Consider the following 72089-nt stretch of genomic DNA (forward strand, 5'->3'; position numbering starts at 1 on the left):
CTTTCTCTATGAGCAAAACCCTATTTTTGTTTCTTCACTCTCAATGTCTTCTTTGTCTCCCTTCTCACCATCTTATCTCTTCACAAGAAACCCTATTTTTTATTCTTGGCCCTCACTCTCTTCTCATCATTGTCTTCGATCTCTTTAATCTCACTCTGTGCGCTTTGTGTCAAAGAACTTCTAACTTTTTCTCTCATACCTATCGCACTCTCTTCAATTTTTTCTCTTCACCACTAATTTGTTTTTTCTTCTCTATTGGTATAGGGTTTGGTTCTAGCTTTCTCATTTTATTGGGTCTTGAAGGTTTTATCTTTTGCATCTTATTGGATCTCGAAAGTTTAATCATATTCTCTGCACCACATTATCAGGTCTCGAAGGTTTAATCATCTTCTCTCCACCACTGATTTTTGTAGTTATATATTTGATTTGTTTATCATTTCCTCTTCACCACTGATTCCCTTAGTTATATATTTGATCTATTTTTTGTTTTTTTTCTTTCAGATTTTGAGTTAGGCTTTGGCTTTGTGCTCTGTATTTCTCTCAGGTTTTGGTTTTCGTTCTTGCTCTTCTTTTATGTTTTTTTTTTCTCTTTTTGTCGCGGCTCTCTATCTCTCTATTTACATGGTTTATGTTTTTTATTTCTTCCACTTTTTGCTAACATTTTGTTCCATTTTTTTCTTCTCATTGTCCTCACCAAAGGGCTTTTAGATTGTGAAGCTTCTTTATGACATGAAGGTTTTTTTTTTCAATTTCTTTCTCATTTCTATAGATCTTAGACATACATATATATATATATATATATATATATATATATATATATATTTCTCTTTTATTTGTAGCTTTCAAGACAAGAGATTGTGTTAAGATAAACAATTGAAAAAAACTTCATATTATTTTAATAACTTTTTTTTTAGATGTAGGATATCTTCAAGAATGAAAAGGAAAAGTATAAGACATGAGGAATTTAAATAATAAAATGAATAATTATTTAATAAATACGGGTAGTGGGAGCCTTTATGGTATTTAATGCAGATTGTTATGATGTAGAATAGTACTAGCTCAAGTGGTTGATAGTACTTAGTTATGTGAGAGGATTTGGGTTCAAGTCCTATGTATGCCAAGTTGGGTACTATTTTTAATTGTGTATTATTTTATTAATATGATTGATCATGAGGAGTGATATTAAAATCCTAGATTTATAGGAATTATCACGAAACATGAACGAATTAAGCTTTCTTTTTGCCAAAATTCTTTTTTGCATGAATGTGAAAAGGCAGAGGAACCCTAGTTGCCAAGAAGGGCAGCCTAGTGGGTTGGGGAGGCAACCAATAATGGTCCTTGAATAACCATTAACACCAAACTTAATGGCATTTTCAGTTTTGGGGTTAATTGCACTTAATTAAGGTAGTTTTTGGAGAGGAAGGATGGAAAACGTTAGAGAAGAAAGGAGAAAATGAATTGGCCATGGGGAAAGGGAGTTCTAAACGTGAATTGAGTGAGAATCCAGAAGATAGAGTCCATTGGAAAGGAGACAAGGGCTGGAATAGTGGTGGTGCAAAAGAAGTTCTAATTCTTTCAAATTGAGCAAGAATTATCCAGGTAAGGGAAACTATTTTCGTATGTTTCTATGCATGTATAATGTACTATGCCTTATCGTGACCTAAATTGCATAAGACTCCCTCTTTTTATGCTGTTTTCGTAAGTTTCTAGGTATTTGCCCAGAAACAGCCTTACGGGCATGAGTATGTGGCCAAGCGACACATCAGTTTGGCCTAGATTTCTGGGTTCTGCTATGAACCACCTAGCGGTGATGAATTTTCGGCAGGCGGCGTGATGCTGTTTGTGATTCTTTTGATGTGTTGTTTAGTGTAGGAGTCATTGCGACTTCTGAATATGATTCTATGAATTATGTTGTGTGATAAATATTATAGAATTTATGGAATTGGGGTATGATGGTGCTTGGAAGAAGTCATGTATGAGTAACCATAAGTAAAGGTTAGGTTTTGGTAGGGGAAAATCGGTAATTTGACTTTTCATAGCTTAATGGTTGTATGATTTGTAAGGAATAATATTGTTGTGTGTTGGTTTGATAAAATATATGTGAATTGGATTCTAGATCAAATTCTGGAGAATTTGAATTCCTCGTTGGTACAAAAACCTAGGGTTTTTGGCCAGGTGTTGATGTACCGCTTGGCGACACTCTGGTTGCCGCCAGGCGATGACTAGTACAGAGGCAGTTTCTATTTCTTGAATTGGCTTGTCGTGGGACAAATTTATGTGAGTGAATTAGAATAGAAATTAGGTCAATAAAACTGGAAGGAATAGGGCACATGAATTCATTGTGATTGAGGCAATGTGAGAAGTAGGATGGTGTGTTATATTAGAAGTGACCTTGTAAGGAGTATTGAATCTGCATTGGTGGTCTAATTTGTTGGAGATAAGATGGAAATATGTAGAGTACTAAATAGGAAGTGTTGAGAATTCAGATGCCTTAATGTGGGAGTTGGTGACTTTTGATCTATAAGTGGAAGAATGGATCGAAATGCTAAATAGAGGGGATAAGTATATGTTGCTTAAATGCACTAAATTTTTCGGTAGGAATTGTGATCAGAATTGGTATTGTTGGGTGTTGTATGTGATGATGACTTGGTGATGTTACTTTTACAGTGTCAGTTTGGAAGTAATTGGATAAACGTGTGTTGTAGGTATATAAGATTGAAATATAAGAGTTGTGATTATGTGTCTGGAGTTAGGCAATAATTTGAGGATATGTGACAAGGTATTGGGATTTGAATTGGACTAAATTATGGTATGTTTTAGGTGCTAAAAATTAGTAGTTGGTGCCCTACTGATATAGCGCCTGGCGGCACGGGAGTGGCCACCAGGCGATAGGTTATCATGGATATTCCCTGGAACGCGCGTGGCCTGGTAGTAAGGAGTGACCTGCTAGGCGATAAACCCTAAGACAATGGGTCTAGAAGCAGCTTGGCGCTTGGCGATGATGGTGTCCTGCCAGGCGGTCTACGCTGGATTTTTGCATGGTGGCGCTTAGGCAACGCTAGGCGATAGTGCTACAAGCAGTGGGTCTTGTTGTATGTGTTTGTGTGTTATGATGTGAGACTTGGATCATGAGATATTGTGCCATGAGCGAGTAGGTTCATGGATGGTGGTGAATACGTGATGATATGAGCGGTGAGGTTCATATCCTAATACTCTCGTGTGGGGATAGGAGCAGGAAGGTTCATATCCTGATACTCTCGTGTGGGGATACGAGCGTGGAGGTTCGTATGTTCCATGCTCACACTTGAGAGATGTTGCGAGCGGGCAAGTTCGTAGCTGGTGGATCACGTGTGTTCGACTACGGGCGGGGAGGTCCGTTGAGTTGGACTACGAGTAGGGAGGTTCATAGAGGCAGGACCACGAGCAGGAAGGTTTGTGGAAGCATCGTATATCCTGAGTATATCATGAGTCCATGGTCAATTATTTGTGTGACTTGCAGGTTGAAAAGCCTTGGGGTATTAAGGTCTTGGCCAAGAATAAATATAATGAAGTAATTTGGGTGAATTCTTATTTATCCAATTATATGGTATTATTTTATGAGCTTATCTTTTCTGTTTGTGTTTGGCGATGATTGTGTGACTTTTCACACGAGAGCATATGATATTCCAGATGATGTTGTTGATGCCTAGAGATTGAGAGAGAGCTCGCATGGGATTTGAATTGCATTTATACACGAGTTTAGTTTTCATTTAGTTCATTTTTGAGAACTTGTAAACAATTATGTTTTTAGCACGTTGTATGAATTTTAAATTTTTTCCGCATTTAAGAATAACAAATGAGAATGTTTGAATTTAAATTTCTATTTATTTATTTTATTTAAGTAATTTACAGTAGGAACGTTACCAAAATGACTGAAGAATTCTTGAAAGTCAGAAGGCAAAACTCTCTACTAAAAGAAAGAAGTTGGCTTAAAAAAATTTGGATTTTAATTTTATTATTTTACGATGGAGTTTTATTTGGTTAATTTTTGTTACTCTGTTCTTTATTTATGTGCATGTGTTAATTTTTGGAGAAATGCTTTACTTTCTTCACTTTATTTGTTATTTTTATTTTTTTTAAATAGGATTGAAATCAAGTCTATCTTATTGAAAGCAAGTCTATCATGCACTATCGAAACAATGAAGTTTTTCGCATTTCATGGACTGTCGGAACAGATGAAGTGTTTTTTCTAGGTTGATCTTGGGAATATATTCTGCATGTATCTTTGATCTAATATATCTTTGATTATGTAATGCTGAATTTTGTGATTGGATATAGAATACAATATATTTTTAATTGCTGAATATTGAAGTTTATGTAAAGATAATTGTTTTATATAAAAAAAATATGAATTTACATAACTATATGCCACGGCGATGTTAATGAAACTTTAATTGATATTGCATACTTTCAAATTAAAATATCAAATTTGAGTGATGTTACCCAATTTTCCCTTTTAGTTATATAATAAAAACTTACTTTGCATCTTAAAAACCCATAAAAATAATTTTTGTAAAATTTCAACGTACCTGCTTCGTGAAAGACTTACTTCTCATCATTATTTTATCTTTTTATAACATCATTACTTTATTTTTTTTTTATTCTTAATTTGTTTTTAATTTAATAAATTTTTGTTGGAAACATAAACACGCTCTGGTTAACGGTCATGTCAAATTAATGTATATTCCTATAAACAATTTTTAAAATAAAATGTTTTAAATGCCAAAATATAATACTTTATTGGAATTCATTAAATATAAATTTAAATGTAAAAAGAATTTTAAATTTTTTTTAAGATAATCAGAAAGATTTTTAAATTAAGAACATTCAAAAGAGAAAGTAGATTTTAGATCATGTCAAATAATTGATATATTGTTATTATTATATTCTTATATTATATTATATATATATATATAATAATCAATTTAATATTGATATATTGTTATTATTATATTCTTATATTATATATATATATATATATATATATATATATATATATATAATAATGAATTTAATAAAAGTTTTGAATATTGAAAAGATAGTTTTTAATAATTTCATATCATTTCCTTGAATTTCTTTTTTCTCTTCGATTGTTAACAATGGAGGTATATTTAATAGTATGTAGAAGAAATATTAGAGGAGAATTTTACGACCATCCATATCGAAAATGAGATATTAATTATTCTTGTTTCCTATTTTTGTTTCATTCTATTATTTTTTATAAAAAATAACTTTTCGCAATATATTTTTTATTCAAAAATTTGGACTTCAAACCTAAAGCATAAAGAAACTAACAAATAAATGAAGAATTATAACTTTAACCAATAAATACTATATGGCATAGATACGGGAGAAATCTTGTATGTGGGTCAAATGTAGCTACGTTCAAATTCAAGCAACACTTAAGTAGTTCTCAAAAATAATAATTTTCTTGACATACAGAAATGACATAAAAAATTTAAAATTTATTTTCATGATCTTTTTATGCATTTCCCTCCTAGAACTCCATCTAACTAATTTTTCATTGATTTTAGTTTTTTTTCTAGAAAACAAAAGTCAACAGAAATCCCAAAAGAAATTAGAGTTAAAATTTCAATCATCAACCTAACATAAAAGCAAAAGACATAAATTTAACTAAAAGTGGAAATTTTAACACAGTCTTATGACACATAGCATTATGGTGTCTAAAATATAAGAAAATAATGACCTTTGGATATTACCTAAATACCCTAACTTAAACGATTGACAACTGTCCAATTTTTAGGTTTTTTGGTAACTTTCCATTCTTTTAAGTATGACCCGTGATCTGTTATTGCCATTTCACTATTGGACATATATTTCGTTTAATTGTTTGCCCATAAATGTAATGTCCACTTTCCCGCATGTTTGAGTATTGATTGGAGGGATTACTGTGCATGATTTGATTAATGTTGTATGCATTAATGGTAAGAGCTCAGTTAATTTGGGATTATTCCATGTTCTGTATTTTAAATATGGTTTTAGTGGAATGCTTTCATTCTTTTGCATTTCTTCTTCTCCATCTCCCAATTTCTTAAGGTATTCCATTTCTTTGCATTTTGTGTTTCAGTATTTGGTGTTTGTGTTTTCTGAGTTTCGTTCGTTGGTCTGATTTAATTGGTATTCTAAAATATATGGTTCGATTCTTCTCCATTTCTTTTTCTTCGATCTCCCAATTTCTGAACCTATACCATTTCTTTTGTTTTTGTGTTTGAGTTTTTGTTGTTTGTGTTTTCTGAGTTTCATTCGTAGGTTTTATTTAATCTGTATTCTGAAATATATGTATTCTATATTTTTGAGTTTGATGAGTTATGGCCTTTGTTTTTTTTCGTTTAATATTCGTTGTTAGGTTTTTTCAATTTTGGACGTTGGTGTTATTTATGTTGGTTGTCTTTTTACTTGGTGCAGTTTGTGATTTTTGAGTTTCGTTCGTTGTTTTTTGTTGCTTGATTTTTTGTATGTTTTATTAGGTATGTATTCCGTGTTTTTGAGTTTGATGACTTATGACATTCATTTTGTTCTTTCCGTTTAAGAATTGTTGTTAGTTTTTTTTTTCAGTTTTTGATGTTTGTGTTATTTGCATTGGTTGTCTTTTTACTTGGTGTAGGTTGTGTTTGTTTTCTTCAAATGGTGAGAAAATTTGATATGATCAAAGATATTGATGACAAGAAAGAAACATTGAAGCTTGTTATTAAAGTCCAAGACTTGTGGTTTGTTCAAAATCGGGATAGTAGTCGTCATATGAAGTTGATTCTTTTGGATCAAAAAGTAAAGAAATTATATTGCTGTTTTATTTTTTATCTGGTGTTATTTTTATGCTTTTTGTTATTTTTTCAGGTCATATGATTCCTGCAATGGTAAAAAAGGAAGATTTAGGTTTGTGGGAAGAAAAGTTGGTAGAGGTCAACCGTATATAATGCATAATTTTAAAATATTGAAGAATCAAGGACAATTTCAAGTATGTGAAGATCCTTACAAATTATTGTTCATTGGTGCAACAACTATAAAAGAACAACCAATTCGTTTGTTGTGGGTTTGATAATGAAAAACATGGAATTAGGTTTGTATTTATATTTTAGATATTGTTGATGTTTACAGGCAATAACATGGTATTAAATAACTGAATTCGTTTGTTGTAGATATAAGTTGGAAATACATGTCACGGATGGAGAGAGTTACACCAATTTTGTTTTATGGGATCAAGACTGCAATAACTTGATTGGTGTATCAGCTGTTGAATTGATGAATAAAATGATTAAGGTGGTATTACTATGTTTGCCAATTACTTTAACTAAGTGGAAGTGTAAAGTTTTTTTTTTATATTTTAGGATGGTGAGGATGATCCCAAATGTTTTCCATAGGATTTAGATGTTTTGCTAGGATGTAATCTTGCTTTTAAGGTTAGAGTTCAACCAAATAACAGATCTTCATCTATCATGAAAGCTTCAAACAATCCTGAAACTATTGCTTCTATTAGAAGTAAACTTGAGACAAAAATGGTAACTCATTTACTTAAGGCTTTTAAGTTGTTATATTGTAGTTAAAACAATTTTATGAATAAGAAATATACTTAATAACATACTTTTTTTATTGTGATTCATATGTAGATTAAAGACACCAGTGGTGAAGATACATGTTATTCCAGTACCGAAGCAAACTCTAAGGGCGGACCCAAAAGAGAGGAGGTCATGTTCTTGATCTTTCTTTAATTGGTTTTCTTTTTCATGGATTTCATGATGTAATAACTTAGATTTAAATGTGCAGGTTATCAAATCTTTTGGCAGAGGTATATTTGAATCTAATAACGAAGCTGAAACAAATTCTCAGACAAAATTGGTAAGATTCATTTAGAATTATGTTAGTAGTTAAATTGTTATTTTAAATTATGTATTAACAACTTTTACTAAAATGATAGGCTAAAGGATCTAGACCCGCAGGTATATGTGGTTCCAGTAACCAATCTAAAACAGTTGGGTTGATTAAAAGTGCACCTCATGGAATAAAGGTATATGTAATATGATCTATTTTGTACTTTGTTAATTCTAAATTTTGACAATGTACTTTTGCCTAAATGACAGCTGAAAGATCGTAGCTCCAAAGATATATATGGTCCCAATACCCAATCTCAAACATTTGGTTTGACATAAGTGGTCCTCATACAAAAAAGGTATCTGTAATTTTAAATATTTTTATACTTCTTTCGTAATACTAAATTTATTGGAAGTTGCTTGGGTGGAATTGACAGATTCAAGAATCAAGTCCCACAGTTATATGTGGTTCCAAAACCAATCTAAATCATCTGGTGGTTCCACAAACAAATCAAAGTTTGGTGGTTCCACTAAAAGTGCACCCCATACAGGAAAGGTATTTAGAATTCAAACTACTTGTATACTTAATTTTTTATACTACTTTTGTGATGAAGTAAGCAATTTATCTTTAAAATCCGTAGATTTAAGAAATCAGTGGCAAGGCAAGTTGTGATGAAAATATGGAAGTTGATATGTGCATGGTAATACACAATATATACTTTTGTTAGTATCGATTCTTTTGTGATTCACAAAATTAATGTCATAAACAAAGTTGTTTCATATGTGCAGTTGACTTTGAGTGGTTCCGCAGATCATGATCCTTATATTGATTTCTGTGTTACCCCTACCAAGGAATTTTTGTTCGACTTTGAAGTTGATTGCGACCATCTGGATGATATACCAAGTGTAGAATTTTCTAGGACCAAAACTAAAAGGCGAATGAAATAGGAGAAGTAGTAGTGTGGACTAGTCATCTTTGTAATTAGTAATATATACATATATATTTTGAAGTTGTAGTGCTCAAAGTTGGTGATGGTTTGTTGTATTTTGGAATCTATAACCATATTAATGGTTTTGTGGTATATTTGGATTCAGATGCAGTTGGGTTATCTTGCATAGAGAATGGTTGTAATTTTTGATCCACCAACTATGTTTACGAAACATTACATTATGAAATATTATTAGTTAAATGTAATTATTTATTAATATGTATATTTGTTCTTTAATTGCCCATAAAAATTCTAACTACATATACATTTTAACTGTTATTTTTGGAAATGTGTTGAAGTTATTTTGTGCTACATTAAATTTCATACTATATGAACTTAAGCGTTTAAGTGTGTATATATAAGATTGGATTGTTGGTGTAGAAGGTCGAACTATGGTTACAATATCATTGTTAATACTTTTTACTCTAATATAAGCATAAACAACATTATGTATTAGTGATACAAGGAGAATTAATGATAAATAATAATTAACAATAATATATATATATATATATATATATATAAATGATTCATTGTGGAGACAAAATAAACGATGAAACACAAGGACTATACTTTTATCTCCATTACATAGATAAACATGGATAATTCCTTATCTATACCAACTTTGATTATGGTTCATTCCTTTAATGGTTCTGCTTGCAGAAATCTTTTCACCCACTACTTAAGTAGCATTTTTTGTTCCTTTTTCCAAACTGTCGAATTGTACAAGGCCAGCAATCACCTTCAGCATTGACCAATAAATAGGGTGTCCTCTATTAGTAATTTTGGGTCATGCATATATATGACACATAATTAAATGTGTTAGGGCCATTATTTATTAAGCCAAATAATAAAGTGATCTGACTAAATTAAAGTTTTGGCTAAAGGTATATGTCATCAAAATAAATATTGTGTAAAGACCATAAAGTAATTTCTAATTTGATGAGGGGCCAAATTAGAAATACTAAAACTTAAGTAATTAACATTTTATAAATGGTCGTGGTCCCCTTTTGAGAGCACACTGAGTCATAACGTACTTTTCAAGTTCCTGTTCCTTTCTCTCTATCCCCATCAAGAGAGAAAACTAAAGGGAAATAAAGGTGTTCTATAGGAGGAAGATCACTGGATCAGTAGTGCTCTAAAGAATGGAACATCATTAGAATCAATATTAGGATCATATTTTGCGTATATGCTAACATTCCATTTACAACCAATGGGTTTCACACCTTCTGGTAATGGGACAAGTTCCCAAACCTTATTGTCTTGCATGGATTTATACTCTTCACTCATTGCTTCAATCCATTTTTCTGAATTAGGATCCTGTATGGCTTGACGGACGATGATTAGGTCATCTTCCATCACACCATTGTTAGGATCTTCATTTTCTTGGAGAAATACAAGATAATCATCTGAAATGGCACTTCTCCTTTCTCTCATAGATCTCCGCAAAGGTGTTGGCTCATGAAGCATAGGTTGTTGAGGATCTTAAGTTTATTCTTCACGAACAACCAAATCATCTTGAGTACGTGGTTCATCAGCAATGTTTTGTGAAGGTTCTAAACTTACATCATCAAAAGTAACTATTTGAATCAGTTCTGGAATTTTTACCGATTCTTCCTCCAAAACAAATTTTCTAATCTTATTCTTCCCCCCAAACTCAATATCCTCAAAGAATGTAGCAGTCTCTGTCTCAAAAATTGTCTTTAATATGGGATCATAAAATTTATATCCCGTGGATCTCTCAGAATAACCAATGAAGTAACTACTTACTATTCGGGAGTACAATTTCTTTTCATTTGGCTTATAAGGCCTTGCCTCAGTTGGGCAACCCCACACATGGAAATGCTTTAGACTAGGCTTTCGCCCAATCCAAAGTTCATAAGGTGTTTTGGTAGCTGCTTTAGTTGGTACTCTGTTTAGAATATAAGTTGTCGTCTTTAGTGCCTCTCCCCAAAGTGACTCTGGTAAGGTGGAATGACAAATCATACTCCTTACCATATCCTTAAAAGTCTGGTTTCGTCTCTCAGCTACACCATTCATACTGGGTGATCCCGACATGGTGTACTGTGGGACAATTCCACACTCCTCTAGGTACCTGGCAAAAGGTCATGGATGTTGTTCACCTGATCCATCATATCTGCCATAGTACTCACCACCACGGTCAGATCTAACAGACTTAATTCTTTTATTGAGTTGATTTTCAACTTCAACTTTAAAAGATTTGAACACATCCAAAGACTGTGACTTTTCATGTATAAGAAATAAGTATGCATATCTTAGTAATCGTCTATGAATGATATAAGGTATTGTTGACCATTCCAAGAAGGTGTAGGAAATGGCCCACAAATATCCGTATGAATCAACTCTAAGATGTCTGAAGCTCTATATGCACATAATCTCTTCGCTTTGGTATGTTTACCTTTAATGCATTTAACAGAAACATCAAAGTTTGTGAAGTCAATGGACTCTAAGACTCCATTTGACACAAGTCGTTCAACTCTATTTTTAGAGATATGACCTAAGCGCTTGTGCCATAATGCTCCTGATTGAGTATTGTCAATTTTACGTTTAGTACCATGAGATTCTGTATTGAGGGTTTCATTATAGGTGGTCACAATATCAAGCAAATATAGATTATCATAAGCCAAAAGTGAACCACTTCCAACAATATTTGAATTAAAAGAGAAATTGAATTCATTGTTTCCAAATGAACAAGAATAACCTGATTTGTCCAAATAAGAAACTGAAATTAAATTTCGTCTAAATGACGGCACAACAAAAGTGTCTTTCAAATCCAAATAAAAACCAGTACATAACAATAATCTAAAATGCCCAAAAGCCTCCACCTCCACCGATTTGCCATCTCCAACGTATATCCATCTTTCAGAATCAGTTGGCTTCCGGTAGTTTAGGCAACCCATCATAGAAACACTGATGTTAGTAGTTGCACCTGAGTCTAACCACCAAGTGTTACTAGGTACTGACGCTAAATTGACCTCAAAACAGACCAAAGTAAGAAACATACCTTTCTTTGCACGCCAAGCATGATATTTGGCACATTTCTTCTTTACGTGTCCAGTCTTATTGCAAAAGAAACATTTGCTTTCCTGAGATTGTTTCTTTTGTTCTAGACCCTTAGCAGCTTCCTTCTTGGGATCCTCTGATCTCTTTCTTTTGCCCTTAGCCTTTGAGGTGCTTGCAAAATGAGCATTTTTTGTCTTGTCTTGCTTTAGTCTTTCCTCTTCTTGCACACAGTATGAAATGAGCTTATTAAGAGACCATTTATTCTTTTGACAATTATAAGATACTTTAAATTGATTAAACTGTGCAGGAAGAGAAATCAACACCAATGAATGAGTAAGTCTTCTGAGAGTTCAAGCTTTAGTGCCTTGAGTTTGAAAACAATATTAGACATGCTCATAATGTATTCTCTGATATTTCCTTTGCCCTGATATTTCATGGAGATCAAATTCTGAAGAAAAGTGGTTGCCTCTGCCTTATCGTTTTTTGCAAAGCGTTTCTCAATGGTTACATTGACGAGAAGATCTATATGGTACAACCAGAAAATTTTGTGTCGGGAGACCCAAAGAATATGGTTTGCAAATTGACTAAATCCATTTATGGACTAAAACAAGCATCTCGTCAATGGTACCATAAATTTCATCAAGTAATTCTCTGATTTGGTTTCGAGATTAATCTTGTTGATGATTGTGTGTATCACAAGTTTAAGGGGAGCAAGTTTATTTTCCTGATCTTGTATGTTGTTGACATTCTACTTGCCACTAATGATATAGGCATATTGTAGGAAACCAAGAAATTTCTGTCAAAGAATTTTGAAATGAAAGATTTTGGTGACGCCTCATTTGTATTAGGAATTCAGATACACTGAGATCGATCTCGGGGTATTCTAGGATTATCACAAAGGAGCTATATCCATAAAATTCTTAAAAGGTTTAACATGCATGAATGTAAATCTGGGGATACTCCAGTTGCTAAGGGAGACAAGTTCAGTCTCAATCAGTGCCCAAAGGGAAATTTGGAAATTGAGGAAATGCAGAAGATTCCTTATGCGTCAGCTATAGGGAGTTTGATGTATGCCCAAGTATGTACGCGTCCAGACATAGCATACATAGTTGGGGTTCTAAGCAGATACTTAAGCAATCCAAAAATGGACCATTGGAAAGCAGCAAAGAGGGTCATGAGATATTTAAAGAGAACAAAAGGTTATATGCTCACATATAGGAGGTTAGACTAGTTGGAGATCACTGGGTTTTCTGACTCAGATTTTGCAGGATGTCAAGATAGCTTGAAATCTACTTCAGGTTACATTTTTATGTTGGCAGGTGGTGCAGTTTCTTGGCATAGTGTCAAGCATACCCTTACAGCTTCATCCACCATGGCAGCAGAATTTGTAGCATGCTATGAGGCATCTAATCATGGAATAAGGTTGAGAAATTTTGTCACAGGGCTGAAAATTGTGGAAGGCACTGAAAGACCACTTAAGTTATATTGTGACAACAAATCAGCTGTATTGTATTCCAACAACGATAGGAGCTCGACTAAGTTAATGAACATCGACATTAAGTTCCTAGTTGTTAAAGAAAGAGTACAGAGTGGGCAAATTTCCATAGAACATTTAGGGACAAACTCCATGATTGTAGATCCTCTAACCAAAGGACTTCCACCCAAGGTCTTTCATGAGCATGTTCCTCACATGGGTGTTTTACAGTTTGAGGAATCTAAGGTTTAGTGGGAGATAGTCATTTTCATATGTTTTATGTTCTATGTTTAATTTCTTGTATGCATACATTGAACTTTCAGACATATTTGGTTATTTATAAATATGTGATTTTAATTATTACACTTTGTACATTAAGATTATTATATCAATCTCATTAAGTTAAAGTTTGGACCAGTTGAAAATAGATGTGTGTGTACAGATCACCTTCACATAATTTTTCATGCTACACATTTCATGATGAATCCATGTCATTTGATTGTGTCAAGATTAGTGATCATTGTTGGTTTTAGTTGCGATTGATGCAATGAAAAACTAGTTTGGTGCTACATGCTTATATAATCAATAGATGAGACTTTTGGAGTATGCTCAATTAATATAATGAAAATTTTGAGCTCATAAAGTCTAAGACATTTATAAGATTGTAAGGACATATAAATTTGTGACTAGTGGGAGATTGTTAGTAATTTTGGGTCATGCATATATATAACACATAATTAAATGTGTTAGGGCCATTATTTATTAAGCCAAATAATAAAATGATCTGATTAAGTTAAAGTTTGGCTAAAGGCATATGTCATGAAAATAAATATTGTGTAGAGACCATAAAGTAATTTCTAATTTGATGAGGGGCCAAATTAGAAATACTAAAACTTAAGTAATTAATAGTTTATAAATGGTCGTGGTCCCCTTATGAGAGCATACTGAGTCATAACGTACTTTTCAAGTTCTTGTTCCTTTCTCTCTATCCCTATTAAGAGAGAAAACTAAAGGGAAATAAAGGTGCTCTATAGGAGGAGGATCACTAGATCAGTAGTGCTATAAAGAAGGGAACATCATCGTTATGGCTAATTCAGGTACGCTTTTGTTTACTATTTACATCATGTTTATGAGTATGGGAAATTGTTTATGATTGATTGTTAGAATCAATATTAGGATCATATTCTGCGTATATGCTAACATCCTCTTCTTAACAAAAGCTTTTGCTCTAAATTCGGTTCCAAGTACTGAAAAAAATACAAATTCGTAGTAATAATTAGAACAAAAGAAAATATATTGCACTATAACCTCCAAACTGAAGAATTTGATACCAGTGAAGATGATTTTGCATCATTTGCAGATAATCATTTGGCCATTGAATAGTAAAAATCTACAAGGTCATAACCTCCGAGACTTAAATCATCATTACTAATGTTGACCAATTAAGGAGAATATTCAATCTCAATACCCTGAGAAGAAAAAAGCTTAAATAGAAACGTATTTTGGCCAACATAATTCATATGTATGATTTTGTTTTCCTTGAGAGTGTAGTATTGAGCCATCTCGAAGACCCTTTTATATAGGATCAAGTCTTCATTCTGCGACCTGTGGATACCAATATCATGTTTCTTCTGACAATGATCAATAAGTTGAATCTTGTCAAAGTTCAATTCATGTCCCCAACAAATAACAAATGCATAATCCAACCGAAGGTATCTCTGCATCAATTTAAAAATTGAAATTAATGAAATTAAATTTAATAATCGAAAGACGAGATTATGAATCTTAAAATAATACCTCAGATAGCAATAGTTTGGATTTAAAGCAAGTGAAAAACCTCGAAGAAGACAAGGGTTGTTAGGGATTAGGAACCATTTTGGAAGCAGGATAGTCTACTTCTTTCATAGACAAACTGAAAATGCAAATCTAAAAGTAACGGTGTCCACAATATAGGGTCCCTAACCAATATAGATCATCCAATTTATAAAAATTTTCAATTTGATGTGCTATACGAAAGCTTCAGTTTTGCATGAAACACTCTTCAAATTCAACCATAATATAGTTTCCTACCGGATCACGAAAGTAGTTTGGGCCCACCTCCATTTGTTGTCCCCAATAATGAAAGAAAGTTTCATCAAACTGAACGAACTCCTACACAACAGTATCAAAATGGATGAAAGTCATATTTTTTATTTCATGTTTACAAACAACAAAACTATTACATATATCAAGCAACGATTTTTTTGTTACAAAAATAAGTAACTATTTACGGTCTAGAAGTTGAAAACTTGATGAAAGGTTGAATCTTTACCAATAATCTAACAACGAGTGTTAATAAAAATGAAATCATAAGTTCATAACTTACCAATGTTGGGGATACCAAGTTGATTGAACTCTGGAACCAATTTTTAAAGGAATAGCGTCTTGTAGAATCGTTTTCGTTTGGCCTCAGAATTCTTCATTGCAGAAAATTTAGTTGGTGAAGTCTCAAAGATATTTGCGCAATTTGCACAAGTGAAAATTTATCAGAGTATATATAAGTGTGAAACAACTCAAGACTCCTCGAATGGAAAGTTCTACATTAACCATCATTATTTTAATATTTAACTTAATTATAAAAAAAAATTAAAGAAATAAAACCTTCATTAATGGATGTAGACATTTGGATGAATGAAGTACATTCCAAAATGACTTTTAGAGGTTCAACTGCCTAATGTTATACAATCAATCATTTCCATAATAAAGGATTAAATCAAATAAACTAAATACATAAAATTAATTTGGCGTGCAATTTACATTTTTCCAGAACGAAAAGCTTATTTAGGATATTTTGTTTCAAAGCTTCAAGTATAAATAAAGAGTTAAACTTAGAAGAATGTGTATATATCAGACAATGTAAAGGAAGACCAAGGCCCGAAATGAAGTAAATGAAGTTTGAAGTACAATAAACAAATTTTCCTCCATGCAAATGGATTCCAACTTCAATAACAATGGATTACATACTATTTTTAATATTTTTGTTTTTCTTCGAACATCCAATTTGGTATTATTTTATTTTTTATTTCTATATAATTGTTATATACTATTTGGTAGTAATAAAGAATCTAAATTTGGTTGGGAGAAATTTTTAATTCGTCAATGTAAAGCTTGAATGTGTTTTAGTTTGAAAGATTGATATGGAATGTAAATGTCTACAATGTTTTTGTTTTAGTAACAATATTTTCTCATAATTGGCAAGACGTCTAACCCAGTCATGGAGTCCAATGTAGCTTGCGCAAATACAAGACTCAAAAGAAAGTTGATGTTAAAAGAAAAGAAAATGAAATGTGCATAAAAGAGTCATAGAGTCCTACTTGATGAAGACCACCGAAGGAAAAGGAATTGTACACCACTCTTTGATATAACAAAGATGGATTTTTTGAATCGCGAGATTCAAACAAATAATGATATCACAGGGAATTATAATGTTCAACCACCTCAACGGAAAACTAATGCAATGAAGTGCGGATTCCTTAATGAGAGTTTTCATCGTCAAAATCTACTTCAGAAGTTTCAAGTTGCAACAGAGTTCTCATCAGAGTTTCATCAAAGTTCAACAGGTCAATCATCATCCCAGGCAGTTGTAAGACCCAAGGATTTAAATAATTAAATAAATAATTATTTAATAAATGCGAGTAGTTGAAGCCTTTATGGCATTTAATGTTAACTTATATGACGTGAAAAAGTACTAGCTCAAATGGTTGAGAGTACTTGGTTGTGTGTGAGGACTTGTTTAAGTCCTATGTATGTCATTTATGTGCTACTTAAATTATTATTATTTTATGATACGTTTGGGCGTGTTGGGAGATATAAATTTCTAGAATTATAGAAAATATCACGAAACATGAATTGGTTGAATGGGTTGCGCACTAGCTTTGAAATTGAATGGTTGTGTGTTCAAACCTTGAGTTAAGCAAAATAACTCTCAGTTTGCTAAAATCAATTTTTTGTTATGGATGAGAAAGGGTAGGAACCCTAGCCGTCTGGAGAAGCAGATGGAAAGGCTAGAGAAACCCTTAGTAATGGAAATTAAAGTGCCATGAATACACTTTTAATTAGATTTTCGTTTTTTATTAAAAGTGATTAAATTGGATTAGTTAAGTGAGGAAAGAGAGTAATTAGGAGAAGAAAACACTACTGAATTTCGTGTGCCCTTGAGGGAAGAGTTTTTCAAGCATCCATTGGTGAGAGAGAGGGAAAAGTGCATAATTTTGGGTGATCAAGAGGAGACCTTAGGGTACAAAAAGCTATTCAAAGTTTTGGCAATTGGAGCTCGAATACCAGGTTAGGGGAGTTCCTATTTGATGTTTTAATCTTTAATTGTATGTTTCGTGTTGTGCCTAATTAACTGAGACTGCATTCTTCTCGTGCATTCAAGTTCCGTTCGGGTTTCTGGAAATTTCCAGCAACCGCCTAGTGGTCACGAGCGACCTGCCAGGCGACACAAGTACCAGACCCAGTTTTTTGGGCTTTCTTCATGAGCTGCCTGGCGACGGAGGATGATCTGCCAGGCGACGCAAACTAAGGAGTCTAGTTTTTTGGTTGCTTTGGATTTTTCTATTCTTTATGATATTGCAGTGATGTTCTACATGTGGGAATATGAATTTCGATGTATGTATTTGACTGGAGGTATTTTTTTATGTTGGATGTATGAATATTGCTTGAAGTTAGGATTGGGATTTATAAGGAAGAGGGGGTAATGGAATAAATGTGTTATTTGAGTATGATTAAAGGTATGATGCATGAAAATAATGTTAAAATGGAACACAAACGATCTCTCTATATAATTGGACTTTTAATTCATGATAAAACGTGTGCTAGATTGGCTGGGTTGAAGTTTGGGGTGCGTACAGATGGGGGGAATCTAGGCAGAACCAGGTTTGGATGCATCGCCTGGTGGCACAGCATCTACCGCCAGGCGACACCTTAGCACAAGGCCAGATTGACGTTTTGTTTTGTAAATCGGAATTTGCATGTAGAAAGTATGACAAGTAAACATATGTGTAACATGGATAAAGTTTAGGTCTAACTTTGGAGTGATTGGGAGTGCATGTGCATAAAAATAGTATGCTGGACTAATTTAAGGGATTCCTGTATCTAATTGGAAACTATACTTGAGCTAACATTGAAGTGGCTTAACTTTCAATTGATGTGTGATATTCTTCCAATTGTTTGAAGAACGATAGGTGATTATTAGGGAAAGTATGCTAACTAAAGTGTGTGAGGTGCAATTCAGTTCTACAACTATGCTTGAATGTATGAGATGGATTGGAGGTGTGATGGGCTGGACTATATGCGTCTTTGGTCATTGACAGGTATGGTGGTGGGGTGGTTTTAAAGTGTATGTGTGGTTTGATAATTTTGGTGGCATGAGTACATGTGTGGATTATAATTTAGTTATAGTATTATAACTGGATCATTATAATTGCACTAAGATTTTTGTGTATGGTTATATTGGGGTCCTTTAGGACTTGCTATATGTGCCAAAAACTAGTAGCATTGTGCTACTGGTATGGCACCTGGCAACACGGGGCGAGCCGCCAGACAATAGAGTCCCAAACAGTGGCAATGATCAATGTACGCGTGTGGCGCCTAGCGGCAGAGTTAGTTCTGCTAGGCGATAATGGTGCGGTAGGAGAGCTGGAAGGCGCTTGGCGCCTGGCGGTGTGACATGCCCGCCAGGGGGTCTGGAACCAAGTTCTGCCTAGCGATGCAAGAGGCGCACAAGGCAGTTTTAGGTGCAGAGTTGGCTCGTGATGAGGGTTTATACACAGCTTTGGATGAGGGTTAGGATGCGATGCTTTGGCTGGGGGCCCAGTTATAAGTGTAACTTGTATTGGGTAACACGTGGCAACTCGAGGTTGTAGCCTGGTGGTTTAGGAAGTCCAGTGGAGTGTGCAAGATCGTGGCTCGTACGACGAGGTTTCAGATGATTACCCTCTTTAGTGCACTTGATTGAGTTTGGTAGTCTGGGTACGACTACAAACTTCGGTTCATTTTGGGGAACTCCACTTAGTGTCACGGATTTAGGCCATGGAAATTTATTCCCGCGTGTGGACTATTAGGTGGTGGCCTGTAGTCGGAGGTCGATCAATGTACTCACCAAAGTGTGTAGATTCAAAAGGCGTCTAACATAAGGTTTGGAAGTTGAGGAATTGAGGAATGGGGGATGCTAACACGGGTTATTATTTTTGAGATGCTTAATTTATGTCATGTTGTACTTAATTGTTTATAATTGAGCCCACCCTATCTGTGTGTGTTGGGTGATGATCATGTAACTTGTTACATAGGAGCAGATGTTGATGTAGGTGAGCGTGTGGATGCCTAGAGACAGAGTGGGGAAAAACTATGGGAGTTTTACTAGTTCTTTTTTATATAAGTTTATGAACTATTTTGTAATGGCTTTATAAACGTTTTATCATTGCAATAATTGAACGCCGTAGTTGTGTTTTAATCTTGGCGTGTTGAGATAAAAGGTTTCAATTATTTCCACTTTTTCGGGAAGACTCAATAATAAATGAGGTTTATTATTAATTTCATTTCTTTTTATTTTAAACAAGTAATTTCCGGCTAGGATGTTACAATAGTACTAAAAGATGTTGCAGTACATCAAAGTACAAACTCCACCAATTGAAAATATCCTTAGAGGTAGTACTTATTAAATTGGTAGTGTATAAGTTACAGATTGTTGAAATAACTACAACATCATTTAGATAAACCAATAAGGTTTTCAGACTCACCACCTCAACAGAACGAAGACATGGAAGAGGAATGTATAACACAAGATGACGAAATTGAACAGTCCATTAATCCGAGATAAGAATTTATTTAATACTTAAATTTTTTTATTACTTTTATATTGTACTTTATTTAGTAAGCATATATTTTATTATACACAGTCTATGTAGGCATTGGAGATCCAGTATTCATATGCAGGGAATGCAAGGCCTATATGTGGTACGAGGAAAAGATTAAGAAGACCAGAAGATTTGTGAGTCCGACTTTCCATTTGTGTTGCGGTAATGGTAAAGTTCAACTACCAATTGTAAAAGAGCCACTAATTGTTTTGCAACGTCTGTTATTTGACAATGAATCAAAAGAAAGCAAAAACTATCAAAATCATATTAGAACATAATATATGATGTTTGCCTTTACATCACTTGGAGCAAAAGTTGACAGAACTTTTAACAATGGAAAAGGACCCCCTATTTTACGAATCCAAGGTCAATCTTGTCATAAAATAGGGAGCCTTTTACTAATACCCAGTGGGCTTCCAAAGTTTTCCCAACTATATATTTACGACACCGAAAATGAAGTTCAAAATAGAATGGAGTCTTTAAGGTACATGAATGTTTCTTCTATTGAATGTAAATGAAATTGAACAAGTATTTATTTAACCTCTTACACTTTCCAGAAATCAAGATAATATTGATTTGGAAATTGTGAGCAAATTAAAGAGGATGCTGGGTGATTTCAATGTTCATGCTAATACATTTAGAATGGCAAAGGACAAATATAGAAACCAACCATTTGATGACTTGAAATTGAGACTTATTGTAGACAAGACAAAAGATGGAAGGATATACAATGTTCCTAATGTTTCAGATGTTGTAGCCCTTATTGTTGGTCATGTTGACACTACTTCAGGTAGAGACATCATAATGGAAAAGCAATCCGGCAAATTACAAAGAATAAATGAATTGCACACAAGCTATCTAGGCTTTCAATATCCTTTACTATTTCCATATGGGGAAGATGGTTATAGACATGATGTGAATCATCGTGATAGACCAGGATTCAACCACAAAAGGAATACACTGACAATTAGGGAGTGGTTTTGTTTCAAGTTACAAACAAGATACCCAGAAGCATTAACTTTGCTTACATATAGACGAATTTTTCAACAATTCATTGTGGATGGATATACAATGATGGAATCCGAAAGATTGTCATTCATTAAATATAATCAATCTAAGTTAAGGGTTGATAAATATAATAACATATGTCAAGCTTCCGGTACTTCACAAAGCCAAGGATCACAACAAGGTAGCAGAAGATTTATCAATCAACTGTATTTTGATGGGATGGCAATTTGTTTATATGGGATTTCCATATCTTTTTATAGCATTCACATGCAATCCTAAATGGCCAGAAATTACTAGAGCATTGACAAAGTTAAAGTTATGATCAACAGATCGTCTGGATATAGTTTCAAGGGTCTTCAAATTTAAGTTTGAACAACATCTCACAGATCTAACAAAAAATCATTTATTGGGCAGAACTATTGCATGTAAGTCATCCCTTTATATCCATAATGATTTAATTCTAATATACTAATTGTTTTGTGTCTATTTTGTAGTCATGTATAATATAGAATTTCAGAAGCGTGGTCTACCTCATGCACATTTGCTCATCTTTTTGCATCTGAGTAGCAAATACCTCTTGATGATATTGACAAAGTCATTTCTACTGAAATCTCTTGTCCAATAAATTGTCCAGAATTACATCAATGTGTTCAAGATCACATGATACATGGTCCATATGGAACTATAAACAGATCATTGTCTTGCATGAAAAATGGAAAATGCTCACGACTATATCCAAAAAAAATTCAAAATACCACCAGTGTATCCGAAGATGGATATCCACATTATAGTAGAAGAAACGATTCATTAATTGTGACAAAAAATAGTGTTTGCCTTGATAACCGTTATGTGGTTCCTTACAACCCTGAACTGCTTCTAAAGTACCAAGCACCTATAAATGTTGAATGGTGTAATCGCAATACTTTGATCAAGTACTTATTCAAATATATCAACAAGGGTTACGGCAAAATAACAGTTGTCATAGTTCCATAACAGAATGAAGCATATTTGAACAAACAACCAGTAGATGAAATCAAACAATATCTGGACTGCATATATGTATCTCCATGCGAGGCATGTTGGAGAATATTTTCGTTTCCCATTCATGGACGAAATCCAACAGTAGAAAGGTTATTTTTCCATCTTCCGGGAGAACAAGTAGTATACTTTAAGGATGATGATGAAATGAATGATATCGTGGGAAAGCAATAGTTTCAGAATCAGTGTTTACAGGTTGGATGCAATGTAATAAGAAATATGCAAAAGCCAAAAAACTAACATGTGTTGAATTTGTTTCGAAGTTTGTTTATGTAAAAAAAGATAGATGTTGAAAACCAAGGAAAACGGCAAATACTATTGGAAGTCTTATTTAGGTATCTCCAAGTACTGGTGAAGTGTTTTATCTTAGAAGAATGCTAAACCATGTAAAAGGTGCAACATCTTACATAAATGCAGATTTAACCATTGGAACATAAATGCAGATTTAACCATTGGAACATAAATGCTCCAAAACCTGACTTTGGTGGAGATAGAAAAATTGCTAGAGGCAAATAGAAGCAGTTTAAAATTCTTCCCAACCATGTTATTCCCAAATGGTTTTGTTTTACAAAATATTGGAAACAGGTTGGTATATGCAAAACTGAATTATAACATTGCTGAGCAACAAGATTTGTTCCAATCCAATTTAAGATCAATGACAAGTTAAGCATTCTTATTCTTTGTTATTGTAGCATTTTAAACCAAAAATATATTATTTAACAACTGTCAATAACAATTCCTTTCAGGTGAACAAAAGAAAAATTTTGAAAAGATTAGTCAGATCGTTGTTAATAAACAAGGAGCTGTATTCTTTTTGTATGGATATGGTGAAACTGGAAAAACGTTCATGTGGAAAACACTGTCAACAACATTTCGTTGTGAAGGTAAAATTGTACTAACTATTGGTTCAAGTGGAATAGTTTCTCTATTACTACCAGGAGGAAGAACAACACATTCTAAAGTTAAGATACTAGTACCAACACTACATAATTCAGTTTGCAACATTGAACAAGGATCTGAAGCTTCAGAGTTGTTAAAGAAAGTTAAACTTATTATTTGGGATGAAGCTCCAATGGCACACAAATTTTGTTTTGAAGCGTTAGATAGAACTCTGAATGACATAATGAGTGGTATGACAAAAGAGAATTCAGTTTTTGGAGGAAAAGTGATAGTATTCAGAAGTGACTTTAGGCAAATCCTTTCTGTTATACCTGGAGGTACCAGATCTGATATTTGTAAATTCCAAAATTAATGCATTTTATCTATGGGATCATTGTGAAGTTCTAACATTGACAAAAAAAATATGTGTTTGCTACAACAAGGTTTACAAAGCAATACTGCATGTGAGATTCAAGAATTCTCATATTGGATTGTTAAAATTGGTGATGGTAAGTTAGAAGAACCAAATGACGATTTAGTAGAAGTTGAAACACCTAAAAAATTTCTCATTTCAAAGTTCAATGATCCAATAGAAGCAATTGTGTATACAACATATCCAGATTTAATACAGAAGTACACTTAAGAGTCATTTTTGCAGTGCAGAGCAATATTAGAAAGTAGAATTGAGACAGTCAATCAAATCAATCAATACATGTTATCGCTAATTCCAGGTATGTCACTGGAGATCATGAATTTAATATAGTTGAAGTTGATATAATTCGTATTAATAATATTCTTATTAATATATATAATAATTCTATACAGGAGAAGAAAAATAGTATCTTAGTTCTGATTTAGTGGATGAATCTACTTCAAGTGATTCTTACAACACTATCACATTTGAGTTCCTAAATTCACTTACTATGTCTGGACTTCCTAACCATAGAATCAAACTAAAGATTGGAGTACCAATAATGCTTTTGAAGAACTTGGACCAAGCCGAAGGATTATGCAATGGAAGCAGATTAATCGTGACCAGACTTGCAAACCATGTCATAGGTGCTAAGATGATAACATGTAATGAAGATGGACAAGAAATTTATATTCCTCGAATGTCAATGTCGCCCTCCCAATCCCCATGGCCATTTAAGCTAATTAGAAAGCAATTTTCCATCATGTTGTCATATGCAATGACAATAAACAAATCTCAAGGACAGTCACTAGGTTTTGTCGTATTGTATTTGTCGACACCCGTATTTAGCCATGGTCAGCTCTACGTTGCAGTTTCTAGAGTTCAAAGTAAATCTAGATTAAAGATATTAATCCATGACAATGAGAACAAACCTTCCAGCAAAACAACAAATGTTGTTTACAAAGAAGTGTTCCAAAATGTATAACTTATGATTACAATTACATTTTTGTTATCAATTTCAAAATATTTTGTCCAATAGTGTTTACCAACATGAACGTAGCATAAAATTTTGAAAACAGAACTAAATATATAAGTGCAAGAGAGTCACTTACTTTATTTGGAGACGCATCGAAGCAGTTGAATGACCTTTGACAAGTATACCCATGATAAACGTTGGAGATCAGAATGTTAATGTCCAGCAATGAGATATAAATCTCCACAGTGTGAACTACCAGATTAAGAAATCCTGAATACAATGACAAATTAAAGACCACAGAAACAATTTGTCATACATTTAATGTGCTAAATCGAGTAACGACCGACATACTAGGTAAGTATCTTATTCATGTATATTTTCACATAGATTTACAAATATTTTATTTACACGAAAATCATAGGCAAATCACAGTAGTGGTATAATACTTACCAAGAAGGATTCATACTTTCTTCTCTGGTGCCATTTTTGCTATTGTTCTTACAAGCTTAGGAAGTTGAATGACATGAACGCGTGAATCAAGTACTTTAGAATCTTTCAACCTTTACCATTGTTTTGTACCATTAGTCAACATATACCACACTGTATTTAAAACAAAACCAATCAATCGACCAACTCATCCTTACTTTAACTAACTACACCACGATAATTCATTTATGCACCTCCATTACATAATAACGTCATATATTGGTTTGTAATAATATTTACATATTCGTTGTGAATATATAACATAATATCTTTAACGTAACAGCGTTATATTTCTATTTTTAAGTGTAACAGCATAAGAAATTACAATGGCAAGAACCAAATAAACTAATTGGTTACATATACTTTGAATGTTGTTATTAAATAATCCAAAAATAAATGTTATATACTTAGATATCGTTCCCTACCTATACAAATTAATAATAAGAAACATAATAATTGTACATGTTAACAAAAATTAATTACAACTTTTGAAGTGACATATTTTAAAGTAATTTATAGGCAAAGAACTAATAGAAAAACATCTCCAATTTTTAAGTAAGTAGACACCAACAATTCTTTGATAAATGTCCAACATCTCTGATTGTCGTAATCATATGATTTAGATATTCATATCACCAGTCCAAATCATTATCTACGCCATCCATCCGCTAGTTAAAAATATTATAAAATCTTGATTATAAATACTATTTTTAATTTATTTTTGTAAAACGTAATATTATACATTTTATTATTATACGTTACTCTTTTAAAAACTTCATACTACCTTTTTTGTTATAAATATATATTGATACAATATGTATTGAAAAATTACTTTTAAAATGTACAAACTATTACTTTTAAAATTACTTTTATACAATAGTAGGAAAGTAATTGAAAAATTTGCAAAAAAAAAATCATTATAGTTCATAATTATTATCATTAGTAGTGAATAAGATCATTGTGGATAACAGAATAAACATTTATAATTAATTACACAATAATTCATCATCAAAAGAGGAAATTCAATAAAGAAAATAACAACAAAAATTGAACTATGGATAAACCACATTAACAATATTGTTGCATATAATATTGGCGTAATTAATAATTATATATATATATATATATATATATATATATATATATATATATATATATTATATGTATGTATGTATGTTAAATACATACTAGAATGTTGTCGATGTGTTGCAATTGTTCCAAACGGACATAAGATACGTACATAAAAACTACTTAGAACTTTAAAATCTACACTTAAAGTACATGAATTACATTTTTCTTCTTATTGTCCATTACAAATTTAATTATATCACCAGCAACCGTCAAATTATCTTTGCAGAATCTTTTCCAACCACATGTGATATACCATTCATAAGAAGTTCTTCAAGTCCACCGAATTCGGCAAAGCCAACACCTACAAGTTCTATTCGTAATGAAATACCTCTTCCTACCCTTAACCAAAAACTGTATAGCAAAATTAGAGTGTAGATACTGCAAACACAAACCAATTAATTTAGATAAAAAATCAAAATAAAATACCAAGGACAAATTAAACATTATAAAAAAAAACATACCAAACATGAAGCTTGAACATCATATTCAATTAACTTCCTCGTCAGGTTATCTTGACCATTATGAAGGCCATCACCAATAACCGCACCAGAATTCTCAAAAACAACATCACCATCATTGGCAATGGAAGTATTACCATCATTGTTTAAGAGATCAACTAAAACCCTCTCATACACTATTTTTGTTCCTTCAGCCAAAAAAATCTTATGAAGAAATACCTTGTTTCCTATATAATTTAAATGTAGGTAAACATTGATGTTCAAATCGTAATACTTCAAGAAGTCTGTGAAACTAAACAAAACAAGATAGTCATCTACATTTATGTCCACAAATAACTCTAACTTTTTGTATATTGAATCATACAATTCTACCTTCGAGTCAAGTTTAAGATCATGTTCACAAAATATTTGAAACTCCCCTGGCAAAAGTACATATGGTTGGTCACAAACATGAAAACCAAAACCAATATTACTAACATTAGATATACGTAAACAAGATGACAATAATAAGTAAGTATAAAAATTGATACCTTCGATGTATCGAACTTCACTTTGAAACATATTGATCACCGTAGTACAAAGTACAGACATATGCAACATCATCTATATCATAAAAAGCTAAAATCTCTTTACCACTGATAAACTTCCTCTCAGCCATAAGACTTTCCTCGAATTCAATATTTAAAACATTTCCCCTCGGATTTGAGAAATAATTTGTGCCCATGAGCAACATTTGACCTCATTCCAAAAAGAAACCTTCCTCAAACACTAAAAACTCCTGAAAAACAAATTACCCAAGGTTTTAAGCTTGAATCTAAACAAAAAAAATCTTTATAACAAAAATGATTTTCGAAAGCCAAATAAAGAAAATCTCCATGAACGAATACATGATCATGATTGAACTCTGCAAGAAATTGTTGCAGAAAAGAAGAAAATCAAAGAACGAAACTATATATACAAACCTGCCTAGGATCTATGAACATTATTGAGCTCTGAAAGAAGTTGTTAAAACTAAATCATTTTGCACTTGACATTTTCTCCTCCATGTAAGCAGATGAAGATCACACTTTGTAGGGAACATTTTTTCCTAATTCAGCAACGTATATATGGAGAATGAAACAACAAAACTATTTAACTCCAACTATAGGAAACGAGAAAGCCAAATCTTTAACACACAGTATGAAACAATGTGCAAAGATAACGAAAAGACACCATGAACGTCATTATTATCATACGTTGCCGCCAAAACCACAACCCCCATATTTTTTCAAGAAAGTAATCATTTAAATATTTTAGACATATTTCACTTCTGCTTCTTTTTTTGGTAACACAAAACGTTTTTTTTAAGTGGGTTATGTGAAATTAGATGACATTAACAAAAAAAGTTATTTCAGTCTGTAAGAGGGTTAGCGTGAACACAGACAAGCAAAGATTATGTAAAAATAAATTGCATAATTGTGTAATAATTGCATAGATTATGTCAGAAAACAGAAAAATAAATGCTTAATCTGATACTATATGAAATATGAATCTATTTTCACCTTTCTAAATTTCTCCTTGCGACTTTTTTTTTTAATTTTTAACGTATTTTCATCATCACATTAATTATACCAATAATAAAAATAATTTAATTTACATTTTAAGTAATATAATATATAATAATTAAACAAAATACCTACAACAACAATAACACAAAGACAAAAAATACATACAACAACAATAACACAAAGACAAAAAAAGGCATGTTCGTACGCACGGGTCTCATACTAGTTTACTTTAAAACTAGTAGGAGACCCGTGCATACGCACGAGTCGTGTTTTTTCGTTTTATGTTATGTAATTTTTAAAATAAAAATTTTGTTGTTATTATATAAATCAATTATTTGAATGATTATTATTATTGATTTAATTACATATAATTATTAATTTTATTATTTAGATATATTATTGATTTAATTAATTGTAATAATTTAAAATAATAATATTAATGTTATTAACAATAATATTATTATTAAATTAAATTAAAATGTATATGTATATGTCGTTGTTAGAATAAAATGTAAGTATATTATGTAATATGGTCCTGTATAAATCAAATAGAATATAAAATTGATTTAAATATTTTGAATAGAAACATGTGTACATATAAACACTTTTATGCTATATTAAAACGAAATACATATGCATGTATCGTTATTAGAGTAAAATGTAGGTATATGATGTTATATAGTCCCGTATAAAATATATACAACATGAAATTTTGATGTTAACAATTTTAAATATAAACACATGTAGATATAAATAAAAACATGTATATTATACTAAAATAAAATGCATATTCATGAGTCATCTTTAAAGTAAAATGTAGACATATTATGTAATATGGTCCCGTATAAATCAAATACAACATGAAATTGATGTTCAAAATTTTAAATAGAAACACATGTACATATAAACACTTGAATGTTATATTAAATTGAAATACGTGTGTATGAACATGTAATCATATTATGTAAGATGGTCCCACACAAATAAATATAACATGACATTGATGTTAACATTTTTAAATAGAAACACATGTACATTACATTAAAATGAAATGCATATGCATAGGTTATTGCTAAAGTAAAATGTAGGCATATTGTGTCATATGGTCCCGTACAAAATATACATAATATGAAATTGATGTTACAATTTTAAATAGAAATACATGTAGATATTAACACATGTATATTATATTAAAATAATATGTGTATTCACGGGACGTTGTTGTTAAAATAAAATGTAGACATATTATATAATATTGTCCCGTATAAAATAATACAACATGAAATTGATGTTAAAAATTTTCAATAAAACCACATGTAGATATAAATACATATATACTATATTAAAATAAAATGTGTATCAATGTGTCATTGTTAAAGTAATATGCAAACATATTGTATAATATGGTCCGGCATAAAATAAATACAACATGAAGTTGATGTTAAAATTTTTAAATAGAAAGACATGTAGATATAAACACATGTATATTAGATTAAAATGAAATACTGCAGAGGTTGTTGCTAAAGTAAGATGTGTGCTTATTATATAATATTGTCTCGTACAAAATAAATATAACATAAAATTGATGTTAACACTTTTAAATATAGTAACAGAAACACATGCAGATACAAACATATGTATATTACATTAAGATGAGATGCATATGTTAGGGTCATTGTTAGAGTAAAATGTAGGCATATTGTGTAATATGGTCCCGTATCAAATAAATACAACATAAGATTGATGTTAAAATTTCTAAATGTAGATATATTATGTAATATGGTCCCATACAAAAATAAATAAAACACAAAATTGATGTAATTTTTTTAAATAGAAACAAATGTATATATAAATAATACTAATAATAATAATAATACTAATAATAATAATAATAATAATACGGGGTCGTTGTTTATTTTTTTCTTAGTTTTTAATATTTTTAAAATATTTATTTTTGTTATTATATTGAAATCAACAATTTGTTTAAATAATTTAGTTATGTATAATTATAAATATATGTGAGACAATTCTATCTCAATTATGGGTGGAAACAATTTTTTTTTTCTGCAAATGGATTTCGGGCTAGAGACCGTATTGGAATTGGTCTGAGGACATGTATTCGTCTATAACAATTATTAAAATTAGTTCTTAATATATTTAGTATGGATCCTGAAATTTTATGAGACATTTAACTTTTTTTAGGTTGGATACAATTTAGATACTAAGATTTTGGGATTAATATTATAGTTTCTGTTATCTGTGATATATGACATGTATTATTAGTTTTCTTATTTTTGTTTAAAGAATTATAGAACATAGAGAGTACAACATCAATAAATTAATACAATGAATATACTTGTATACTTAAAGTAAGTAAGACTCATACTCACAATTAGATGTTATTTATTTTGACAATAAAAACTCAAGAAGTCTAAAAATTAGAAAAAAAAAATAAAAAAAAAATATTATAAAATAACTTGTAAAATATTATATTTTTTTTCTTAAATCTTTTATGACATTTGTACAAAGATTTATAAACAAATATATGTGAATATAATAAAACATAAATATAAATATAAAATGTATTTTGTGATGCATAAACTCGATTTTATATATTATAATATCAATTCTATGCACAACATAAATAATGTTATATATATATTTTATTATTATTATTATTATTATTATTATAAAATGTCTAAAAATTAGAATAAATAAATAAATAAATCATTATAAAATAACTTGTAAAATATTATATTTTTTTTTCTTAAATCTTTTATGACATTTGTACAAAGATTTATAAACAAATATATGTGAATATAATAAAACATAAATATAAATATAAAATGTATTTTGTGATGCATAAACTCGATTTTATATATTATAATATCAATTCTATGCACAACATAAATAATGTTATATACATATTTTATTATTATTATTATTATTATTATTATTATTATAAAATGTCTAAAAATTAGAATAAATAAATAAATAAATCATTATAAAATAACTTGTAAAACATTATATTTTTTTTCTTAAATCTTTTATCATGTACAAAGTTTTATAAACAAATATATGTGAATATAAAAAAACATAAATATAAATATAAAATCTATTTTGTGATGCATAAACTCGATTTTATATATTAGAATATCAATTCTATGCGCTACATAATAAATGCTATATACATATTTATTATTATTATTATTATTATAATAATAATAATAATAAGAAGTCTAAAAAATAAAAAAATCATTATAAAATAACTTATAAAACATTAAACTTTTTTTTTCTTAAATCTTTTATCACATCTGTACAAAGATTTATAAATATATATATATATATATATATATATATATATATGAATATAATAAAACATAAATATAAATATAAAATCTAATCTATTCACTACAAGAAAAAATATTTTTAACGGAGGTTTATTTTTACATTACCCAGGGTTAAAACCTCTACTAAGTTCTTTACCCGGGGTTTCGATTTCCCCCGCTAAACCATCCCTGGAGAATGTGTTAGTAGGGGTTTTTATGAACCCCAGGAAGCACCAATCAATAACGGAGGTTTTTTATCCTCTTGTATTTAACATAGGTTTCAAAACCTTAGTTAAGTTTTGTGGGTTTAAAACCCCGGTTAATTACCATGAATTTTGAAACCTTCATAAAATATCATGGATTTTGAAACCTCCATAAAATACTATGGGTTTTAGAACCTCCATAAAATAACATAGGTTTCAGAACCCCCATAAAATACCCTGGGTTTTCAAAACCTCCGTAACATACTATAGGTTTCAAAACCTCCGTAAAGTACCATAGATTTTTAAATTATTATTATTATATTTTTTTAATCATTTATCATTTATATATTCATATATATTTTTTCAATCACAATTATTTACATTTATTCTATTATTTTAATCTATATTTAATGAAATTATACCTAAATAGATATAAACTCATCAAATTGACAAATTATTTATAAATGACTAAATGTATATCAAAGTACAACAAATATACGAATTCAAATTCAAATTCAAGTACAATATTAGTCAGCAAAAACTATCATGAAGTATTGTAATGGTTCTCAAAACATTAAATGATTCAATTAACTTCCACATTATATTATATTCTTCAACTATCACATATGATTTTCGTCATGTCCAGAACTTGTTGTATTAGTTGGCACACTTCCTTGATCAGAAACCTACAATATAAATATGAATCATAATTACAAATATAAACTCTGAAAAATAAAAGAAGTTATGCAGTCTTAAAAATTACCGGTGCAGGATTAAACATAGTCAACTCAGGAGGCAATTGACCTTGATAATTTTGAGAAAAGAAGTTCATGATTGCATCAAGTCTTTTGTCACGTTCTTCATTTCGTTTATTTTGTTTATCCAATTGTGACTTTAATGCAGTGACCTATATTAGAACACAATCTATTATTAAAATCGTAAAAAACACATAAACATTATAAATGGTTTCACTTCTTGTTTTTCACTTCTTGGTCAAGATTAAAAGTACATGCTTGCCTCATAAGTGAATGTACCAGACATAAAATATTACAGCTTACTCTTAATGGCTATTGCAAAAACAAAATAAATGGAAAAACCCTGCTTAGCTCAGTCACATTGCAGAAGTTACAGGATTAAAAAGATGGTTACCTCCAAATTCTTTGTCCTTTTGCCGTCTGTAAGGCTGATTGTTCAAAGCATTGTAAGCATCAGGTATTAGAACAGCAGGTCGCACAAAAGAACCAAGAGCAGTTCCATTCAAATGCCTAGAAAAAAAAAATATTGATGAGAAGATTCCTTGTTGCTCTCTAAAGGTATAAAAGGTATATCAGAATCAGAGAGGAACTGTAAAAAATATTAAACAATACTGGTCGAGAAGGTTATATGCAAGGTTTGGGAGACTACAGATTTCTTTCAAGTGTGGACAACTTTTTGTCTCACACCAAAAGCTTTATTTTTATGAATTGATAATGCATGCTTTAATTTCACATCACTAATTAATGTACACTTTTATATCATAACTTCTACAGCACGGACAAATATTTCACATGGTGAAAATATGTAAAGTGTTACCACAAAAAAAGTATTAACTTCTGAAAATAAGGTGTATTCACAGATAAACTAAACTTTCAAATCAAATTTTTCTAGTTAACAAAAATCTTCCATTGCTCATGCAAATAATTGTAGAGACTAGAGACTGGAAACATGTGAACTTGTTATCGTTCAGGCCTCTTCTATTTGCCAAATAACCATGAGTCACATAAAAATATTTTTTCACTGTATAGCATGACAAACATAAAAAATTAGGTGAACACCTTTAGCATTGACCATTGATCCTTTAAAAGGCTATACTACGTGACATAAACTTTGGCCATTTAGCCCCACTAAATATTTCAACATGAGGCAAATATATCTTTTTAACTTGGCCCAAAACAAAGCGATTTTCATCTTTGACTCCTTTGTGAGAAATATCCTTAGCTTCAAGAGACCTGTTGCCAAGACAAAGGGTTCCAGTTTGGAGGGAACTTTGGATTTCCTAATGGTCTTTAATTTCATGCAATAAATAAAGGTTTGAATGGGATTATAGTCCAGATACTAACCTATATTATATACAAATAGAATGGTGGGGTGGAAGAAGAGAAACAAAATACATGCCACCACTTCAATGCATGACATTCTAACAAAAGTTGAAACACCTACCTGACAGATGATGATTCTGAGAATATGTTAGCCTCGTTACACTCTGGAAAGCAGAATCAATATCATCCAGTGTGAACAGATCGAACTCCGACACTTGCTACAAAAGAGCAAAATATTTTAATATAACCATCCAGCTATGAAACACACATTTTCCAAATTCTGTCTAGTGATTAAAAAGACAAGTGAACATATAAGAACATGAGAGATCCAACATCCTACAAACCAAGAAGCACAAAAAATCTTCTTCTCAACAGCAAAACCAAACAAACCAGTGCGTAATTTCACCTTTCTTGAAAGGTACTGGTCATACACAGTGAGAAGGCCTAATCTGTAGACAGGCTCAGTTGAATAAACGGGAGCAGAGAGTCCAAGATGCTTCATGGCATATGGGAGGGCACCAAGGTGAAGTGTATGAGCATATTGTGACTTTATGGATGCGAAGTTTAAAAACACTGGGCAACTGAATCACTAGATCAAACTGACGAAAGATATATTTACTAGCATATTGATATATCAGGGAATAATGTGCTAAATGTACGAATTAACTTCAAATAATGTGCTAAAGATATATAACAAATATACGAATTCAAATTCAAATTCAAGTACAATATTAGTCAGCAAAAACTATCATGAAGTACTACAATAGTTCTCAAAACATAAAATGATTCAATTAACTTCCACATTATATTATATTCTTCAACTATCACATATGATTTTCCTCATGTCCAGAACTTGTTGTATTAGTTGGCACACTTCCTTGATCAGAAACCTACAATATAAATGTGAATCATAATTACAAATGTAAACTCTGAAAAATAAAAGAAGTTATGCAATCTTAAACATTACCGGTGCAGGATTGAACATAGTCAACTCAGGAGGCAATTGACCTTGATAATTTTGAGAAAAGAAGTTCATGATTGCATCAAGTCTTTTGTCACGTTCTTCATTTCGTTTATTTTGTTCATCCAATTGTGACTTTAATGCAGTGACCTATATTAGAACACAATCTATTATTAAAATCGTAAAAAACACATAAACATTATAAAACACTCAACCTATCAACAAAAAATATACTACATTTCTTACTCCTACTTATAGAAAACAATCCAAAGCAACACAACAACAACATTAACAGTGTCCAATAATATTCAACATAACAACATTTACAACCTTGGCATGACAATCCAAAGCAAACAACATCATATTGCTACACATGACAATCCAAATCAATAACCTGATTTTGCAATTCTGAATAAGAAGGACAAGATGAGGATCTCCCAAAATGAAAATTCCTAGTATATCCAAACACACGAGAAGGGCAAGGTCCCAATCCCATTCCTCGGACACGACCACAATGTTCTTTACTTCCTAGAACATGAGCTAGTGAATCTTCAATTGATATATCTTGTGAAAGGGAAGATGTATTTGTCTCATATGCTTTAATTTTTTCCTACAAATAATACAAAATGTTATCAATGAAGGTAACATTCAATTTGATTCAGTATTTGTCTTTAGAAAACTTATACTTACTCCAATCTCTCTTGCTCCATCATTCACAAATTCCCCATTAGCATGTTTATGTGTTGCTATCCAAACTTCTCCCCTACTAACTTTGCGACCAAACTCTTGCTCCTATAAAACTTAAGAAAATCATGAATCATATATGATATAATTAAAATGATTGATGAATAAAGTTACCATCTCATTCTTCTTCCGTGCAATGCTCTTCGATCCACCTGTGTGAGGAACTGTTTGCTTCTTTCTATTATCCTTATTTTTTTGGGCAATTTCCTAAGCATATATGTAGAAAATTACTAAAAATAAGTAAAGTAACACTTAAAAGAATAGAAAAGATAGTTTTTATTACCTTAGTCCTTGAATTTAAACGGTAGTCAACAAAAGAAGCCCATTGGTCTCTATTCATTCCTTCTGGACACATTGTAATAATTTCATCTCTATTGCGTGTTCCATCATCTCTTTGTTGCCATAGTTGTTGTCTATACTCACTCCATTTTATGTTAAGTGATTTGAATATATATGTCACATGAGCATCAGATTCCACTAGAAACTTAGCCTTCAAAATTATTACACAACTAGTTTAACAACAATTGACATATAACAAGAATCAATACATATAAAAGAAATTATAGGTCAATTACTTGAATGGTTTTCTTAAGTATATCTTCTTTGTAATCATTGGGAATCTTCCTCCAACTTTGATAGCTGATTGGAAAGGCATTAACATTTCTTGCAACACGACCTAAAAATCTATTCAACAACGCTCCGCTATCATCAATTGGTTGGTTGTCACTATTCCATTTCACAAGAATCCTTTCATTGGAAGATAAAAACCAAACATCATTCAATGTTAATTGTTTTCTAACTTGTGTGCCTTCATCATCTGTCAAAATACATATGAAATATATTGTTGGTTTAAGATAAACATAAAACACAAATACTATATGGCTTGGACAATTACACATAAAAATCAATAAATTAACAATCTTACCAATGACATCAACAAGCCATGACCTTTTACGTGATACATGCTTTGATTGATTACTTTGCATCTCAATATCCACATTTTCTTCCCCTTCACTATCAGATTGTAACCTTGGTGTTGATTTAGATGTAGAATCATGCACAAACTCATTTCTGAGTTGATTGTTAAATTCAAATTCAAATTCATGTGCAGAATTGGTCTTGCTAGTGGAGAACAACCTCTTCTTCAAACATTCTACAAATTAACTCAAGTCACTAAATACATAGATAATACATGAAATTTAAAAGTACCAAAATGATATGCAAATGAGACATCTTACTAGATTTAGATGTTGAAAGCATTGAATTCATGTGAGGTGGGGGAGGAGGTTGCTCATTATTATTCTCTATAGGATGAGAATTCATGTGACCTGCTGCATAATAATTAGATTAATACACAAGAAAAAGCAAGATACTTTTTAACATAGAAATATAATCATCATACCGAATTGAGATGCAAATTGAGGTGTTATGCTGGACTGTGGCGGAAACGAAAGTTGAGGTGGATTACTAGGCCCTGGAGTATGAGTAGGTGAAATTTTTCAATTCTTATTGTAGGTGAAACCCGTGGTGAAACTTAGTCAACTTACTTGGGCAAGATGGATGAGGCACAGGTGGACACATTGTAGATGATGGTTGGCCACTTCTATTTTGGGTAGGGATTGAAACTTGGTCATTAGTCTTCTTCATGCATATTTTCTTCATCATCAAGAATTCTATAAACAATAACATTAATACAAGTCAATTCACATTCATTAAATTATGATTATCTAATATAATGCATGTATAAGTAATATGGATGATAATTTAAACAAAAACTAATATAGAATTGTTCAATTTCTCTATGACCTTGTTAATGGTATATTCCCTTCTCCATCTGGAAATAAAGTTTCCAAATTTTGTTGTTCAAATGGTTCACATTCATGGAAAGTGACATCATTATCTCCACCAATGTCATATAAGTCTCGTGGCTTTAGATGCACAGGAATGCTCCAATTTTTATCTGATTCATCCACTACATAATAAACCATTTGAGCTTCTGCAGCCTGAATGTATGGTTCGTCATCATCATTATCACCAATGTGTATTAAACGTGTAAAGTGTTCATATGTTGCTCCTCGAGTTTGCCATTTGTTAAGATTGCATTTCGGACATGGACAAATTATCTTACCCTCCACGCTCTTATTAGCAAATGCAAAGTCCAAAAATTTATTCAATCCATCCATGTATTGTTGTGTATTTCGAGGCAAATCAATCCAAGACTTATCCAAATCCATTAAGAATAGTCTGTTAATGATAACAAAAATAAATTTAATAAAGAAAAAAAATGTAACTAATGATATAAGAATAGAAAAATTTAATAAAGAAAAATCCAAATCCAAGACTTGTATCAATTCTAGTCAGAGGACAAATGTGAAGGGAAAAAAGTATTGTCATAAGGTATAGATGATATCATTATCTATTGCAGATTTTGATTATCTATCGTTGATTGATGTTGCTTAGGATTTGTTGTAGATTGTATTTTAGTAGGTTCTGGGACAGAAAAATATAACTTCATACTTTTCTACAACATTTACCACACTTTATAGTAGTTTGTGTTGTAAATTTAAACAATATTGTTGCAATTATACAAAATGACTCACAAACAATTAAGATTATATATTGAGATTAAATTAATTCAGACCACTTTAAATTGAGGTAGTTATTTTAGTTTATTTTAAAATACATAATTAGAATTAATGAAAATATCAATTTCTAATAATTATTTTAACCATCTGGAGTTATTATATAATCAATTACTTCCATTCAAAAATAACTACTTATTTTATTCTTCAGAGATGAAAACATGTGACTATATTAATTTAATTAACTACAGTCAACATATACTTTGAATTAAATTAGTTAAATTAACTGAGGCCAAAATTCATATTTGAATTGATAAAATTAAAGTAATCTCCAATAATATAATTAAATAATTACTTGTAATTATTATATGATTATTTGAATTGAAATGCAGTTGAATTTGTTGATTTTCATTAATAAAGAAACAATATTTATGTGAACTAAAATAACCAAGACTAAGATATATGCGATTTTTTTATCAATACAGTGTCATTATGATTTTTTAGGGATGTTGGCTTCAGAAAACAATTTTCAGACACAGTGAATATGTATTGTTATATATAAGGCTTATCTTCATTTTCAATGAAAATGGTGCTCTTAGTATTAGGAAAGCACAAAATGAGATAGGGTGATTTTTATTGCTATGTTTCATTTTAGTTATCTCTATTTTTTATTTAAAATAGTTTTATATGATTTTGGTTAAAAATATGAGAACCAAGATTTTATTATATACAGTCACTCATTGGTGCACACCACTTTGAGTGATTTACTTGGTTGGTTATAGATAGAGATGAATTTTGTGTTTTACATTACAGATGTATCTGTATGTCCCTCACCCAAACAAAAAGTAGTCAAAAAGGGTTTTGGACCCCACTTCCTCTCTCCTTTTTAGTAATCTTTCTATTTTACTACTACCATTTCTTTACATTAAAAAAAATTAAAAAAAAAACGTTTCTTACGTGCTAAACAGCTCAACTTTTTCTGTCATCTTGTGTTTTAAACGCACCCAATTAACAACTACTTCTACCCCTAAACTCCAATCAACAACTACTTCCACCCCTAAACCTAATATTCTATCACACTTCAATTTTTCAGTATGATAATCACTTTTAAATTCAACCCCTTTTTTTATCTTTTAAATTCAAGTATATATATTTTGAGTGTTTATGGTAGGAATAAAAAATGATAGGGTGTGTGAAATGGAATATAAAATATGTTTGTTATTGTAACCTGAGGATGCCTAAATAGAGGCTAACTATTATGAATAAGAAAGCGCCAAATGAGTAAGGAGAAATTGACAGAATAATTAAAAAGGTGGATGAGATGAGAGGGAGTAGTAATAAAGAAATGGAAAATGAAGGTGGTGAGGAAATTTCAAAGAGGAGAAAATGGTCAAAGAATGAGTATAGATATGAAAACAAATCGCATCTCAAGAGTCATAGTAGTTAGACCCTCACACCCACCAACTATACAAAACCCCACTTTCCTGGAAGTACCCTTTCCCTCTACATTCTACATCTTCCGTTATAACTCACGCTGCTGCATGCATCTTTTCACTCTCTCACTATATAAGCACAACCAACACAACAACAACACCCCCTCATTTCTCCCTTGGCAACATGGAAGCTATCAACACAACCTCCTCCACCACCACCTCTTCTTCCTCCGACTCCTCCTCTTCCGACTCCAACCACAACAACCCCCACAGAATCAAAGGTGTACACATTACAACACCCTCATTCAATTTCCACACATACTTTTTCTTTTATTCATCACTCTCTTTTCTCGAAGCTCTAGCAGCATGGTCCATAACCACCTAGGTCGGTGAAAAGTAAGAACCCTCTTAGCTAGCTTTGTAGCATATGGCAATTACCAAAAGTTGGTACATACAGTGACACGAAGATCAGAACTTTTGTGTGTTAAAATCTTGAGAAAATGGCTATGGGACATATAGTACATACATAGGTAAAAACGAAACTTCAGTGGATACTCTGTTGTGGTATATAAGTGCATGTAGTATATATATATATATATATATATATATATATATATATATATATATACATCTACATATACATCAGTGGATAGAAACCGTGGGAGAATGAAGACCATCCAAACATGATGACCTAGATGGTGGGGCCAGAGATTGTCCCGTGAGGTGCCCAGTTGAGGAAAGTAAGAAATGAATTAAAAATAAATAAAAATGGCAGTGTCCAATCACCTCTTGCTACAACTTTCTCCTCTCTAAGGCTCCTCCTATTTATTTCATTCCCTGTCATGCTGCCATTTTATTTTCTCATTTTGCTTCTCTCACCATAATAATAACCCTCTTATGTTTAACTCAAACCTTCATAACTCTTCCCCTCACTCCACCAAAACACCCTTTACTTTCCTCGCCATTCATTCTTCCTCCACGTAGGTTTCCACAAAAACCATTGTTGGATTCAACACTTTCTTAATCACCTACACATGGGAAGACACTCTTGTTGCTACAAACAGAAGTTACGGAAAGGCCTTTGGTCTCCAGAGGAAGATGAGAAGCTTCTGGATTACATCACCAAACATGGTCATGGATGTTGGAGCTCAGTCCCCAAACTTGTTAGTATATCTATATCTATTATCTATATATATACACATACACATACTATATCGTTTCATTGATGCAGCGTGCACAATGAAGGAGTGGAGTCACTTCATTCTAATCTTAATTCTGCATGCCAGGTTTGCAGAGGTGTGGGTAGAGTTGCAGGTTGAGGTGGATAAATTACCTGAGGCCTGATTTGAAGAGAGGAGAATTCTCACAAGAGGAGGAGAACATGATCATTGAACTCCATGCAGTTCTTGGAAATAGGTAATTCAGTAATATAGTTAAATATCTTTATTTTTCTTTTTTAACGTACGGTTATTACTTTTGACTTTTGATCTTGTACATGTAATGTTTTATTGTTTCTTTTCTCATGGTGACTGCTATATCAGGTGGTACATCTTTTCAAAGATATTTTCACCAAGTGCAACTTACGTGATACTTCTTCTCTCTCAAAAAGTAGAGGAAAAAAAACATAACAATGTTAGTTTCTGCCATGTTTTAGTTCATCTATTTTTTTTAGTGTTCAACTACCTAAATGCCCCTGCGTCCAATGCTCAACCCGTGGTTTTCTTTTCTCCAGCTAATTGAATTACAGTATCAGGGTATCACTTGGTCAAATATACAGGGTTGAATATGATCCAAAACAATACCTATGGGAAAAGGAATTCACCCTTGCAAGAAGAACATGCCAACGACAAGATTTAGAGGCAAGTATGGACATTTTTTTTAGATTCAACTACTGGTATGGCCTCCAAGAATGTGAGTGATTACGCATGTTTAGAAGAACTCTTAGCGTGTTCATATTATTGGGCTTTATTTTTGTGTTGTATGTGGTTGGGATGTAACCGTGGATTCAAATATTCAACCACAAAGATATTTGGTTCAACAAATCAGGGGCCACGATTTTCAACTGAGAAGAAATTGAATAAAAAATAAAGAAGTATTTAACAACCCTAACCCAAACCCATCTCTTCAACCAAAGAAACAAACAAAATAATCCAACTTCATCCCCATCTTCATGTACAAGTTTTCCCGTCCTTCACCATACCATCACCATGGATCTATTTTTATAACTAGGCCACAAAACAATCCCAACTACCGTGACCTTCTGTCAGCTACTTCACTATACAGTGGCATTTTAACCGGTCACTTAGTAGCAGAATTTGGCTCTGTAGCTGCCATGATAGAGAATATAAAACTCTTATATCCACTTACACCTAGTGATTGTTTACCAAACTATTAATTTGCTCTTAGTCTATTTGTCAAGTATTACCAAACAATCCGTGTTTTATTCTCTGAGAGGAGAAATAATTTAATTTTAGACAGTGAAATACTTGCAATGTTTTCCCCAGTCATATTTCATCTGCTAAGAGTAATCAATAATTTAAATCTAACTCCATCAAACATGAGAGTGGGAAATATCAAATTTTCAGTATTCACTAGCAAGAAGACTTAAAGCATAAGTTTTTAATACCTCTTTAGAAGATACAATATGCTCTATGACCTCTTAAATGCTGAACTCTTACAATGCTTCAGATATGTACAATAACATCGGATTTTATAGTTCATGTACCTGTAAAACAGAATTTACCCATATAGCTCACTTTCACTGTGAAAAAACGAGATACACAATTCATCACTGTCACATATACATGCAGATGCAGACTTATGTAACAGAAGAAAGATATCTATGTGTAATAAAAGTCTGTAACAGAAGAAAGATATCTATGTGTAATAAAATGACTTGTACTTGAACTAGTCCTACAAGATAATGGTCCACGGGATGCAGGATGCACTTCCACGGAATGCAGGATCCAAAGCAAACAAAGTGCATCAGGTTAGTTAAATTATCCACTTTCAAAATTTTATCTAGCTCGATGCATTAGATTAGAAAAATTATCCACTTTCAAAGTTATTCATAAAGGCAAGATCAACCATTATCCTTTCTAAAATCTTATGATGATCCTTAACACAGAGTGCTTTTGCAAGATTTTAGAAATTTTGTATTGAACTTTTAATTTGCAAAAGTTTTCTACTATCCACTTAGCCACCTCTACTTATAGCACTAAAATATATAACATCACCTTCTCTTCCAACTCTAACCACCACATGACTACAATGTTTTCTGCAGATTACGTTACTGTGAGAGAGTTACACAAAAAAGATACAATTAAACCATAACTGGAAATGAAAATTAAAGAAAAAGTGAGAAAACCTACCTATGAAAATTGTAGAACCTCTGAAGACAGAACACTAGAACCTGTAAAAAATAAAATAGCAATTAAAAATAGAACCATTTCAATAACATGTGAAAATCACAATAATAATGTGAATCACGGAAAGAGCATATGAGAGGGGAGAGAGAGCAAGAAGAGAAAATGAAAGTGCAAACAAAAACCTAAAAGAGAGTGAACCACTGAGATCAAAGTTCAAACCTGTGCCAGGAGCGAAAGACTGAGAAAAATGTTGCCAAGAGCAAAGGAGAAAGCAAAATGCGTAAGACTGTTGTTAGGAAGTGCGGAAATTACTGTGTCGTGGTCGTGTGAAGTAGTTGAAGAGGAAAGATAACAATGTTTGACAGATGTGAGAGGAAGAATAGGAAGAATGTCTTATAATTTGATAATTTGAAAAATGGGTCTTTATAAAATTAGTTTGCTGCAAATTAATTTTATTTATTATAAAATTACTTTCATATTTTTTAAAATAAATATTATCATAAAAATAAAACACCTTTTTTTTAATTTGATAATAATACTTAATTTAATTATTAAAAAATAAATCATAATAAGTATAATTACTTTAGGATAATTTTATATAACAAAATTCACGTGAATTAATTGTGGAAGGCTTTTTTTAAAAGAAAATAATCTACATGTATTTTTTTAATAAATAATTTTTAAGGAACATTACAAATATTTTCATAGAAATAAATTAGCAAAAATATTATAAGTAATAATTGTATACATTTTATGGAGTTTGAAAGAAGCCTAGACTATTTTTTAGAGGTTTAAAACTAAATCTTTGTAATTTAACAAAGATTTTAAAAACCTATACTACTTTTTAGAGGTTTAATACTAAACCTTTGTAATTTAAGGGAGGTTTTAAAAACCTATACTATTTTTTAGAGGTTTAAAGTTAAACCTTTGTAATTTAACGGGGGTTTTGAAAGCCTACACTATTTTATAGAGGTTTAACACTAAACCTTTGTAATTTAAGGGAGGTTTTAAAAACCTAAACTATTTTTTAAAGGTTTAAAGTTAAACCTTTGTAATTTAACGGGGGTTTTGAAAACCTACACTATTTTATAGAGGTTTAATACTAAACCTTTGGAATTTAATGGAGATTTTAAAAACCTCAGTTAAGTTAATCCATTACTAAGGTTATATTAACCTTCGCTAAATAACCCCCGTTAAATACAATTTTTTTTGTAGTGATTTTGTGATGCATAAACTCAATTTTATATATTAGAATATCAATTTTATGCGCTACATAATAAATGCTATATACATTTTTTATTATTATTATTATTATTATATATAATAAATATTTAATTTATTGATTCAAATAATAATAACAAAAATACTAATAATTACAATAGTATTAGCAATTACCAATTAAAACTCCATTTATAATTAAAGAAATTTAAAATAATTAGTGAAATCAATTAATTGATAATAAAAAAAATTCATTCATAATTAGAACATTAAAAACAATGAATGAAATTAATTGGTCAATTAATAAAAAAATTAGAAACAAATCATATAATTATTGATAGTATAAATCCATTCCAATTTACACTTACTTGAGCTAATACATAATCAATGGTCTGTAATTGTTTGAAAAAATTCTAAGTTAGATACACATTTTATTTTCACATTGTTATGCTCATGGATTTTGGTCATTTTCAATCACTAATTATAGTGATAAAGATGAGAAGGTTACAAAATATATTATAAGCTAATAAAGCTTTGGACAATATTACATCTCGCAGCCTATCTTGATAAAACGTATCAACTATATTAGTTCCTGATGGAACTACAACATTTGGCATGCTTATTAAAAAGCCAAACTAACTAATCTTCAAGTTGTAGTCCATGATTCCTTTCAATTGGTGTATCACACCTAACCGGTTCCGCTAGCTTATCAACACATATCATCCTTGACCGACAACCCATATCGGACAAGGCTGAGAGACTGGTGTACCGTACCTAGCCAAACTCGACCAAGTAAACAGTGTACATATCGAGACTGCCAAGTACCCAGGCTAGGCCAAGTTAGCCTAACTTGTACCGGTTTTAACCTAACCTAAATGTCTAAGAGGACAACCTGCAACTCATATCACCAACAAAAGCTATCTAGGCAAGTAGTCGGTCTAGACCGACCACTCGAGCATATCTGGTAAGGTTAGGGCCCAGGCCGACTACTCCAATAACTTAGCGAAAATCGAAGCCCCCGCGTTCAATAGGTCTCAAGGGCCTGGGTTAGGGCCCAGGCCCACTCATGGCCCAAACTAGAGCCCAAGTCAAGGCCTAGCCTATGAAATGGTCAAACGTCATTAATGCTCTATAAATACACGTGGACCCCATCATTTAAAGGTACGCATTCATTAATCACTGATTTTGACTCTCTAAGAGCTTTGACTGACTTGAGCTTCGGAGACTCTCCTTCAGGTAACCCCCTGGGTTCAAACCGACATGTATCGACTGGGAAGAGGCCAACTAAGGAGATAGCGGACTACGTGATAAGGTGACGCTTGTGCCTAACCTATCTTATTTGTTCCCTACAGGAACAATTGGCGCCCACCGTGGGGCACGAGACGAACACCTTTAGTACCCATTTTTTCTCTGAAGATGGTTTCTACCCGCAGTAGAGCTGGAGCGAACAAACAAGCAGACGCTGGTCCCTCTGGACCTCCCAGCATCACCCCTGACTTGGCAGCCATCCTAGACGGCCAGGCAAAGATGCAATAAGAACTCGCAGACCTGAAGAAGCGCAGTGCTGAGGAAATGGAAACGCTAAGACAAGAGAACTCTCGCCTCAGGAGAAGGATCGAGGCAGACGCCAACCTGAAGGGAAAAGCCAAAGAAACCTCTGAAGCTGTGAAGTCTCCGGCCTTCCAGCCTACAGAGGAAGAAAGTGAATACAATCCCACCCCTCACACCTTCACCACCACCCAACAGACACCTGTTACCCATCCCCATCACTTTCCATCTGGTCAACCAGGGCTCACCGCACCCCCAACTCCCGCCCCCACCATCCCCACCACCCACGCCCCCTACAACATACCCACCGCCCTCCATACCACACATATCCCACCCTACAACCCACAATATCTTCCCACAACCCACATTCCTCCTCACAACATCACCTCTACCTTTCCTGCTATGATCAACCACCTACCCCCACCCCACATGCCCCCCCTCACCAGCCCAGACGCCGCCACCCATTCACGGATTTTATCGCCAACACCCCTCTCCCGGCCCAGTGGGAACCATTCAACCTGGATCGCTATACCGGCGGAACCGACCCTGACGAACACCTGAAAGTCTACATCACCCACGTCGCCCTGTACACATCCCAGGACGCAGTCTTTTGCAAAGCTTTCCCCACTACCCTCAAAGGCCCTGCCCTAGAATGGTTCACCACCCTCCCGCCCTACTCAATTGATAGTTTCGACATCCTTTCCCACATGTTTTCCACCCATTTCGCTGGAAGCCGGCCACATCAAACCACCACCATATCCCTACTGGGTATCAGACAAGAACCCAATGAACCACTCAGAACGTTCATCGATCGCTTCAGTAAAGCCGCCCTTCGTACACCACACCTCAACCAGGAGATGATACTCCAATGTATGACTCTCACCCTACAGCCCGGCCCCTTCGCCAACAACGTCTACCTCCACCCACCAACCTCCATGCACGAACTCAAGCTACGTGCAGCCGACTACGTTCGCATGGAGGAAATGCAAACCCTTCACACCAAATTCTGCAACGACTATGCCGCCAACAGCCCCAACCCCACCCCACAACCTCACCCGCGCCCTGATACCCGCCCACACGAACCCCGCCAACCTCGCTTCACCAAATACGCCCCCCTCACAGTAGTCCGCTCCCGCATCTTAGACGAGGCCCTCCAAGCTGACCTCCTTCCCCCACCACGCAAGACAACCACACCTTCTAACACCGACATGACCAAGTATTGTCGGTACCATCGCAACCATGGTCACACTACGGAAGAATGCAAAGCGCTCCAGGATAAAATAGAAGAACTGGTCCTTGCTGGCCACTTTCGTCGCTTCATCCGTAGGGATGACCATTCCTCCTCCTCCCGATCCCGCCACCCCCCACGACATGACCACAGACGCCAACCAAACGACGTCCATCACAATAGCCACCCCACCCAATCCAACAACCAACAGCCAGAGCCCACCCACACCAACATTACCCCTGCCGACCCCCCCTTACGAGGCACCATTAACACCATCTCTGGTGGCTTCGCAAGTGGAGGCTCCACCTCGTCTGCCAGAAAGAGACACCTCCGCCATATACAATCCATCAACCATATCACTCATTCCCATCACAGACGTCGTATGCCCCCCATCGTATTCACGGATGACGACTTCCACGGCCTCGACCACCAGCAGGATGACCCCATGGTCATCACCGTTGAAATCGTAAATTATACCGTTAAGAAAGTCCTCGTGGATCAAGGCAGCTCAGTTGACATCCTCTACTAGGCCACCTACCAAAAGTTACAACTTCCTGACACCGTCATGATACCATATGATGAGCCCATATACGGCTTTTCCGGCGAACAAGTATCCACCCGGGGCTACATAGACCTCCATACCGTCTTTCGGGAAGGAACCCTAACCAAAACCATCCAAATCCGCTTCCTTATAGTCAATGCGCCAACATCCTACAACATACTCCTGGGCCGTCCTTCCCTCAATACACTTGGTGCAGTCGTCTCTACGCCTCACTTGGCCATGAAGTTCCCAGCCCCATCCGGCGACATCCTGACCATCCATTGTGACCAACGCCTGGCACGCGAGTGCTATATGGCAAGCTTAAGACCACAACTCCCAATCCAACAAACAAACCATATCGAACGACCCCCTAATTCCCGCATAGCCCTATCTGGCGAGGACCTTGACCCCAGAATAGGCCGGGATGTTCGCCTCGAACCAGTCGAGGACACCACTCCCCTATAACTCCCTAATGGCCACTCCCTCAATTTAGGCATCGGTTTAACTTCTGATGAGCGTGCCACAATCACACCCATCCTCATCAATAACACAGATCTTTTCGCCTGGTCAGTCGCCGACCTCCCTGGAGTAGACCCCCAGGTGGCATCCCACAAGCTTTCGATATATAAAGAAGCCCGCTACGTATCCCAGAAAAAGCGCAAGCTTGGGGAAGAACGCAGACAAGCGGCCAAAGTAGAGGCCGACAAGTTACTGAGCGCAGGGTTTATAGAAGAAGCTCAATACACCACTTGGCTTTCTAACGTTGTCTTGGTAAAGAAAGCCAATGGCAAATGGCGGATGTGCGTAGACTACACAGACCTGAATAAGGCATGCCCTCGCGACGCCTATCCCTTACCCAACATCGATCGACTCGTAGACGGCGCGGCAGGAAACAAGGTGCTTAGCTTTTTAGATGCATATTCAGGTTATAACCAAATCCCCATGGCCACAACAGATATGCACAAAACCGCCTTCATCACAGACGATGCCAACTACTTCTATAGGGTCATGCCCTTCGGCCTCAAAAACGCTGGGGCAACTTACCAGCTACTAATGGATAAAGTCTTCAGCCATCTAACAGGACACTGTGTCGAAGTCTACGTTGATGATATGGTCGTCAAGTCCCCAAGCCATCATCAACACGCTAAAGACTTGGAGGCAGTGTTCTCCGCCCTGCGCCAATACAACCTCCGCCTAAATCCCGATAAATGCGTATTCTGCGTCGACCAGGGTAAATTCCTTGGTTTCATGCTAACCCAACGCGGCATAGAGGCTAACCCTGAAAAATGCAGGGCTATCATCGAAATGCGCAGCCCCACTACTGTCAAAGAAGTCCAACGCCTAATCGGCCGCCTCACGGCCATCTCTCGCTTCCTACCCAAACTAGCGGAACAAACTCAACCCATAATCCAGCTCCTAAAGAAATCCGCCCGGTTCACGTGGACTGATGATTGTGAAAGAATCTTCCAAAAACTCAAAACAACCCTAACCTCACCCCCCATCCTCCACAAACCAGACATCAGCCAACCCCTGCTGGTATATATCACGGCCACCGACCATACCGTCAACGCAGCCCTTGTCCAAGAAGTAGAAGGCACGCAACATCCTGTGTATTTCGTGAGCAGAACACTACAAGATCCTAAAACCAGGTACCAAATGGTAGAAAAACTAGCCCTATCCTTGGTCCACGCCGCACGCCGCCTACACCCATATTTCCAAAACCACACCATAACCGTCAAGACCGATTACCCAATCCAAAAAATATTACAAAAGCCGGATCTAGCCGGACGCATGTCATCATGGGCCGTGGAGCTGTCAGAATTCAACATTCGCTATGAACCCCACGGCCCCATCAAAGCCCAGTGTCTCTTAGACTTCGTCAATGACCTACAACAAACACTTGTTGAGGACCAGTGGACACTTCATGTAGATGGCTCCTCAAACCCAAGGGGTGCCGGCGCTGGCATCGTGTTAGAAGGCCCCAACGACATCCTCATCGAGAAATCTCTTCACTTTGCTTTCAAAACATCGAATAACCAAGCCGAGTACGAAGCTATCCTCGTCGGCCTTTCCCTAGCCCGTGAAGTCGCCGTCAAGAAGTTAACATGCAAAACCGACTCCAAACTCACTGTAGGTCATCTAAATGACGAATTCCAAATCAAAGACCCCATCCTCCAACAGTATTACCATCTAATCTGTGCGATTATTCAATCCGCCTTTGAACAAGTCTGCGTCGAACACATCCCGAGAACCGACAACGTCAAGGCCGACATTCTTTCCAAATTAGCCAGTACCAAACTCAAAAACCGTAATCGATCCCTACTACAGCAAACACTCTCCACACCTTCCATCACACACACTTGCCAAACGTTAACCCACACCCCATCAAACAACATCACCCCCACCTAAACCCAAAACTGGACCACCCCTTACATTCAATACCTCAAAACCGGCAACCCCCCCTCGACGCGGACAAAACTTGGCTGGCTAAGGCCGCCAGGTACACTATGATAGGCGATGACCTCTACAAACGCGGGTACGGCCAACCCCTACTTAAGTGTGTCACGGTAGAGCAAGCCCAATATATCATCAAAGAATTACACGAAGGAATTTGTGGTTATCATTCAGGCGCACGCACCATGGCCACAAGAGTTCTCAGAGCCGGATACTTCTGGCCCACTATAGAAGCGGACTGCCAGGATCATGTTAGGAAGTGCAAGCCATGCCAGAAGCACGGTAACCTTATCCATCAGAAACAAGAACAACTACACCACATACTGTCCCCATGGCCATTCGCTTAGTGGGGAATGGACATCCTCGGCCCCTTCTCACCCGGCAAGGGGCAAGTAAAATTCCTAATCATAGCCGTTGATTATTTTACCAAATGGATCGAAGCCAAGCCATTGACCACCATCACAACCCAGCAAGTCCAGCAGTTCGTGTGGAAGGACATTATATGCAGATATGGTGTACCACATACCATCATAACAGACAATGGCCGACAATTTATAGACAAGGAGTTAGCCAAATTCTACACCGGCCTAGGCATCAAACACATCACAAGCTCTGTAGAACATCCACAAACCAATGGGCAAGCAGAAGTAGCAAACAAAGTTATTCTCATAGAGCTACGCACGAGGTTGGATACCGCCAAAGGCCGATGGCCTGAAGAGTTAATAGAAGTACTATGGGCTTACAGATGCACCCCTCAATCATCAACAAACGAATCCCCATTCAGCCTAGTCTACGGCGCAGACGCCATGATACTGGTAGAAATTGGTGAACCATCCCTGCACCGAGAACTATACGACCCAACTCACAACCACCAAAACATGGCCTTACATCTCGACCTCCTTCCCGAACTCAAAGAAAAAGCCCAAATACGCAATCTAGCCGTCAAACAACGAGCTGCCAGGAAATATAATGCAAACCTACAACCACGATCATTTGTCGTCGGGGACCTAGTATGGAGAATGGCCAGCAGTGCTAGAAAGAAGGATGGCAAGTTCTTCGCCAATTGGGACGGCCCATACCGCATACGAGAAGACGCAGGAGGAGGGGCCTATCGCCTGGAACAATTATCTGGGGAAGAGATTCCCAACACATGGAATGTATCCCACCTCAAGTTCTACTTCAGCTAAATATGTATCATAATTTAACCAATACTTGTAACCACGGGTGTACTCTTTTTCCTCACTTGGTCTTTTTTCCCTAAGGAGGGTTTTGGCCAAGGAGGTTTTAACGAGGCACCCCTATTCAATAAATAAAAAGAAGGGTTCCCTACTTTATGACTCTATGCCTTTAATCTTGGTTCATTCGTTTAAGTTCCCCACCCTTACCCCAAGTAAGCGGCCTAGGTCGAACACCCTTTAATCTTGGTTCACTCGTTTAAGTTCCCCACCCTTACCCCAAGTAAGCGGCCTGGGTCGAACACCCTTTAATCTTGGTTCATTCGTTTAAGTTCCCCACCCTTACCCCAAGTAAGCGGCCTGGGTCGAACACCCTTTAATCTTGGTTCACTCGTTTAAGTTCCCCACCCTTACCCCAAGTAAGCGGCCTGGGTCGAACACCCTTTAATTTTGGTTCATTCGTTTAAGTTCCCCACCCTTACCCCAAGTAAGCGGCCTGGGTCGAACACCTTTTAATCTTGGTTCACTCGTTTAAGTTCCCCACCCTTACCCCAAGTAAGCGGCCTGGGTCGAACACCCTTTAATCTTGGTTCATTCGTTTAAGTTCCCCACCCTTACCCCAAGTAAGCGGCCTGGGTCGAACACCCTTTAATCTTGGTTCACTCGTTTAAGTTCCCCACCCTTACCCCAAGTAAGCGGCCTGGGTCGAACACCCTTTAATCTTGGTTCACTCGTTTAAGTTCCCCACCCTTACCCCAAGTAAGCGGCCTGGGTCGAACACCCTTTAATCTTGGTTCATTCGTTTAAGTTCTCCACCCTTACCCCAAGTAAGCGGCCTGGGTCGAACACCCTTTACTCTTGGTTAATTCGTTCCCCACCCTTACCCAAATTAAGAGTCCTGGGTCGAACACCCTCAATAACAAGTCCAAATCGCCAAACATCACATACACCAAAACATCCACTCATAATTATCCCATCCGCTAACGCACCACTATCACGCAAGTTATCGACATCCAATAACAAACATAACATACACAAGGCATTCATCATATTAAGGGCAAAGTAAAATAGTGTACGCATTATTACAAACAGAATTCAAGTTTCAAATTATAAAAAAAATGAAGTTCCTACATCCCCTTGTTCTCATCACCCCCCACGGTAGCTCCCGCATCCTTCTCCTCCTCTGCTGCCTTCTCCTCCACCTCCTCAACATCCCCCTCATCCTCCCTCAACAACTTCCCACCAACTACGTCCTTATCTACGTCCAATCTTGAATCCAAGACATCCACATCCGGATGGAAGAAGGCCGCTTGCCGCAACCCCTTCTCGAAACCATTAATATGCTCTTGGATGACGTTGTTCTTCAAATCGTCAAGTTCCCCAACAGCCCCATCATACTTATCCTTCAAATCCTCATAGTCTTCTTCCAACTCCCCTATACGCTTGTTTAGCTTTTCCTCAGAGTCCAAGCAACGCACCTTCCATGTTGCCAACCTTTTCCTTTCCGCTTCCCAACCTTCTTTCTCCTTTTCTAAAGTCGTCTTCTCCTCCTCAAGCTTATCCACCTTACCCTGCAACTCCCCCACCTCCTTTACTTCCCTTCTATAAAGAGACCCTACACGCCGACTCAGGACTAAGGCCTTACTTCCAAACTCTACCATTGTTCTCACAATATGATCCACCTCCATGTTATCAATAGAGTTAACAATGGTATCCGGAAGGTCGATCGAGATATCCTTCCTAACGGATATCTCCGGCAACTCGATCAACCCGGCCTTAGGCAACTTCTCTCCACTAGCCGACCCCGCCCCGCTAGCCGTCCCAAGAAGAGCTGTCCTTATCTTCTTCACGTCTTTGCCCTTCCTGGGTCGAGGCGGAAGCTCAGCTTTCCTTTTCGTCCCGCCGTGTACATGCACCTCCACAACCGATTCCTGCAGGTTGGGAACGTCAGCTTTCCCAGCCGCGTTGGCCTTAGCGGCCATTTCCTTCCTCAGTGATTGAAAGAGCGCCAGATTCTTCTTGCCAGATTGCGCCATATGCCCTGCAATAACATATCACGACTCGAATCAAAACAACTTAGCATTATTAACACAGCTTAAGTAATAAACAGATACCTTCAATATCTATTATCGGATGCACCGAATTATAAAACCTAACTAGGCCCTTAGTGGGCAACTTATCCACAAATTTCAACAACATCCCCACCACCTCCTTGTCACCAGTCGACAACTCCTCCACTCCCATGTCTTTATATCGAGAAGGATTGTTGGTCCAGCTAAAAGGAAACTTGGTACTCCCATCCGCATTCAAAAAATGAGATTTACCCCCTTCCTTAACGACAACTTTAAAGTACCCGTCTTTGAAATGCTTGAAAGACTGGGAGAAAGCATCCAGTTTGCTGATGCTGGGGCGACTGATTAAAGAAAGCCAAGTAGCCGGCCTCTGGGGCCTAGTGTCATAAAAATACAAGAAAGCATAGGGAGTAGGCTCCAAATATAAGGACTCGCACAGAATGTGGAAGGCCTGCAAGTAAGCCCAGCTATTAGGATGTAGCTGGGTAGGTGCCACATTCAACGCCCGCAGCACACCCATAGTGAAATCGTCTAAGGGCAGTCGCACATGAAGCTAAGAAAAGTGGCACATATACATGTAGAAGAATTTTTCGGTAGCCCCCTCCTGCCCATGGCATACCCGGTCGACGACACTCACCCTCTCCAGCGAAACAATGTCTCCACTGACACCCCTGGACATAACGGGTGTGTAGTTCAGCCAAGAGTTCAACAGACGAGACCACCTTAATAAAGATGATTGATCACGAACATCATCAGCAACCCACCCATAGCCGCCTTTGGCCGGCCAGTTACTCTCCTCCAACTCTTCGGGAGGATCCTCTCGAACCTCCCTCACTACCTCCATCGGCATCCCGCTCGTAACAACTCCAGAACTCGTACCCTCTCTGCCAAGTCGCCCATCCTTACTTCTATCTGACTCAGTACTTTCACTACTACTAGACGAAGACACGCTACCACTACTGGACATACCTGATTTCATTTTTTTTACGAGAAGATGTCGGTCGAAATTGAGGACTAGTCGGACACTTTTACGTGCACAAGGTCTTTAAATTCAGAATTCACAAATGAAACAAGTAACCCCTCATTTGTTTGCAAACACATATTTATAGCCCACAATCCCAAACGACGAACCTCTTCCCGCCAAAACCATACCACAGACCAATCAACACCATCATTGCAAAAGATATGACACTTCAAAACGACGGCGCCAAAACTTTTTCGATTTGACCAACTGACACCCTTTCACCTACCTTCTACGGTTACAAATTCTAAGCCTTAACACTGTTCACCACACTTAAAGGCTGGGAGACTGGTCTATCACACCTAACCGGTTCCGCTAGCTTATCAACACATATCATCCTTGACCGACAACCCATATCGGACAAGGCTGGGAGACTGGTGTACCGTACCTAGCCAAACTCGACCAAGTAAACAGTGTACATATCGAGACCGCCAAGTACCCAGGCTAGGCCAAGTTAGCCTAACTTGTACCGGTTTTAACCTAACCTAAATGTCTAAGAGGACAACCTGCACCTCATATCACCAACAAAAGCCATCTAGGCAAGTAGTCGGTCTAGACCGACCACTCGAGCATATCTGGTAAGGTTAGGGCCCAGGCCGACTACTCCAATAACTTAGCGAAAATCGAAGCCCCCGCGTTCAATAGGTCTCAAGGGCCTGGGTTACCCAGGCCCACTCATGGCCCAAACTAGAGCCCAAGTCAAGGCCCAACCTATGAAATGGTCAAACGTCATTAATGCTCTATAAATACACGTGGACCCCATCATTTAAAGGTACGCATTCATTAATCACTGATTTTGACTCTCTAAGAGCTTTGACTGACTTGAGCTTCGGAGACTCTCCTGTAGGTAACCCCCCTTGGTTCAAGCCGACATGTATCGACTGGGAAGAGGCCAACTAAGGAGATAGCGGACTACGTGATAAGGTGACGCTTGTGCCTAACCTATCTTATTTGTTCCCTGCAGGAATAGTTGGTATTAGTCAAGCTACAAAGACTAACAGAGGATGAAGATAACAATTTGCTTTAAATTAAAATGTTTCAAATATGCAAATAAGTCTAAAATTTAAATAAAAGGCTTTATTCCTAGTGTCAGGTTTGAGGACCCCAAACTTTGTATTTGCTCTGATGTTGAATTGTAATTCTTTGAATTTCTCTTCCATTATCATCATTCAAAATTGTTTCTCTGTGCATATTGCTCTTCCAAAGGACTAAAACTTTTGTATGCACTTGCTGCACAATGAAAAAGCTAATGAGAAAGATGATAAAGATGAATTTTCAATGATATATAGTTTATTCACTACAATTGGGAGAAAATTGAAAATGTTGTAGAAAACCAATTTGCTAACCACTTTTATTAAATTATGAGAATAAAATAAAACTTTAGTTTTTAAGTATGATTTAGAAGCAATTATTCATGCACTATTTTCTAATATCTACAAATAACACAACAAAAGTATAAGAGCTTTGACAAACTTACCACTAATTACAATTCCAAAGTTTTATCATAAGTTATACTTTGCAAGAAAAGGCCAAATGTTGGCATCAAAGTTTTGCAGGTGCTCTTATGCATTATTCTCCGATGGTGTGAAATAATGCACCTCCCATGACAGAAATTCAAAATGACTACCCTAAACTTTAGAAGTGTAAATAAATACCTCAGTTATTCCACTAACATCTGAAGGGTCCTATAACTCTTTAAATAACCTACTTGAGATATAATTGCATCAGATGATACTGTATAGTTCTCATAAGAATTATGACAATAATAGAACTAAGAGATGTCTACTGGAGAAGGTGTTCTTTGTACCATGGGACACCAATCTGTCCATTCATATACCACATTACCATTAACATATATCACAATCCATATATTTTTAGAACAAAATCTAATATCAAAAAACTTTTAACAACTTATGAATGCTCGCATTAAAAGAATAATCTTGACCGAGTATGAGAAGAATAATTTGGAACATATAAATTTGACATGTTTGACATTCAAAGTTTGACATTCAAAGTTTAAGACTTATATCATATAAGTAAGATGTTAAAATATAACTATAATTTACAAAGACATTTACTAACCTTGCTTAGTTAAGATAGTTGTCTCACCAGATTGCGTTTCTCATTCAACAACTGTAGTTCCTGCTGTCATTAAATTTAGTTAATTTCCTCAAAAGTTGAAGATGTAGAGATAGACATAACTAACATGTGTATATTTTGTACCTTCAAGTAGACAAAAGAAATTTATTCACAGAAAGAGAGGAACTCCTCTTCTTGCCTCTTGCTCTTGAATAAAGTTCCTACAATCAAACTTATAATTTTACAGAATTGTATGAAGCACCTTGTATCTTTCAAAGAAAAAATATGCATGAATGCTTATTCTTTTCAAACATTATGAGCCGTTGTAAAATTGATAGAAATCAAGAGCAATTTCTTATTGGAGCACAAAAAATCATTGTGATTGCTATATTTCTTGATAAAAATGGGGTACAACATTGTTATCTTGTTTCAAACCATTTAAAATGGAAAACAGTTTGCTTGAGGCTTCGAGCATAAAAATGCAAGCATTCAAAGCAGATTACCTTCAGGAGTGCATCCTTAATTACTAATGGCACAAATATCTCAAGCCATATTATCCTTGATTGATTTGGCAGCCTTGAATATTTGATGAATTATCCTTCACAACACATACAAACCAAAATGAGTAATAAAAATTACAACCATAATAAAAAATAAATCAAATAGAGCTCAACAAAAAAAGTACCCTTTTACCAAGAGGAAACAATGTCTCTGCTTTTGATTATGAAAATCGTAGAAAAAAAATACACACACCAACTAATAATATAAAATAAAAAGGGTTTTTAAAGAAGTCCAACTTAATAAATGGTTTTCTGTACCCAAAAGCTCCCTCCATTTGTGCCCCTTGGTCATGCCTTCTTATCTCTTCCCGCACCTCAAATCTTGACTATTTTTCAAAAACCTAAAAAAATAATTTGGTTTTTTGGCGATCCATTAGCAAGAAAATATATCCAAAGGGAAAAATTAATGGCACGCACCAACTTGATAATCGATAATCGATGGTCTTTTTGGCATGATTAGGGCATCACAGTAGTTTTGAAGAAAATCAAACCCATAATATGTCCTACACCATCAAAGGAGAAGTACCTAAGTTCAACAACAACAAAAAAAAATCGTTTGAATACAACATAAAAATAAATATTACCTGATCAAGACCGAAGAGAAAACAAACATAGATGAAAGATTATGCTCCCTAGAATTTCAGAAAGATAAAGAATGTTTGGATATATTTCACCGAATAAAAAGTAGAAAAATACCCTTTGATGAAGGAGACCTGCAGAGACAAAATAGAAACAAAGTTTAGTTAAAAAAATAGAAGAAGAACCTCTAATGAAGAAGGAGAACTCAAGCTATTAAACAATACCTAACTTTCAGATGTTAACTGATTAAGAAGCAAAAAAAAAACTTAGATTAAGATGAAGAAGGATAAGTTATCAGAAGAAGTAAAAAAACCCTTTTATGAAGATCGAGAAGGAGAACTCGAAAACAAAGTTGGGTTATTATAACTTACCTTCAACTGGATATGACGGCAGGAGTAGGAGACGAAGACGAAGAAGAAGAAGACGAAGACAAAGACGAAGAAGAAGAAGAAGAAGAAGAAGACAACCTTGAGGGTTTTCTTCTGGTTCTGTAAATTTTTGTGGAAGAAGAAAAATGCGAATAGTTTTTCTCGGAGAAAAGAAAAAATAGTAATTATTTGTCAGACGTCAATCAAGATTTTAATCAAGCATTGAATGTAGATCATTCAAAAATTTTATCAGCCATTGAGGAGGAAGAAGCGGGAAATCTTAAAGAAGAGAGAAAAGACGAAAAAATCCTTCGTCTAAGACACGTGTCAATGAATTAGAATGGCCAATTCAATAACTTCATTATACTAACATTTTCTTCGATATATAGTAGATGAGACATTAGGCAACATTTTTCTCTTACACATGTCAACTTTTCAAAAGATTGTTTACGAAAATGCTATATAGAATATGCTTGAAGTAAAAAGAAGCAGAAGACATTAAAGTTATTCTGTCAATTTTCTGCAAATTTTACCCTTTAAACCTTAACCGCTTTTAAACTCTTCTCTTTTTCAAATTTCGAAAACCCCTTACTCTCTTCTCTCAAAAAAAGTATCATTTTCACTCTCAAACCTCTTTACTCTTTTGTCTGCTTTGTATCCCTATAAACCCATTTCTCTCTTTTCCAAACGTAAACATGTTGCTAGATCAGTGTTAAACTTTTTTTAAACTAACTGCAATCCTCATTTCTTTTTCATATTTCTAAATCCTATTTTGAAATTTGTCAGTCTATTTTTCCAGCACAAAAACTATGGACACGCGATCTCTGATACCTGTTTTAGCTTTTAGTCAAATCTGATCCTTCTCCATTTTGAATTTTTTTTACCCAAATATTATTGTAATGATGTTCAAAATTAACTCCTATCTGTGTAAATATATTTGGCAAACCTCTGCTTATATGATCAGATTGATTTTGTCCTTGGAACCTTAAATGGTGAAATTGCTACAAAGGAAATGACTATTTGTTTTTTAAATTTAATCACCCACACAAATGGTAATATCTGTATGTTTGGTCAAAATACTCCTCTATTTCTCTCTTACACCCAAAATTATTTTACTTTGATTTTTTTTTTTTGGTACAAATCTAGCAAAAACCTGGCAAAAATCAAAATTGCTTATTTAAAATTTTAATTTTAATTATTGCATCCACATCTTTGACACCTTCTCAACTCATTTATATGTACACCTCTGGACTTTGTTCAAATTTATGCTTTTATAATAACAGTTTGCCAAACATGCAGATTGGAGAAGCTAGTGAGGCTGAAATGGGAGAAAAGAGTTGAAGATTAGAGTAGTGGAACATGGTAGTTTAGTTTTGAATCTTTTGCAGAAGGCAAAAGCCATGTCATTTGTCTGTTCTTGGATTTCCTAATAATACTTGATTTTTAACAGCTAAATTTTAACTACTTATATTCATTTTTCAATTTTCAATTATTATCACAAGTTTAGTAGGTATAATATGAAATTTTTGGGAGAATTGGTTTCAGTATTCAATAGATTGTGTTATTTTTAATATTTTATTTTACTTATGTTAATGTTGTTTTTCTTTTTAGGGACATATTTTTAAAATTTGAGGAGAAGGAAGGCTTTTAGCATGGCAGTGTTAATTATTCAACAATTTTAAAGAAGTGGCTTATTTAATTTAGTGAACAATTACTCAACAATTTAAATTATCATTTATTTAATTGATTTTATTTACTGGAGTTTTTCTTTGAAGTTTAAAAGTTTTTAAGATTTATTTTAATTGGGAGTCTTAATTAATGCAGTGATTTGTGGAATTGACATTTTCAAAACAAGGATGCATACTATTTGACTCATGCATTGGGAGTTTATAGCATCAAGCAATTTTCCAATATAGCATTGGCCAATTTTTTTGACATCATATGCTTCAAATTATTGTTTTCTGAATTTATATATCAGTTTCTATGTTAAACTATTTTGTAAAAGATTTGCATGCATGTAACAACTGTATGATATCAATCTATTTTATTGTTTATCAACTAAAATTTTCTTTGATGATGGACATCATATTTCATACAACAAAACAAAATATTATATGAAGTTAGCTTACCGACAATTTATTATAGTCTACAAACCAAACTAGCAAAATAGATATCATTTTTTTTATCTAAATAAAAAAAATAAGGCATCCATCTAAACTAATAAGGTTTTTTTATTTTTTTCTGGTGGTTGCAGTGTGATTGGTGTCATCTTAATTATTTGTAGGTTTCTTCTTAACTCTATAGGGAAAGCAAAAAGAACAAATAGAAAGCATTGGAAGCTGAAATTCACTTGCCTGTAAATCATGCTCAAAGTTGAGTAATAGAATAGCAAAATATGATTGGTGTCAGAGATAATTTCATTGAAGAAAAACAAGTTCGGAATGTATAGAGAACAAATATCTAGAGGAACATGTTCTATCATTGTAAAAATATGATATAAACTAATGTAACATGTGCTTAATAAACAATGTAACATGCTGGAAGAAACGAGAGAATAGTTTTAAAATATATTAAATAATTACATTTATTAAAAAAATTAAAACAATTTTATTAAAAATAAATAAATAACTTAAATACAGTTTTCTAACATAAAAGTAACAAATTATTCTTAATTTTATTATTTTTCTTCTTAATAATTGTGTATTTTCTTCTGAATTTAAGAGGATGAGTATGAAAAAAAGTCAAAGAAGGAAAGTGAGAAGTCTACTTTAAATATGAAAATATAAATATGAAATATGAGAAAAGAAGCTTTAGTCCTACTATTTTATATTGGGTTATTCTATTTGAGAACTCGATTTTATTGTAAAGGGAAAACATTTTGCTAAAATATTATTTCAAATAGTTTAAAAAAATTTAATTTCATATGTTTGTAATGAATTACTTTTAAAGATCTTTCATCAATTAATAAATTAATTCTATTAATTATTTTGAATTTCTTTACCTACTTTTGGATTTTTTTAATCCACACATTTTTTAATTGAATTCTTCTATCCATGTATTTCTAAGTTGGATTCTTTGACATTTTTGAATTTAAATAATTTAAAATTTTTTGAATCCATATGTTTGTGACCATTAATTATATAAATAAATTGTTAAAAAACATTCCATTAATTAATTAATATTTAATTTCATTAATTATTTTGAATTTGTATCATTATTGTACTTTATTTAATTATATTTTGTTCGATTACTATTTATTATTATTAAATACATGTATTTTTACCAAATAATATTTTTCCAAAAGCATAAAATATCAAATTCCAAAGCACACACGTTTTGAACAATAATAATAATAATAATATTAAATAATTATATCAATATTTTAATTAATATAAAAAAATTAAGTAAATACTTTTAAAGAAAATATAAAAAAGATTTACATTAATCAAAAAGAAATATATTTTAAACAACAAAGACTTACATATATGATTTTTTTTTATTGTTTAATCTACTTCATTTAAAATACGAATCGTTATATTTTTAATTTTACCTCCTAGCAATATAGTATTCTTAATTAAAACATCATGAAAGTTGTATATATGGTTAAATTTGCTTTTACAATATTATACTTTTAATCCATCGTATTTAAGTAAATTTTGTTATAAATAAGTGTTGATAACCAATTTAAAAATATGATAAAAACACTTTTAAATACACATTTTTGATTTGGTAATATTTTATTATAAATGAATTATAATATTGTTTGTTTTAAAATTGATATCTATTTAATTATGTCTATAATTTATTCAATTATAATTTAAGTTTTTTTTTTCTATTAAGAAATAATTATAACGATAACAATTAAAATTATTTATTTATATACCTAAACTGTAATTATTATACAAACAATATTCTTGAATACATATACTTCATACACAAACAATTTATTGATGATACTGTGCTGCTATTCAATCTTTATCTCAACACAAATCAATGATAATTCAATCTACACATATATCTTTATTAATGATAATATATAATGTTTTTTCACACAAAAATTATTTATTTATTTAATATATTTTAAACTTTAACACGTTATATTGTAAGGCCCCATTTTCTTTTTCCAGCCCTAAAGTTTAGTGGGCTGCCCCTAAGTGGGCCTAATGGTTGGCCCAGCGTATATAAGCCTTAGGTCTGCCCTAAACTTAGGGTACCCTACATTTCAGAGAAGGACATTGTGCCCTTACCTTGAGCTGCAGCCGCCACCCCTCCGCTAGGGTTTCCGTTCGTCAGTCACGTAAGCTAAAGGGGCTTCTACTCCATGTAAGTGCCTTCCCCAGCCGTACCAATTCCCTTTCGTTACCTTGTTTCACATTTCCAGTTAACAAGCCTCTGTTGACTTAGTTTTCTTGTTTCTGTTTCGCTGTCCAGCCAGTTCTGTGAGCCATCTTTGAGTTGGTGCATTCCGAGGTCCCGTGTCGAAGCTCCGTTAGCCCTCTTCCAGGTACGGGAAGTTAGGGTTCTGGTTTTCGAGTCTTTTTGGAACTGTTTATGCGTCGTTTGTTGATTTCATGGTTAGATCTGTCGTTTTGATGTATGAAAATACTTTGCATGTGTTGTTTGATCGGAAAACTTGACTGTTACAGTGAAGAACAGTGGCGATACCTGTTAATCTCGCCCAAGCGAGTCAATCTCGCCTAGGCGAGATGAAACAGGGAGATCTCTGCACGAAAAGTCGCCCAGGCGACTCGCTCAACTTTTGAGCGAGCAGGCAACTCGCCCAGGCGAGAGGGATCTCGCTTAAGCGAGATCCCGTAATTGCCACACCCTTGTTTTTGTGCTCTCGCCTAGGCGAGGGGGAGGCTCGCCTGAGCGAGATGTCTCGCCTGAGCGAGACCCCTCAGCCTGGGCGAGATGCTGGGCGAGACCGTGCTGTGTTTTGGATATTTGATCCTTCCCGAGTGATCTGTTTTGGTTGAGGATGATTGTGTGATGATTGACATGTATATAAAGAGTACTTTGTATGTTTGGCATGAATTATGAACGACGTATGACGGGTTGGGTGTGGTCTTGGCATGAGGAATAAATGAGTGGTTTTGGGACTAAAGGAACATGGTATTATCATGAGATGAGACCCCAGACTCATTGGGGCGGTGATGATCAAAGGTACGGACCTGAGAGGTGATGCATATGGGGAATTAATTTCAAGGGTTGATATGGGATTGAAAAACATGATTTTAATATTCTCTTATTGTTGATTTATGAATGTTGGTCCGTGTCAGCGTCTAATTCCTTGGGGTCTCTAGGTGAGACCTCCGGGGTTGCGCTTCAGTGGTCGGGACGTAATTCCATGGCCCCTGTTAGTGGGTGTTCATGGTGGTGCCCCATCTGTATAACTAGGTAAGGATTCAAGGTAAGGTTGCATCCTGACACTCCGAGGAGTCAGTTAGTCTCACTTAGAGCGGACTGACTCTTGTGGTGGGAGTAGCAGGAGGCCTAAAACTCACTAAGGGCTAACCTTATGGTGGGAGAGATTTGATTCATTATAACACTGGTATTACAAAGCTCAGGGATCGAGCAGCTCAGGTTCGAGCAGAGGTACCCACACAAGTGCAAGCATCCGCTGAATCCGACCAAGTTATACGTATCCGGATGAGTCGAGTCGAGTCGTAGTGTATTGAATGAAGAGTCATAACATGTTTGGTTGCTATGTGGATGAGATGATGAAAATATGCTTGATTGCATGATTTATGTTGTTGGCCCTAGCTTACCCGTTTTGTTGTATGTTTGTTGTTGTATGTGGTCGTTTTTCCTTGCGATGATCATCAACTTGGTTGATGGGAGCAGTTGGGCGAGGTTCTCATGGTCAACAAGCGAATGGTGATTCTGCTGCTTAGCCATCTGGGCTGGAGTTTTTCTTGTGTTTTATTTAGGGCTATGGCCCATGTATCTCTTTCCGTATTTCTACGCTACATTCTACGTTGTATTCGTATTCAACTATCCTTCTTTTGTTGGCATCGTAGTGTGCCTAGTTTTGTAGGGGTTGTGTTAGGGACCCCAAGACTACTCTGCAGTACTATTATCGCGTGACGTTTTCTTTAATTCCGATTAATAATTAAATGGGACATTACATACATTACATTAAACTGGTTTCTAAAAGATTTAATGATAATTCGAATAAAACCTTAAAAACTAATAATAGCATAATATTTTTAATTCAATTATTAAACTATTTATATTATTTTAAGATACACACTATATAGGAGTTTGAAATATAGATTTATGCTAAAACATGACGACTTAGTCAATTAGATACCTGATTGTTGTATTTTTATAGAATTTATTTTTTATATTTGTTATTATTTGTAGTTATAGGCCTTGTACTATTTTTTTTTTCTGCATTGTCTAACCTTTTTATTTTTATATTTTTATAGATGACATATCTCATGTAATTTTATATAGTCTACTTTTCACATTACTTTTATATCGTACAATATTTGTATTTTATAACGTTTATTTAACAATTTTTATATCATTCATTCTATTATTGTAGTCTATTATTTACATTTGTCAACATTGTCTAGCTAATATTTCATTTAAAGTTAAAAACGAATTCCTAATTTAATTAACTCAATCTTAATATTTTTTTTAAGATAACAATATATAATATATTTTATAAAAAATGTATTTATAAATAACTTAAATATATTTTTACTATAAAAAAAGTCAAACTATTATTGTTAAATTTTACAAAATTAAATATTTATTTTAAATTATAATTATATGTTTATAAAATTAAATTAATATAATAAATATATTGCATGGAAACAAAATCGATTATATGAGAGCAAGCAATTGTGATGAACAAGTTATGTTTTGAAGTTTTTGATAAAACTTTGAGAGACATTATGAGAGCTAAAAATGAAGATAATATTGAAAGACCATTTGGTGGAAAGGTTGTGGTGTTGGGATTTTAGACAAATTTTGTCTAGTGTTAAAAAGGATCAAAATTTGATATCGTAAAGATATTAATAAACTACTCTAATTTGTGACAACATTGCATAGTTATGAAACTTTCAGAAAACATGAGATTAAGACTACAATTTCAAATTAAAATGCAAGAACTATAAAAGAATTTGCTTATTGAAATCTATAAATTGGAGATCGACGTATTGATTTGAATGAAAATGGTGAAGGCAACATTTGTATAACATCAAATCTTTTAATTCAAGATAATGAAGATCAAGAAATTCAAGTGATTTCCAATCATAGTATTAAAAATTGAAAGTTGGTGTACCTATCATACTTTTAAGAAACATTAATCAAGCAAACGTATAATGTTGGTGATAAAAAATGTTATTTCTACTATAGTAATAACAGGCAAAAATGTTGGTGATAAAATATCTATACCAATAATAAACTTGACTCCTCCTTATTCCAGCATGCCTTTCAAGTTTCAAAGGGGACATTCCTATATGTCTATGCTTTGTCATGACAACAAATAAAAGTCAAGGGAAAACTCTCTCTAAAGTTGGACTTTATATTCCTCGCCCCGTATTTATTCATGGACAACTATATATAGCAGTTTCTAGAATGAAAACAAAAATGATTGAAAATACTAATTTTGGATGAAGAAGGAGATGTAACCGTATAACTACAAATGTGGTTTACAAAGAAATATTTGAAAATCTTTAATAAGAGGTATACAAATTAATCTTACACCATTATGATTATTTGTTAATTATTGTATTGCATTCTTTTGTTTTTCCAATCCAATTTTAAATTTAATAAAGTTGTATCAATTCTATATTGTAGATTATAATGAATTTCTGGAAATGAAATTATGTATGGATGTGTATAACAGGTGTATATATAAATGTTCAAAAAGTTCAAACTTTATATTGGACAAAACAATGATTAATACAATTAGTGTTGTCATTATCCTCTTCAAGATTGTTACATTGACTTATAAACATGATAACATGATAAAATTGATGTCTCTTGTAACACCCCATTTATTTAATAAAGCTAAATAAAGGATATGTCACACAACATAATATAAGAAGCAAGAATAATAGAGTATAACGTTACTCCTACAGATATCCCAATTACTTAAAGGACGAATAAAAGAGGCACACCACGATGCCAGGTACAAAGTAAAGTAAGAGAGTGATAATGACTTAAACAAATTCCTAGAGAAAGCAATACACAGGCCTTAACCCTAAATGAAAAGCCCAAGAGCAGAAGTCAATCCAAAGGCTAAGCAGCGGAACCATCACCTCCTTGTTGACCACGGGTGTTCCTCACATCTAGTCACATCAACAAGTTGATGATCAATGCAAAAGAGAGTACCACACAACAGAACACACAACAATAACAGAAGGGTAAGCTAGAGCCAAAAACGGTTTTATCATGCAATCAAATATACTTTCACAGTCAATTATACATACATCACCCAAACATGTTATGACCTTCCAAAACAATACATTAAGACTCGACTCGACTCATCCGGATACATATAATCTGGTCGGATTCAGCGGATGTTTGTACTTGTGGTGGATACCTTTGCTCATCCCCGAGCTGCTCACCAACGAGCTATATGTTACAAGTGTTACAATGAATCAATTCCCTCACACACAAGGTTAGTCCTTAATGAGTTTCAGGTCTCCTGCTACTCTCACCACATGAGTCAGTCCGCTCTAAGTGAGACTAACTGACTCCTTAGAGTGTCAGGATGCAATCCTTACCTTGAATCCTTACCAAGTTATATAGATGGGGCACCACCATGGACACCCACTAACAAGGGCTATGGAATTACGTCCCGACCACTGAAGCACGACCCTGAAAATCTCACCTAGAGATTCCAAGGAATTACGTACTAACACGGACCAATCATACTCAATCAATCAAGAAGGGTTCACATGCACATACATATACATACATATATCACATACCAGTGCCTCATAATCCACCTCTTTCATATTCCCAGTGAATCCATACCAACCCATTATTCTCAAACCATGAATGTGGAACTCCATCTCATATCAATGCCAAGCCACTTTATTACCAACCATCTCGATTAGATCACAGCCAAGATCATATCCAACACATCATTTTCAAACCAAGGATCACACAGTTCTTGCATACTTAACTCATTCATGCTCTTAACAGGGTAATGAAATTATACAGTAGATCACCAATCAATATATAAAACACAACAAACAGCACCAACTCAAGCATCAGCCTCGCTCAAGTGAAAGAGCTCTTTCGCTCAGGCGGCATGTCCTCGCTTGGGCGAGACAATCAACAGTGAGGGTTGTTGGAACGCGAATTCTCGCTTAGGCGAGCCCCTCCTCACCTAAGCGAGTTGTCTCCTCGCTCAAAAACAAGGTCCCTCGCCTGGGCTGAAAACTACAGCGACGAGCCAAAGTCCTCGTGCGTTTTCGCTCAGGCGAGCCCCTCTCGCCTGAGCGAGATGTCTCGCTCAAACGAGAGCTCTCCGCTTGAGCGAGAGCTCGAGTGTGAATCTGGCCTGTTCTGCAAATCTCGCCTGAGCGAGACAGGCCCACTTGGGCGAGAACAGGCGTTTCTCGCAACTATTTTCCTGTACAGTCACATCTCCACATCCCAAACAATAATACCAACCATACCATACATCCATAGCAACATATAAGCTCAAGCATCACGAAATACAAGCAAAACAGCAGTCATCGCACCAAACAAGAGGGTTCTAGCTTCCCTTACCCGGAAACAAGCTAGCACAAGACTCGTAAACCATCAACTAGCGAACACAACAGCTCCGAGCTTAGCTCCGTGAACTATAGGTACGCGGAACAGAGGGGAAACTGGATTATTAGCAAGGAACTTCGGTTGAGACCAAGACAGTAAGGATAAGATAGGAGGAAATAGTTGAGAGGCTAACTTACTTGATTCAATGGAGTCCTTCTATCTCAGAAAGAGGACGCAAAACCCTAGCAGAAAGTGCAGTTGCTCAAGGAGGCAAGGAGTTCTGTTTTACGAAAATGAGCATAGTGATTAGGGTTAAGGCACATTAGGTCTGGTTTTTCACTTTGGACTAGCCCTTTGGCTCATTAGTTTGGGGCAACCTTTTTAATTTAGGACAGAAAAAGAATAACGAATTTAATGGGCCTTACATCTCTTGTTTTAAATCATATTTATCATCACTATTTAAAAATTAATATCATTTTTTTTTATCAATTACTATAGAAAAAAATCATTGATCTCAAAAATAGGTCAAAATACTATGTTGAACATATATATTTATATTTTTTTTAGTGAAAATAAATAAGAGTAAATTAAATAAATCACTTTCTTATGTTGAACTCATGTTCATAGTCTATGCACATGTGGTCACTTATATATAGATGTTTATACAATAAAAGAAAAAATATACCAATTATTTCATATCATTTTAAGTGATTCTAATGAATAAAATAAAACTAAATTCATTAAATAAGAGAATTTAAAATTATAAATGTTAATAACAACTTAAAAAGGTTTGTATATCATTTATTAGAGACGATTGAAGTTGATTTATTTCTTTTCCTATTAAAAAACATTAGAAAATATTAAGGTCATTCCATTATTACAATTATTTATTTATATTCTAAATACTTTTGACACATACATTTACTTTATTATTTAATTTATTCTAAACTTAACATATCTCTTATATTAAATCACAATATTTAAAAATAGTGTGTGCTGCACAGTCAAAATACTAGTATAAAACAAATCTTATACAGAAAAGATCCTGTAAAAACTTTATGTGGCTTATGAAATATATTTCATACCGTAGTAATTGTTTTAGTTGGGACTATAATAATATGATTTCTATTTCTATCTTTTATTTAATGATATAGGTATAGATAATTGATTAATGTATTATTATTTTACTTTTATTTTAAATTGATCAAATGATATAAATTGCCATGATGACGTATTGTCGGTATTCTGTGAAAACAAAAACATTTTGTCAGTACAATTGTCATCTTCTTCTTACATTAATTGTGCAATTTTATTGTTTCTGAAGTATATGTACTGAGTATCTTTGTTCACGATCCTAATCCCAGACATTAATTTATTGACAAACCCAATGAATGCAGTCACAGATCCTTCAAAAGGAATTAGCAGAAAGCAATCCCACAGATACCTTGATAGCGTAATATCGATCACCAATCCAACGATCCAAATTGAAGCAAAGAAGAAGAAAAAACAAAATGCTCAGTGTAACAACAACACTTTCAACACAACACCACTGTTTCCACTACCACACGCAAACCACGTTCCTCACTACCCTTATCCCAATCCAGTCCCTCTCCTTCCGCACTCACATTCACAACTTCAGACTCCTCTGTTTCTCTTCAGACCCCTCGCCGTCACCGCCACCGCTGGTGGTCGTAGGCTCCGCCAACGCAGACATCTACCTCGAGATCGACCGGCTACCGCGAGAGGGCGAGACTCTAGCGGCGAGGTCCGGCCAGACGCTCGCCGGCGGAAAGGGCGCCAACCAGGCCACGTGCTCCGCCAAGCTCAACTACCCAACCTACTTCGTCGGACAGGTCGGAGATGACGCCTATGGCAGTCTCGTGACCGACGCGCTCCGCCGTGGCGGAGTTTGCCTCGACGGTCTCACGGTGGTTCCGTCCGCGTCCACCGGTCACGCCGTTGTGATGCTCCAATCTAACGGCCAGAACTCCATCGTATACATTGGTGGTGCTAACTTTAGTTGTTGGCCCAGAATTCTGCCACGTCAGCATTTGGACCTCGTGGCCCAAGCTGGCATCGTTTTACTGCAGAGGGAGATTCCCGATTTTGTCAATGCTCAAGTCGCGCAGGTTGGGCTGGGCCTGGCCGTTTTGGAATGTTTATAGTATCTGTTTTTATTACAATGTTTAATTACTGATTTCCTCTAATAATCGCATGATACATGTGTTTAGTGCTTACATATACACTTTCTTTTTTTAATTCGTTTTACACAATCCGTTCCAGTTTCTGTAATTTCAAACTTGTTAGAAGTAAAGATTTTGCTGCGGCAACATACTTTATTATAGGAATTAGTGTGATGGAAGAAAAATAATGACAGTAAGTAGTTAAGAAATTTTGGTTTTGTGATTGATTTTGATTCGTATTTGTGAGGCATATTGGATATTGCATTGTTTGATATGATCTTGTAATGCATGAAGGCTGCAAGGAATGCTGGTGTGCCGGTTGTGTTGGACGCTGGAGGAATGGATGGTCCACTTCCGCCGGAATTATTGAACTGTGTTGATATTTTGAGTCCTAATGAAACTGAACTTGGTCGACTTACGGGAATGCCAACGGAAAGTTTTGAAGACATTGCACGGGCTGCTTTGAAATGTCATGAATTAGTGAGTTCAAGTTCGGACTTTAGGATCAGACTGAAATGTTTTTTGTGTAATTTGCTACTTGAATGCGGTATTCATCTCGTAAGGATATTCAAGGTTTTAAATTCTGGCTTTAATTGCAATTGCGGGTTATTATTGTAGTCGCAGTTGCACTTTTGTTGCGGTCATGAATGCTGAAGAAAATTTCTTAGAAACATGGTCGCAGTTGTGGTTGCCAACTGCTTTTTAGAACCTTGAGAATGTCCACAAAGAATGATAATTTTCAAATGTGGCCTCCCTTTTGGATAAACTTTTTAATAAACATTTCTGGGTTAAATGAATTGAAATCAACTTATATACTTTAACTTCCATGTTAGCTCTATTATTTTATTTCTCTTGAAGTTAATTTAATTTGTGCATTAGCAAATTTAAGTTGTTGCAATAGTCTCAATTGGTCTACTTCTGTGGTAATTTTTCTGGAATTTCAAGGAGATAAGAAAGTTCTTGTTATTTGTCTGAAATTTCAGGGAGCTAAGCAAGTTCTTGCAAAACTTGGCCACAAAGGATCTGCTCTTTTTATAGAAGGAGAAAACCCGATTCAGCAGCCTGCCATACTTTCTAAAACTGTCATTGATACAACTGGTGCCGGTGATACTTTTACTTCTGCTTTTGCTGTAGCTTTAGTAGAGGGAAAGTCCCACAAGGAATGCCTAAGATTTGCTGGTGCGTGTGGCTAAATGCAATTCTTTTTTCTTTGTAGAATTTTCTGTCTGAAATATTGTGCTTAACTATTATGTTCTGCCACAGCTGCTGTAGCTTGTCTTTGTGTTCAAGTGAAGGGAGCTTCTCCCAGCATGCCTGATAGGATATCTGTTATGGATCTCCTCAGCTGTCAGTGAGAATTTTTTTGAGCAGGTCAATCTTCACTGAAACCAGTTTAACATTTGTTTCATTTGTCTGGATTTACTATCTTATATTTTAGAAAAGAAAAACCATAATGTAGACTTCTAGAGGAAGTTCCTTGTATCCATATCTATATATGCTATTTTGGTGGTCTTCCTTGCTGTTCAGTGTAAATTTTCATGCTCCTGACTGTAATTCAATGGTCTTGGTCATTACATTTTCTGGCACAGTTTTCAGCTAATAACTACTGTTTAGTTTCATTAGATGCATTCCCACTACATTTCTCAATAGTTTGTGATCAACATATTTGTTTCGACACGGAAAATGTAGTTGTTGTTGGGAAATCACGCACTAAAAATAATCTCTTTATGGAGAAACACATTCACAAATAAAAACAGAAAAATATAAATAAAAATACACAAGAAATGTGACGTGGTTCGGTACTTCAAGACTTACATCCACAAACACTTAAAAAAAAATATATTATCACAAGTGCAACTTTTACCAAACTGTGGACCAAAATTGCAAACCCTTCCTAGTATAATTTTTCTGGCAAAAATTGTAAACCTTCCAATGACATATAACTATCCAAATTCCTCGTATATTTAAGAGACTTATTGAATTGCAGTGACAACTCTAAAACCAATTTTTTACTTTTATAATATTATTTTACTATTCTCTTTTTCGTATTACTCAAAATAGAACTTTGATGAATATTCATTAGAGAACTCACCGTTCTTAAATTGGAAATTATGTTAGTTACTTTCTTATTTTATTCATTATTAATTCTTTTACACGCGAGTACAAGTCAGTGAAGATTTTGTAACAGAGTTTCCCTTACTGACAACAGTCCACTTGTCAAAGGTCACAATGCGGACTACCTGGAACAAAATAACTATAAGCGGCAGAGGAAAAGACCCAGAAAACAGAGTTTTTTGTGATATGATGAAACTAACCCTTGAACAAAGGATTAGGACAAGCTTGATTTTAGGGAAGAAAATAGAGAAGGTACACATATTTCTTCTTACCACTTATTATCCAAGGGAACTATATTTAAATTGAAAAATGATATTTTAATCTATTTTTTTTATTAA

The 72089-nt window shown here is 34.3% G+C and overlaps 2 protein-coding genes across 4 annotated transcripts; one reads left to right on the plus strand and one right to left on the minus strand.

The window, feature by feature from the left end:
* Positions 1-32251: 32251 nt before the first annotated feature.
* Positions 32252-35853, minus strand: LOC114184621 (uncharacterized). Its single transcript, XM_085672843.1, has 6 exons — positions 35782-35853; positions 35613-35705; positions 35445-35546; positions 35149-35364; positions 34761-34904; positions 32252-32401 (listed from the first exon to the last, which is right to left on the minus strand). The coding sequence occupies exons 1-6, from the start codon at positions 35851-35853 to the stop codon at positions 32336-32338; spliced, it is 693 nt and encodes a 230-aa protein (XP_085528969.1). The 3' UTR covers positions 32252-32335.
* A 32956-nt stretch (positions 35854-68809) lies between these two features.
* LOC114185165 (ribokinase-like) lies at positions 68810-71982 on the plus strand. Of its 3 annotated transcripts, none has more exons than XM_028072726.2 (5): positions 68810-69582; positions 69931-70116; positions 70620-70815; positions 70900-71007; positions 71846-71982. In XM_028072726.2, the coding sequence occupies exons 1-4, from the start codon at positions 68965-68967 to the stop codon at positions 70989-70991; spliced, it is 1092 nt and encodes a 363-aa protein (XP_027928527.1). In that variant the 5' UTR covers positions 68810-68964; the 3' UTR covers positions 70992-71007; positions 71846-71982. The 3 variants fall into 3 exon arrangements, with proteins under 3 accessions (XP_027928527.1, XP_027928528.1, XP_027928526.1); XM_028072727.2 differs by having other exon boundaries at positions 71860-71878; XM_028072725.2 differs by lacking the exon at positions 71846-71982 and having other exon boundaries at positions 68812-69582; positions 70900-71258.
* The last annotated feature ends 107 nt before the right edge of the window (positions 71983-72089 follow it).

Source organism: Vigna unguiculata, chromosome 5, assembly GCF_037176805.1.
Source record: "Vigna unguiculata cultivar grain cowpea cultivar isolate G323 ecotype 2 chromosome 5, ASM3717680v1, whole genome shotgun sequence".
Taxonomy (NCBI): Eukaryota; Viridiplantae; Streptophyta; class Magnoliopsida; order Fabales; family Fabaceae; genus Vigna; species Vigna unguiculata.

Bases quoted from the DNA above. Each gene is read 5' to 3' on its own strand.
- LOC114184621 (XM_085672843.1), bottom strand. From the start codon at position 35,853: ATGTGTCCAGAAGGAATGAATAGAGACCAATGGGCTTCTTTTGTTGAC. The intron at 35,365-35,444 runs GTAAGTATAAGT...TATTATTTGTAG, and splicing joins ATGGAGCAAGAGAGATTGGA to GAAAAAATTAAAGCATATGA. The intron at 32,402-34,760 runs GTAATGTTTAAG...TTTATATTGTAG, and splicing joins CTATGTTCAATCCTGCACCG to GTTTCTGATCAAGGAAGTGT.
- LOC114185165 (XM_028072726.2), top strand. From the start codon at position 68,965: ATGCTCAGTGTAACAACAACACTTTCAACACAACACCACTGTTTCCAC. The intron at 69,583-69,930 runs GTTGGGCTGGGC...TAATGCATGAAG, and splicing joins TCAATGCTCAAGTCGCGCAG to GCTGCAAGGAATGCTGGTGT. The intron at 70,117-70,619 runs GTGAGTTCAAGT...CTGAAATTTCAG, and splicing joins CTTTGAAATGTCATGAATTA to GGAGCTAAGCAAGTTCTTGC.